General features: G+C 44.9%; 1 protein-coding gene across 1 annotated transcript; it reads right to left on the reverse strand.

Moving 5' to 3' along the window:
* Nucleotides 1–15,950: 15,950 nt before the first annotated feature.
* LOC146829885 (vomeronasal type-2 receptor 26-like) lies at nucleotides 15,951–46,405 on the reverse strand. The gene is made up of 3 exons (XM_085606560.1): nucleotides 46,241–46,405; nucleotides 44,080–44,203; nucleotides 15,951–16,852 (listed from the first exon to the last, which is right to left on the reverse strand). Exons 1-3 carry the CDS (start codon nucleotides 46,403–46,405, stop codon nucleotides 15,951–15,953), a joined length of 1,191 nt encoding a protein of 396 aa, XP_085462686.1.
* Between the last annotated feature and the right edge of the window lie 25,684 nt (nucleotides 46,406–72,089).

The raw sequence follows: 72,089 nt of genomic DNA on the forward strand, positions 1-72,089 counted from the left end.
TTACACTGCCCCGACTACTGCCAAACAGTTAGTTCGAGAATTCTTCCCACGATACGGTTTACCACGTGTTGTATACTCAGATAACGGCCAGCCATTTTCATCCGAACTAATGAAACACGTTTCACTTCTGTTAGGTTACCAATGGAAATTCCACTGTGTCCGACATCCCGAGGCAGCAGGTCTCGTGGAACGTCATAATCAAACTCTGAAAATTAGATTGTCCAAAGTATGTAGAGAAAAAGGTGTCGATTGGATAGTAGCCTTACCAGTTGCGCTCTTTTACATGAGAATGGTAGCACATTCTCGAACAGGGCTATCCCCGTATGAGGTGATCTTCGGTAGACCACCAAATATGTGGGGGACGCCTATACCTCGTAAAATCACTGATGTTGACTGTAATATGCTGACAGATTACCTGGCTTCCTTGATGTCTGCACTACAATCTTGTCGTTCACAGGTAGCTGCAGCTTTTCCCGATAACACTGAGGTGAAGCCCCATGACGTGGTTCCAGGCGACCTGGTTCTTGTGAGGAATTTTGATCGGAAGACCCAGCTGGAGCCCAGGTGGCAGTCGCCCAAGCTCGTCCTGCTGACCACAAGGACAGCCGTGAAGATTGAGGGACGTAAAGGGTGGTTGCACTCGAGCCATATCAAAAAATTTTATGGACTACCGTCCGATGTGAACACTCAGCCCTGCATTCCCTCACAGACAGACTCAAAGCTCCCCTTGGTTGAAAGGACGGAGAAGGAACTCTATAAACTGAAACTAAGGTCTAGCAAGTCAGACAATTTGATTGTTTAAGTCCTCTCCAAGGTGAATCGGTTGAATTTGTCTCTGACATGTATCCTCTAGACCGAAATAGAGAGAGAAATAGACAGATACAGCTTAAAAAACATGCGTACTGTAAATCGCTTCGTAGTCACTGCATAGTGAAATTATTAATTTTGTTTTTTCTAAGTCTTCTGATCATCATTTCTAGTGTATTGCTACATATGTATTACCCTATTTCTAAGCGTGCTTACAATGCTACTGCTGAGCATTCTTTTAGCGAACTACCTCCGCATGAGTTGTCTTATAGATTTGCGCTGCGCAACAACACTTTTATTAGTATGTTACATCATTCCCATCAGACCAGCAATGCTACCAATTGTTGGATATGTGGCCGACTCCCTCCCTATCAGAACTATAAGGGAGTTTTGCCTCTCTTTCCGTATCCGTTCACACACAATGGCTCCTGTGGAGCATGGTTTAGTTTGATTAATTCCCTAGATTCAAATTCAGTAGTTTATCAAGACAACTGGGTATGGGGAAACCTGAACCTAGTTTTGCTTAAAGTCTGCTACCCTAACAAGGAGGGACTTCCCAAAAGAACAGGAACTGATCTAGAAAATGAAGTATATGGATTAGGTAATTTTACACTTAACCTCATGATTCTGAATGTTGAATCCGAAGCTACACCAATCTTGCCCGCTATGTCAGTATTTCCAGTTAAAGGTGAATTATGTGTAAGAAAGAATGGTTCCATACACATGGGCCATAGTAAATGCACCACTGTAATAAAATTCAGTGATCAAGGCAAGTCTACATTCAGAGCTTCTCGTCATTCCTACTTCATATGTGGCCAGACTGCATATATACGTTTACCTCTAGATTGGGATGGTACCTGTTACATAGCATTCCTTCTGCCACCTGTTTTCCTAGCCCCTCCTGATTATCACAGAAATACTCATTTAGTACCCAATAGACAGCAGAGAGATCTCCCGATTGTCGATTACACTGAAACGGCATGGGAGCAATACACAGATTTCAATAAAGGTTTCTTTCCCTATATAGGTACAGTCACTAATAGTAAACTGATACGTAGATTAACTAGAACCCTTGAAGCAGTAGTGAATGAGACTACTTCCGCCCTAGGCAACTTAACAGAGGAGCAGTCTGCGATGCGGATTGTTGTGCTTCAAAATCGTCTTGTCCTTGACTTCATCCTGGCCGATAGGGGCGGAGCTTGTAGGGTCATCGGATCAAGTTGCTGTGTTTTCATACCAGAAAACTCGCCGTCAGTATATAAAGCCATAACTCGCCTTCATAAAATTATAAGCCAGATACACCAGAGTCCAGGCACCTGGACTTGGTCCGGTTGGTTCTGGAGCGTGTTGTCAGCTTGGGGATGGAGGATTCTATCCTTCCTAGGTATTGGCTTTCTCATACTATTCAGTTGCTGCTTATGTCTACAATGTGGGCCAGCGATTTGTGGTCTGTGTGCCACATCGTGTATCCCGCCTTCAAGTTTTCGTTCAAGATCCCGGAAGAAGAAAGAAGAACAAATGATGCTATATGAACAGATTGATGGATTGATGAAGATCGATATCTCCTGAGGGTCCGTAGGGGACAAGGAGGGAATGAGGAAATATGAATTTTATGATCAGTTATGTCCCCTATCTTAGACCCCAACGGCTCCATGTGCATGCTACAAGTACATGTATGTTCCCTCCAGTTCCAGTTATGAAGACGCAAATACATGTGCGTCCACCGTCAACATGTCCTCTTTCAGATCCGCCATGAATGAGTCGGATATTCCGTTCCTAAGTATGAAAGGCCACCGACTTTATGTGGTTCACTTTCCACGTTTTACAGTTCAGGCGAGTAGGCCCTGAATTCTGCCATCAAGCCTTTTCCTGCCTTCTGCCTCTGAAAGCTCCAGTCCGAGCCCGCATCTGTATCCATGAACTTTGTCCTACTCCCTGCGCGGCTAACGGTGCCTGATCCGGCCTGTTGCCTGCCAAAAACTGTATTTCACCTTCAAGATTATCTGCTCCGCTCCTCATCCGATGCATTCCTGTCTAGTAGTTTAGGTAAACATTCTTCCAGCTACCGAGCAAAGGGCCAGGCCTCACTGTCCTCATGCAAGTAATTCATAGCCCCTGTTACCATGGAAGATTCCTGCCCCCTCGCATCTCATGTAGACACTTAGACGCTTGTACACGCACTAACAGTCAGTATAGAATAGATTCCGTCCGAGAGACCTTTCCTTTTGGATAATACAGTTCTTTAAACATAAGATATTAGATATGATTTGGGATTAGGTTGACATGACCCCCCAGACTTCTGTCTCCACATGTAGAGCTAAATGTCAAGTCCCCTTCACCCCCTAGTTGCACGTCAATCACACGTCATGCGGCTGCGCACGCATCTCTGCCAAGTATTTCTGCTGACATTGCAGGATTCTCTTATGAATCCACCCACTTGTGACATCATGTTTAATGACGTTTTTAGTTTACGCCTATGTTTACGCCTTCTTTCATTACGTATGTGTATTATTATCTGTATTATCAGCTGTTACGCCTCCTGCATCTGTCTTAATGTAATGCTTTTCATATAAATATCTTTACTTGTCAATAATGTATTGCCTTCCCTTCCTGAACCCTCGTGGTGATGGAATTTGATGCCTATGGTTCGAACCATAATTCCTTTGTAGAGGAATAAAGCCTTTCAGAACCTCTAATACCACGGATTCTGCCTCTTATTTTTACTGAGTTATTCTTACTAGACTTTACCGCATAAAAAATAGTACAGGTAATTAAATATTTACCACAGTGTGACACACTCCAAGCTAGTACCCAACCCTCCTGGAACCTCCAAAAGGAAAGACATTTAAAAACTACATTGGTGTTTAAGGAAATCCCTGTTGCCACAACCCAAGTAAATACCGGTGGCAGAGGAGAAGCCCAGGGTGAAGAACGCCATCAGACTGTCAAACCCAACGCAGCTCCCTCCATAATGATTTCGACTGCTGCACATGAGGACAAGACTGATTTAATGGAGTCCATCTGTGTAACTTTCTGTCCTAAAAGGGATTGAACTAACTCTGAAGGTTATTAACGGGCAATTAACTGATCTCACTGTCAAGTCTTGAAACCAAAATGTCTATGGTTTTAGATTATTTTATATGAGATGTCATTGCAAATATTATTGATTGAAACGGGGTGCCAATTTTAACATGTGTAGGTGAGGGCTATACATTCAACCTACTGACATCAGATGTGTATAAATTGTATGATCATATATTTTGCATCTTTTATGGTTTTTTGTATCACAAATCCATTCATGAATGAATAACCCACTCAAATCTCACTAGAAAATAGGATATCCATTTTTAAATATTTATTTTAAAATTCTAATTTAGTGCACATTGTATTCTATTCTCCAGTTCTTGTAAGGCGCAAAGCTATCCGGAGGCCTCCCAAAGCCAGCTTACCAACCAGACTGTGAAGTGAAAAGCCAAGTTTCATGGCCTTACCAAAGGACAGCTCATAGGACAGCTGGCGCACCTCCGGGGGAAGGGAATTCCAGAGTTTGGGGTCCTGATAGTAAAAGAAGCAGCCCCCCAATGACTTTTCTAAGTCTTTTCTAAGAAGTCCATGAATGCCAGAGCTGCCAATCTGTTTGCCAGGTGCTCCTTAGAGACCAGAATCCAACCACACACCAAGACTTCTATCCCTTAGATCAGGCAGTCAGGCACAGGAGTTGGAACATTCCATCTAAGATTGTCGCCCATGACGTGAACTGTGACCCTAAATAAGATAAGCATAAAGGCAGCAAACACATTCACATATATTGTGTAAACAGCAAATAGGATTCTAAACTGTGCTATGTACCTTATAGCACTAACACATTCATATGCTGCATCTACGCACATTAGCAAATAAAAATCCCATTCTGAGTTTCAAAGGTGGTTCAAACTTGATCCACCTGAATCAGAACAAAATGATTATTGTTCACTTTAATGAAATCCTGTTATTAAGGCCCAGAGGAGCTGCTATGTGATACGAACACCAGCTAACCAGACAGACAAGCAGCAAAGTCTGCTTGTCTCCCTGCAGCCTTCAGGTAGAGTGGATCCCCTGCTTGTCTCCCTGCAGCCTTCAGGTAGAATGGATCCTCTGCTTGTCTCCCAGCAGCCTTCAGGTAGAGTGGATCCTCTGCTTATCTCCCAGCAGCCTTCAGGTAGAGTGGATCCTCTGCTTGTCTCCATGCAGCCTGCAGGTAGAGTGGATCCTCTGCTTGTCTCCCTGCAGCCTTCAGGTAGAGTGGATCCTCTGCTTGTCTCCCAGCAGCCTTCAGGTAGAATGGATCCTCTGCTTGTCTCCCAGCAGCCTTCGGGTAGAGTGGATCCTCTGCTTGTCTCCCAACAGCCTTCAGGTAGAGTGGATCCTCTGCTTGTCTCCCAGCAGCCTTCAGGTAGAGTGGATCCTCTGCTTGTCTCCCTGAAGCCTTCAGGTAGAGTGGATCCTCTGCTCGTCTCCCTGCAGCCTTCAGGTAGAGTGGATCCTCTGCTCATCTCCCTGCAGCCTTCAGGTAGAGTGGATCCTCTGCTTGTCTCCCAGCAGCCTTCAGGTAGAGAGGATCCTCTGCTCGTCTCCCTGCAGCCTTCGGTTAGAGTGGATCCTGTGCTTGTCTCCCAGCAGCCTTCAGGTAGAGTGGATCCTCTGCTCATCTCCCTGCAGCCTTCAGGTAGAGTGGATCCTCTGCTTGTCTCCCAGCAGCCTTCAGGTAGAGAGGATCCTCTGCTCGTCTCCCTGCAGCCTTCAGTTAGAGTGGATCCTGTGCTTGTCTCCCTGCAGCCTTCAGGTAGAGTGGATCCTCTGCTCGTCTCCCTGCAGCCTTCAGGTAGAGTGGATCCTCTGCTTGTCTCCCAGCAGCCTTCAGGTAGAGTGGATCCTCTGCTTGTCTCCCAGCAGCCTTCAGGTAGAGTGGATCCTCTGCTTGTCTCCGTGCAGCCTTCAGGTTGAGTGAATCCCCTACTTGTCTCCCAGCAGCCTTCAATGAGAATGGATCCTCTGATGGTTTTGTCTCGTGCTCCCAGCTGTGAATGTCCACACTGACCCTTAGCTCTTTGTGCACAGTTTCTATGAGATAATTCAGAAGCTTTGTCCAAAAACTTCACAATGAACAAAAAACACAGAACGTTGAAAGGACTATTCAGCTATTTTTTTATTCAGCTATTTTTTTATTCATTATACAGTTCTTTTGAAAAGAAAAACAATATGAAACACACAACCATCAAAATGTGTTCTTTCATTATAATGATTTTAAAACTAAATGTTACACAAGCTTGATTATTACAGTTGTAGAAAAGCACAATATGAAAAGAAGTGTGCACTTGATATATTGATTGTTGCTTTTAATTAATTAATTAGCACATGTTGTTGGCACAAAGGGAAGGTGCTAACAAGAGAAATACAGCATCGTTAAGGCACTGTGAATTGGCTCTTATGGCTATTTTCAAGATTGTTCAATTTCCTGTACTTTTTTATTTGTTTAACCAATCTTTAATAATCTACGTAAACCTTATTATTTTGAACACACCATACATATCTCAGGTATATAAAGGGAAAATGTAAATGTTCTCATTATCTTATACAAAGTCCTTTTTTTGTGAAAGGTTACTTCATATTTCTTCAGATAGCTCTGAAATAAAATATTGTTCACACAGCACGTAACATAGCATGTGAATTAGTGAATTTCACTGCACAACTAAGGGCATCTAGGCCCTGAATATCACATTATTATTGACACCCCACTCATTTAAACAACCTTAGCACAATGAAAGTCCTAAGCAAAGCTGCCATTTGTAAACATGTGGTCAAACACTATTTCTTTGAGTGAATGCATTAGTTAGAAATTGTTGCTTAACTGTAGTGTGAGTCCTGGTCAAGCAGCAACCGCGGTCCTAGTCAGGGCAAGGCACAAGTAATCCCCAATTTAACCTGTGCTCCCCTCTCGTTCTTGACACAGAGCAGCCAGGTTTAACTTGAAGGCAATGTGCAAAGTACTTGTGCAACACTACAACCAGTAAAAGCAGTGAAGGCTCCACACAAAGAGATCACTCACTGGGTATAGAACAATACAGAAGATTTGATTTTAATAGTGAAAAAAAGACCAAAATGACAATGATCCAATAAGTAGAAATGGAAAGATAGGATTTTAAATGTTTCGGCAACAGTAACCAGGGATATCTGGATGCTCTGGACCAGAACAGAGCCACAAGTTCAGATCAACCTCAATGGAGCACGGGCTGGCGATGGGGATTAGGTTAGGCCTGCTTAACAAAGTACCTTAAATCATAGTTGTGGAGAGTTGAGTGGGACTGAGACAGGAAGCATTGCGCAATCAAGCGAGGTGCTAGTTCTGAAATGTGGCAATGCTACAGTACGAGGTCCTGAGCGTCATTGTGTTGGTTCTGCTCGTAAGCACCTTGGATCAAGAGACCAGCCAACTAGCCTTGGAGTCACTCTGGGTTCTATGTTTAAGAGATGCAGGTCCAGTCCTTCTCACCCCGCAAGAGTGCAGCAGGATGCAAGTCAACACAGCAAAGCAGGAGTTGAGCAGAGTAGCAGTGCAGCAGCTTGGCAGTCCTTTCAGCAGCAGCACAGCAGTTAATTTTCCTGGCAGAGTATCCATAGGTCCAGAAGTGTACTGAAGTGGTGGTGTCTGAGGTCCAGCACTGATGCCCAGTAGTGCCGTTGAACTGAGGGAGACTTGAAAGACAAACCTTTGGAGTGCACAGTCATGTGATCAGAGACAGGCTGCAGGCCCCAAATGGCTAAGGCAAGAACACGCTAACTAGCTAAAAGCGGCATTTTCAGAATTGTGTAATTGAAAGTACAACTTCACCATAAGTTAGGATTTTAAATTAGAATTCCAGAGATAACAGACATGAGACAGGTATATCCCTAGTTGGAAATTGAACTTATAACATGTAATAAGGAATCCCAATGTTTTTCACTACCAGGATATGTAAAACTTAAAAGTACATGTTCAGATTCCAAAATACATTGAACCCTGCCCTCTGGGCTTTCCAAGACCTTCCGTAGGGGTGACTTATATGTATCAGAAAGGAAGGTTTAACTTAGCAAACACTTGCCTACTTTGCCACTGGATTCAAGTTGACCTGGCTGATGAGTGGTGTTACACCGAATCCGGACCCGGGATGCTTTTTTCCATTGCTGATATTCATACCCAGTTGGAATATCAAGGAGTAATTGAAACATGTGTGTCACCAATGAATAATCTGCTTTTTACTGTATCTAAACTCGATGGGTCTTACCGCATAGCTTTTGATTACCGGCATTTGAAAAATCATTGTCGGACCTGTGCGGTACAGAATACCCATAGCTCTGCTCTAGTAGACAGTATACTTTGTAAAAAAAATAAAACAACATTTGATATTTCCAATGGTTCTTATAGCCACAACCTGTCTCCTGAATGCAGTCAATGGACGGCATTCTCTGACGGCGGAAAACAAAAAAAATTCTGGTGTTTGCCAATGGGATATAAAAAATAGCCCCATGGTTTTTGCCACATGTGTTGTCTCTCTGTTGAACAGCATAGACCCAGATGCATACTCATATGTGGATGATATTTATCTCACAGACGATGAATTATGACCGCACCTGTGCCATGTTGACCGCATAATCCTGGAATTAGCGGACTATGGCTACAAATGTAATTTTGCTAAATCACACATCACTTGTTATGCGGTGTTCTTTTTGGGCTATGAGCTTAACAATGAAGGTCAGGGCTTGGCTCCCCACTTCCTGGAGAAATGCGCACATTTACAGTCTCCAACTACACTGAAAAAACTTCAGTCTTTGCTGGGATTTTTGAATTTTGGCCGTGCTTACATTCCCGATTATGCCCAGCGTATCCAGCCACTTTATGCCTTGATCCAACCTACATTTTCAAAAGCATGCTGGCTACTGGAACATTCAGCTATTTTACTTTCTTTGCAATCTGATTCACTTGAATCTAAGTAATTGTTAACGCTTGATTACCACACTAACCTGGTGATACGAATCGTGCCAGGTGCAGTGGGTTTCACTTACTTGATGTACAATGAAGGGGACACAGTACCTATCGCACAGAAATCACACTTGTACACTTCGGGCGAGATTATGTTTTCAACTGTTAAAAAAGTTTTGACTGCTGTGCAGATGGCGGTCCTAAAGGAACGCGCACTGGCACAGGGTAAACGCATTTTGGTGGTTCCGCATTTTGGTGGTTACACCTTCCCCTGCTTTAGAAGCAGTGACGAAGGCTAGCGTGCCATACTCAAAAGCTTTACATCCCCGTTGGATACAATGGGCTACTTCCTTGACGTCCCCGGATGTCACTTTTATCTTTGATCCCTCTCTTCAGACACAGAAGTTCTTGTAGTATGAACACGTTCATCCGCCTCCCCTGTCTTCGCTTCCTTTGTAGGAGCATGCATGTATCATCTACACCGATGGTTCGGCACAACCGGCCACGGATTCTACACATGCTTACTCAGCGGCTTGTGCCATTGTAGCAGGTACAATAGTGAAGGGAGAATTCAAGTATTCCATAGTGCATACTCAGGCACTGGGAGACTGTACTGCACAATTGGCTGACCAAATGTTTCAACTCTCATTGTACGCGACTGTCTTCAGTCTTTCAATGACAACTTATTCTTTTAGTCTCAAAATGATTATCGAGATTCTAAAGGCAGCACAATTAAGCATAAAACGCTTTGGCCTCGCGTGGCAGATCTTAAAAAGCGCCTGCCGCTCATACATATTATACATACTCATGGCCACCAGCGTGTGGGAGCGCATGCTCTTGGGAATTATTTGGCTGATGAAGCAGCCAAATCTGCAGTAGCTAAGATTGATAATGACATTTTGGCAGAAATAGCTGCTACTAAGGAGGGCCTTAATTACCTGCAAGGTTTCCCTTCAAAATATTCTTATCAGTTAACTCCCGACCAAGTTCTATTTGCTAGAATACCAGACGTTGGAGTTTGGCTGATTCCTAACACGGACCGCAGACACACTTTATTCAAAAGAACACATGAAGGCATGGCTGCGGCACATGCAGGAGTATCTGTGACTGTTTCTATCTTGCAGCAACGTTATTGGTGGCGTAGTTTATATAAACAGACCCGTGGTTATGTACTTTCTTGTGACATCTGTCAACAAATCAAGCCTTCTGCAGTAACACGCCCAACACAAACACCGCTTTGTATTGCTAATCACCCCTCTGCTTGTGTGTTTCTTGATCACTGCGGTCCCTTTTCTTCCGACACTGCATAGAAATATATTTTAGCTGCAGTGGATTTGTGCACTAGATTCCTTTGGGTATGGCCACAATGCAGTGCTGACACTTGAAATGTCATCAGGGATTTGCGTGTCTTTTTAGGGAGTTTTGCCTCTGGCACCTTTCATTCTGACCAAGGTCCAGCGTTCACCTCTAAGGCGTACAAGGATGCGATGTAGTCATTGGGGGTGGTGGTGCAGTTTTCGTGTCCTTACAGACCTGAGGGCAACTCAATTGTGAAGCCAATGAACTCAGACTTAAAGCAATCCTTGACAGCTAGAGTCTTAGGTACCGGCAGCAACTGTTTAGCCCATTTGTATGATTTCCAAAGAACACTTAATAATCTCCCTAGAAGACCTCTGGGAGGGCGGACCCCATACGAGATGCTCTTTGGCATCAAACTGTTTGTTCCAGACCTTGATGGTCTAGATGTTGCGGCGCTTGCCGCGACCTTTGACGTAGATAATCATTCTACTATGTTACACAGCTTACAAGAGACCCATGTCAGCCTTTCTACTGAACATTTGTCCTCAGCAACTGAAGCAGCGCTCCTGAATCCGATGGTTGGCTGGCTTCCTAAAGTTGCAGATTTGTTCTGAGAAAAGAGAACAAAAATAATTTGGTCCCTCTTATCGTGCTCCTGTTCAGGTGCTTGGCCTAAAGGGTACTCGGACAGTCATTTTACCTCCTCTTCCAGGTCGCAAAGACAACAGATACATCTCAGTGGACAACGTCAACCTACAACATCTGGCCGATTCTGAATAGTCTGATGCCTGCTGTTTCGTGTCCCACAATTTCAAGGACTCGTGATAGTGGAATGTCTTCCAGTATACCACTGAACACTGTCATCGAGATGAACCCTGTTATTGGCCGTTCTTCTATTACCCCAGCTTCCTCCTGCAACGCAGAGGCTGAGTATGCATATCCCACAAGTGGGTCTTTGCATGATTTGCCGGATAGTCCTTTGCACCATGTCAGTTTTTCTTATGACTCATCGTCCACCTCCTCAAGGGACACGACAAAATTGTCAATTTTTTTATCTTGGTTTAAACAGACGTATTTGGTTCCTCCATGGACATACATCTGGTTGATACTAATTATGATTTTTCTTTTTATGTCAATTGGATTTGTTTCTGTTTTTTTCCTACTTATCAATGGTCACTACTTGCCTGAACGCTCTGCTGTGAACTCTGTTGATGGTATTTTGCCCCCCCCATTCATCTTCCCACATCCTGAAGCGTGACCAGACTCTTTTTTAATATTTCAGTGTTCCCAGTCTCGGAAGGTATCGTTTGGGAAAAAGTGGATTTTCAAGTTCATGGCTCAACTGAGCTCATTAATGTACCATACATCTTTTGTGTTTCTATGGGTGATGTGGTGACGCAAGACATACATTCTGATGATTGGGATGTGCATGCAATACAAGCCTTGTTTTCAGATTTAAAATATTATGCTGCCATTGATGCTGAAGACTTGTATATGAATTCTGCAGATTATGCTGACCTGTTCTGTTATCAACATTATGGGCACCATTTCATACACACGATCAATACATTGCATCCTGTCGTAAATTGCACACAGTGGAAACATTGCTCTACACCATTAAAAGGCAGCATAAAAAACACTTAAGAAAAAGTTTGCATACTTTACAGATGTTGATAAATCAAATCCTGAGTCATATTTTTTCAAAATAAGTAGCCCTTCCACTCAGAAAGTCATGTTAACCCATAGTAAATTAATATATTCCAATTCTTTCTGACATGATCTGTCAATAAAAGGTTATAACCATTGGAGGGACACCACTGATTTAAAATCAATATGGGGTTCTAAGGAATGGCAAGTGCGAGGCTCTGAAGCCCTACATCGTGCCTGCCTCATCCCAACACAAATTTTGTTTTTAAATAATACAGTATACCAAACCACATGCTTTGGTTTGGCTACTGCTAAGAAAATGAATGCCCCTGCCATTCCAACATTAGCTGAATATAATGCTAGGCGTACATACACAAATTATACCATTGAAGCATTACAAATTTATTTCAAAATAATTCATTTAATGAATCTACAATAGACCCCCTAAGTTGGTTAGTTTGGCAAACTAGTTCAAATGCCTGCCAACTCCATTTTCATAACTCTAGTTTGGGTTTTATGCAAGACAGACCCCACCCTAGATTTTCTGATTCGAATACTGTCACAAGCTATTCAGTAGGTAAATTATGTCAACAGTGGTTGCAGCACTCCACGCTCACATCTGTTAACCAACACTTGTCGTTGTTGTCCAACAATGTTAATTTGGCCGATTTTGTTTCAGGACCACAAGCTCCTAGAACAAAACAATGGATATATGCTGCTTACAATGAAATGTGGAAACTTTCACAAATAGAGGCAGCATCTCCTTTGCAAGAAATAGACCAGGCTAACTTGGAAAATGTTTTAGCTGTTGTCGACAACAGTGTTAATACACTGTCTTCGCGCATTTATACATTAGATAATATTGTTTCCTCTGTTATTGACATTGTACAAAATGATGTGTCTCTGTTATATCAAAGTCAGAATCAATTGCGTTCTGTAATGCAATTTGCATGGACTTTGCAAACTCTGAAAATGGGAAAAGTACAGTGGGATTATTTGAATGCTACTGCTTTGTTTTTACCGTTTAACCTAACAGACAAACAGCAATTTATGTCCATGAAGGATGCTGTCTACACTCTTCTGTACATTGAAAAAATAGACCCATTACCTTTCTCTGTAGCAGAATCTGACTCTGCTGTTTGGTTAATTCATAGGGCTATATCTTTACCTTTCTCTCTGTTTCAATTTAGCTCTAGTATGAAACATAACCCTGTAGGCCTCTTTGAACCCCTTTGAAGTGCTTTTCTACATGAACGGTGGTCCTTGCCTTTCACTTATTGATGTTTAAGGGAAGATACGGAAGTTTATCTTACCGGGAAGGATTGTGATTCCAAAGTAGGGCATTCCCTAGTATGTAAAAACATAAAATTGCATGGAGCATGTAATTTGTCAGCTCCAAACCTCGCATGTGTTTTGAAAGGTAGACCATTCCCATGTTCACTCTGCTTACTAAGGATAGCTATCTTATTTTAAATAACCAAGAATGCTGCGGCTTGCTTGCTGGCATACCATACATTGTAACTGTTTCACAGCGTGTAATTTGTTGCAATAATGTGCTTTTTCCACCCGCGAGTGGGCCGCTAGACAGTTTGGTTTGGCCTTCCATACCAACTTTGAAAGCAGATTTCAACAAGCTGAGCAGATTAAGGGTGCTCTTAATGCAACAAGAAGTTGCACTGACTTTCACACACTTTTAAATACAAACCGCCCACTACATTTTGGGGAGTTAATACATAGCATTTCCAGTGCGTCGCATACCCAAGACTTTGCACATTTTTTTAAGGCTGTGTGTTTCTTTTCAGACTATATTATGGTGTAATACCTGGCTTTATTCATTCTATCTTTTCCAGCGTCTTTGGCAGTTTTCCCTTAATATTGGCATTAGCCGCTGGAATCCTGTTTCTGCTGTGCCAGCTACGCAATGGCTGCTCCTCTTGTGGTGCTGCACAGACCGGGCCAGCTGCAATTGCTTTGTGACCGGATGCATGAATGCTTCGGTATACTGCCACTTGCGACACATGTGTCTTATGGATTATCCTTCCGTTTTGAGTATTTCACTTGCGTGCAACCCGTATTTTCATGCCTCGGCTGTCAATTTATGTGGGCATTGGATTTATGCCTTTCCAATACGTCATGTCCGGAACCAAATTTTGACCAGCTGATGAGCTCCTTAGTTGCTCATGAGCAGGACTGTTCTGGGATTGGCTTAATGGCGCATGCTGCTGCACTTGGAATTTTGGCACAATTGGATATCTGTAAAGCTGCATAGAATCTCCTACTTCAAAGTTACATTTAATATAACGCAAGTTATCCTGCAATGATAATGGAGGCACCAGACTCAGACCAAAATGATGACCTTTTGGAGGGTATTGCATTCTTTTGCACCGACACCTTGATGGATTAAGCACGTACATGGCCAGCCGGCATCATTTGGGTTTTGGATGCCTTTTTCCCACTACATTTTGTTTTCTTTCTGCTTCTTCCAGAACTTGTTTTTTTACATAGACTTTCGTCTTTGCTTTTTCCGAATTTAAGACACTCCTATTGATATCTGCTCACACTTTTTTAACTCTGTTGTCGTCCTATACCTACACACGATGGACTTACCAGGGGGAGGGTTTAGTATGGCTTATAGGTCCATTGACGACATTTGCTAAATTAGCATGAGCTTTGCTTCCATGAGGCTGCTTTTGCGCACGACACTGCATGCATATATTTTGCAAGACTCTGTTTGTGCTCCTTTCACATGAGAACTGTCTACCTTGCATGTTCACTGCTGTGCTCTGAGGTTTAGTCTGCACATGATGTTCAGGGTCGAACAACAATGCCCCTTGTCATTCCGTTCTGGTCAGTCTCTCGCACCTAGACATAACATGCTACACAGAGCTGCACATGATGTTCAAGGTCGAACAACAATGCCCCTTGTTATTCCGTTCTGGTTAGTCCCTCACACCTAGACATAACATGCTGCACACAGCTGCACTACTAGAAATTGTGTGCTTTAAAATTGCAAGCGCAACATGTTTTGACACACTTGGAGAGACACCTTTCCGAAGAGAAGAACTGTGCTTGTCCTGCGATGTGATCACTGCATTTATGCCTTGAAGTATGGGGGTATGGGCTGACAAAGCCCAGAGGTCTTCTTTATTTTTATAATAAACAATTCTTCACCACGGGGACGGTGGTTAGGTCGTTTAGTCCCTTTCCACTGTTTTTCATAAGATTATATCCCGATTTGTATTCTATGGAATTGTAACAATGCTGACTATATTGTGTTTATGCATTTTGCTGCTAGTAACGACATGTGTACTGTACCATAGAACACGTTAGTTGAAATAAACATTTTAAACTATACCGCATCTCAGATTACTCGCATTGTGGACAAGTAAGAGTGTCTGGCTCCCGCAATTCCCAAGAGAAAGTGATGTGTTTTGGGTTGTCTAATCATTGGTAGCTTTGCTGTAGACGGAGAATGAATGAGACATAGCTAGTCGGTTTGGGATTTTTGGGTATTAATGTGGTAGGATGGTACACCCCTATTCACTGAGGTCCTGTTTCCTGTGCATAGTTCTGTATATGCGCAGAATCCCTGCAACACTAGGTCTGAACTGGGGTAGCGAAATGATGAACTCAACCCAGATCTGGTGACTGGGGGTGAGTGCCTGAAACGTTTCAGCGCACCGCCCATCATCTTATTGTGTTTGCTAAGAGATTTAAAGTGCCAGGTCTACATGGCAGTTTAAAACTGCACACACAGTCTCTGCAGTGGCAGGCCGGAGATATGTTTAAAAGGCTGCTTAAGTGGGGGGCACAAGCAGTGCTGCAGGCCTATTAGTAGCATGTAATTTAAATGCCCTGGGCACAGGCAGTGCGTATTACTAGGGACTTATAGGTAAATTCAATATGCCATATGTGGATAAGCCAATGTTACTAAGTAAGGAGAGAGCACAAGCTCTGTAGCATTGTTTAGAAGAGAAGTAAAGTGCACAGAGTCCTAAAGCCAACAAATATGAATTCAGCAAAAAGGGGAAGAAGAAGGCACACATTTTGGGTGTGACCCTGCAGAAAGGGCCATTCCTAACAGCATGAGTCCACTGAGTCACCAGACTGATTTGCCTTGTTGATCTTATCTGCTGCAGATATGCCAAGAAGAGAGGTTGTACAAATAAAATATTTTATACAGTAATTGCAGGCTTTTTCATCATTTGGAAATAGGCCTTTGCATTAAGTACTGTTTTGTATTCATATCCGGCCTCCAAATGATGATGTAACATTTAGGAATGAAGATACACCCCAGGAGTCCTGCACTTGAAGACAAGATGGCGAAGATCTCCACGGCCACCAAATACTTTCCATTGGTGCTGAGATACGCTGGTATGAAAGAGGTCCAGACTGCCAGAAACACAAGCATACTGAAGGTGAGGAACTTGGCCTCATTAAAACTCTGAGGCAAATTACGGGCATAGAATGCAACCACAAAGCTGACAGTGGCCAACAAGCCCAGATATCCCAACATCAGATAGAAGAAGAGAACGGATCCCTCGTCGCACTGGATGATGGTGGTGCCCCCCATCTGTATCTTCACTGGGAATGGAGGATCAAGAAGCAGCCAGACTGTGCATATCAGGACTGGAGTAACTGAACACAGAAGGACGACTCCACTGGGCATTCTGGTGCCAAGCCACCTTGAAGAACGGCTTGTGGGATCGCGGGCATTGAACGCTATAATCACAGTGATGGTTTTGGCCAGAATTGTGGAAATGCTGATGGAAAAGATAATTCCGAATGAGTTTTGACGGATCATGCAGGTGGCCCTCATGGGATGGCCAATGAAGGTGAAGGGGGAGAGGAAGCAGAGCATGAGGGCGATGAGAAGCACATAGCTGAGTTCTCGATTGTTTGCTTTGACAATTGGCGTGTCCTGATACTTCTTGAAGATGCAGAGAACAAGCAGAGTAACTAGAAAGAGGAGGACGGTGAGGCACGAAAGTGAGATCCCCAAAGGCTCCTCGAGGGAGAGGAACACAACAGTTGTTAGATCACATCGGGTTCGCTCTTCATTGGGCCAGTGGTCTTCAGGACAAGGCCAGCAGTCAGGGGAATCTGAAGTAAAGAAGGGAATTGGTTATTGATCACAATCTCTGTACTTAGGAATTCTCAAATGGATCTTAGGGAGAAACTGCAGCCCTTGTGACACAAAGAATCGCCCCTTAGTTGCCTTTGCTGAGTCTCCTTGGAGGAAAAAAAAGATGTCTCAATAGCCTTCCTAATCAAAACTACTTTAAGAAGGAGGTACAGACTGGAGAGTCACAGACTTACAAGACATGATAGTAGGGTGATTTTATGTGAAACGGTTCCCTGCCAAAACGTAGAGTCATTGACTACAACAATATATATCTACAAATCAATATCATATGTTATCTGAGTCTATAAAAATCAAAACAGTAATTAAAACAATAATAATTAACGTGTTAGTACAGACATGCATTCCTGTAAGAAGGTGGAATCTGACTACATGATTGCCCCCACGTTTTCCTGGTTTTTGACTTACTTTGGCTGGGAACCTGCTATTCAGGTCCCCAGCCTATCTGCTTTCTCTTATAAAATTATTCCAAGTACTTTGGGTACACTCCAGACATGTTTTATGCCACCCCTGGGAAGTCCTCCAAATTGACACCACAGGTCTGCTACTGCAGCCTGGGTAAGGTGGTGCATGCACCCCTTACTGAGATATAGGTTCACTATATCTCACCCTATCACTGCACATATAAAACTATCAGTCACCCCTACGGCAGGCCTTATCAATCCTGAAGGCAGGGTGCTTGATTTTATATGAGAGGGTGCCCATGCATGAGCAGAGCCCCTCTGCTGCCTTCAGAATCTATACTTCGGGGTTGTCTGTGATGCAGCTTTACCATATACTCTGAAGTGCATTATAACCTTGTGCTAAATGGCTGCACGGGAACATGTCGTGTTTGGTGTCAAACACGTTGGAATCATACCCCCACACCAGTAACGGGTGTGGGAGTATGAAACCGCCCTTCTAGAGGGAGAGACATGACAGCACCGGTATACCCAGTACCAGCTAACAGAGCCCTGGCATCACAAAATGGATGCTCCCAGCCACAGAAACGAGTCTGCCCTCCTGCTGCTAGATGAAACTCCGGCATGGGAGGCTTGGACAATAGGTTTCCTGTCAGAGGGAGGTGTTATCACCTCCAAGACAGGCCCTAGTAAATTAGGCCTGGGTGGGTGCACTCCAGGAGTGCATTAAAGTCTGCCCTGGGGGACATTTGGTGTCCCTGTGCATAGTCCAGCTCAAACCGGTTGCAGGGGCTACCAGCCCTTGCTCTGGTGTGAAACTGGACAAAGGAAATGGGTGTAGCCACCCCTCTTTCCTGACCTTCCCATAGGTGGGTCCCCAGAGTATGTCCAACCCCTTCCTTAGGTATAAGAAAGGAACCCATGGCTACAGGACTTTAGATTACACCTGGATGAAACTCTGATACAGAAATCCTGGAACTTTGAAGATCTACACGACTAGATGACTGAAGAATCTCCCTTGGAGTAAAGGAGTTACTCCCCTGCAAGGCTGGCACCAAAGACGCATTTGACTGGTTTGCATCTCTGAAGCTCCCGCCAGACTCTGAAGAAGGTGGATTTCCAGACTTCCCAGAGGCTGACCCGAGTCCCCAGCAAAGCTGAGACCCATAGCCCTCGTGGGTACCGTGGAACCGGAACCCCTGGACACCGTGCACATTTGCAAGGACATTAGCTTTTCAACGTCCCTTGAGGCTGTGCATTGGGTTACTTCTAGCCCAGACCCCGAGCACCTTTTCCACTGAAGATTGCTGTCCTACACTCCTCAAGTGTTCCGTGAGCCGGCCCTTTGTGTTTTTGCTCGAGGTACCTTCGCGATCCCTGGTCCGTTGACTGGTGGGTCCCTGTGAAGGCAATTTTAACTTTAATTGGACTTCCCTAGTTGCCCCAGATGTGCCCCGACTCTCCATTGCTTGGGGAGTCCCCAGGACCTTGCTGGTCTGCACCGAAGCATCTTTCCTCTTCCTGTGTGGGTTGCTGTTGCTAAGGCTTGTTGTGTCCAATCCGGGCAACAACGCTGCAGCATTCCACATCCTTTGTGGGACAGCTTGAATCCAGCTCCTGGTTTTCCTCGACGCCTCCTGGTCCTCATGGCTGAAGAGTCAAGCTTCCCTTCCTCGCACCTGAAGCACCCGACATCGGTGGGTATTCAACTATCGTGCCCCTGGTCACTGACAAGTGACCCAGACTCTGTCCCCTCTGCTTTCAGGTTCTTCACATCTTCGATCCAGGCTTGGATCTCTTTGGACACTTCTCTTTCTCCCGGCAGCATCACTTTTCAGCAGCCTGCCATTGAAAACGACCGTGCGCCCCGACACCATTTGACACCAATGCACCCGTTTTCCCTGGGTGAGGTAACACGAGTACTCTGGTGCTCCCGTGGGTGTTGGCCCTAGAACCATCTAAGTTCAAAACAGTTTGTTCCTAGTCCACATCTAACTGTCCTTAAACTTAAGAATTCCAACAGCAACTTTCCCCATAAAAGCTAACGGAGCGCGCGGCTGCGTTCTCACACTGCACACGTCCCCCTTGGGTCCCCTGTGTCACTACCTTGGGTGGTCCCTTGGGGTCCCAGCGATTCTACAGGCTCTAGGCCTTGTGTCTAGTCAAGTCGTGGTTCTTATACCACTTTCTTAGTATATGGTTTGGTTCGCCCCTCTGGCCTATCGTATATTGTGCTAATTTACTGTGATTTATTAAGTGTAACATATGTGCTTTTACCTGTAGCCTCATAAAGAAACTAGCAGGGTGTGTTTAGTAATGAATACACATATTTCATACATATACCTGGTGTGGTTCTCCTTTCATTTGGTCATTCAAGCGATTATAGACTAGTAAAACAAGCTGCTTTACATTCCTTCAAGACTTCTCCTGAAGGCTGCTCTCCATAGCTACCACTAGGATAGCTTTCAAATAAGGTTGCCTTTAACCTATCATCTCTAAGGGGTTGTTTGGACTGGTGCAAGGTGTCCACTATAACTAGTGGACAGCATATACCAGGCCAACTTCTCACAATTCCTAATAAATACAAACTTATCACGCCTAACTAAAATCTTCCAAGATGCTCTGCTGTGATGAATGGATGTACCCAGCTTCCCCTCATACCTTTCCCTGCACACCTTCTCTAGGCTAAGCAAAGCTTCTTAGTTTGAAGACAGTCCAGATCTCTGGGCATTGCCTTATGCATTCAGAATGCTTCCTGACACAGTGACTCACACCTCCTGTTTGCTTTCAGGAAGCCTTTTCCTTCCTCCTAGGTTGAGTCTATCAAACAGTGCAAGCTATCCAGTTGCGAAACAGATATTATGAACTTAACAAGAACAGACTGAGGGTTGCAGCTCAACCATTGCTTACCATTAATTGGCTTTGCTATCAGTCTCTTTTGCCTGCTTCTTTTTTGTGTTCCTATTTGTCAGTCTTGTATGTGTTTCTCCCATGGTGAACAGCCTCTTTACCATCTCTGTGATTCGGGCACTTTCACTCCTTGTTTTTGGAAGGCTACTTTTTTTCCATTTTGTTCTCACATAATGAGCCATCTTGGCCAGGTAAATAAAAACATAAGAAACACCCACAGAATTTTAAAGATGCATGCATCTTTTTAAACACATGTGTGAATCAAAAACATTATATGTCAGGCCTCTAATCACAGCTTTTCTTTATAGCCATGCTGCAGAGCAACCTTGACGCTACACAGAATAGCCCAATATGATTGGCAAAGCCGATTGGTGTACTAGGTGAGACCTATCAGCTTTGGCAATGCTTGTTCATTTTGGCACATGACGACTTTGCCTGAGGGTTAATGGCTAAGAGTGAAAAAGGAAAGTATGTATTATGACCTGTGTTTTACTGAACATGTTGTAAGGCAAAGCTTCCAGTGTTTGAATTGTCATGGACAGGACCTCAGGTGAAGACTTGACAGTCGTCTGTGAGTAGAGGAGGAGCCTGTTGCCTCCGGCAGCGACTCCAGACCCAGGTTAGCTCCTTTGGAAGGGATGGAAGGGCAGGGTGGTAATTTGTAAAATCAATATATTTCTCAGACGATGTTTAGGTCATAATATTCTGAAATGTTGGCTAGGCAATAGGGACTGGGCCAATGGAGGGTGGGAAGGATGCATTGGAGGCAAGCATATGGACAGCAGAGGGTGATTGGGAGTGGCTGGGTCCAGCTCACTTACAACAGAGAGGAGGCTATGGGGGCTGGGTCACGCACAGTGGCAACAAGGGTTGGGAGGTGCATGAGGCAAGCACATAGCACATAGACAATGGAGGTTTAGGCAGCGAGTTAGGGCAAGCACATGGACAATGGATGTAGAATAGGCGAAAGGAGCAGGGGGCAGGTAAACAGAGGGGGTGAAGCATACATGGGCGGTAGCTGAAAAACACACACATGTTTGTAAAGTGTGTTAACAAAAGATACAAGTAGTGCCTGAAAAATGAGTAGCTGAACAACACAAGTAATGCGTCCACTGCTGAGCTTGTGTGCAGTCTCTGACTCCCATGTTGACTGACCAAGTGCACCCACTTGCCAGTCCCTAAACATTCCCTTTTCTTCATATCAGACACCCCTATGTTAAGCCCAAGGGCAGGGTGTATAGTAAGTATAAGGTAGGACATGCCCTGCTGTGTGTGGCATGTCCTAATAGTGAATTATAGCCATTTTCGTTTTTCACTATTGCAAGGCTACCTGTCCCCTATAGGCCAGAATGTGCAGTTTGATTATTACATTTTATAATCCTAACTGACTCAGGGAAAATGGTAGAAATTCGGGTTTAGTATGCCTGAACTCAGAATGATAAAATACATCTCTGCCAAGGAGAAGAACCAAAGGAAGCTGTAGGAGTGGACTGCCCCCCTGCCTTTGGGAACTTATAAGTATTTAGTTATGCAGCACAATATCCTTGGTGCAACAACATTAACTGTTGCATGGCTAAAGTCCTAAAGGCGAGACCTATTGGCTCTGCCAATGCTTGTTTTCTGTAGTTTTATATAGCGCAAACTCGACCCTAATGTATTGAAGCGCTTTACAGTAGCACCAATTAAATTACACAAGGGCATATTCATTGTTGGTAGGCACAGGACATGAAGTGATTTGCCCAGAATCACAGTATGTTGAGCGGGCGCCGAGACTCGAACCTGCTTCTCCAGCTAAAACGTCAGCAGCTCTGGCTGTTACACCAGATCCTCTCCCCTCATGGGAGGAATAGCGCTTAAACTGACAAAATGACACTTCGAAGCACCGAGAGGCAGCAGGTGTTGAAGGAGGGAACATGCCAGGGAACGAGGAGACGGAGGAGCAAGGAGTGGACCGTATAGGTTAGAAGCGGAGGGAAGAAAAAACGGGAAAGGGAAGAAGGGAGCAGGAGAAAGAAGAGGGAGTAGAAAGAGAAGGAAGGAACTGTTGATGGGAAAATGGGTGTGTGAGAGTGAAAAAGGGAGAATGTGAGACGAAAAGAGAGACCAGGACATGCATAAAGGGAATGGGAGGCACAGCAGAGAGGAAAGGAGGGAATGTTAGATGCAAGATAGAATAGGACAGGCAAGGAGGGAAGAGAACGGAAAGACAGAACAGTGGCGGAACAGAGGAACGAGAGAACAAAAGGAATGACAAGTAGAGGAAATAAAGGAGGAGGAAATAGGATAGTCAGGGACTGAGGACAGGGAAGGAATTAACTGGAGTGGGAAAGATGGTGGGAGGGTAGAAGGGAACAGGAGAGGGATTAATGGAACAGATGAGGGGGCTGGGGAACCGGAGAGAAGGAGGAGGGATCAGGACAGAGGGTAGGAGGGAAGAGGATTCGTGTGGTCATGGCAGATGGGAGGGAATAGGAAATATAAAGGAAGTAAGCGTGAAGGAGGGAACATGAAACAGAATGAGGGAGATAAACGAGGGAACAAGCGAGCGAGGGAGGGCAACATTATCCAAATCTGGTGTTCAGGTGAATGATTACTTTTCTAGGCATTGCCCCTCCTTTAGATGTGGTAACGTGTTTTCACGCTGTCGTGTTTTTATTGCCACCTAACACCGCGAGGGAGGCACGCCTTACATGCAGATACAATCTGCAGTGACAGAGACCCTTCCCAAAGCTGCGTCCTTTATGCTGCTTAGTAAAGCCGCCACCGGAGCTTCTGCTGAAATATGGCTGCAGTTCGGAGATCCGGAAACGGCTCAAATACATTTGGGTCGAGTTCGGGCACTATCAAACCGCAAAAAAAAATGTCAAGGGGGCTCGCCTGCCATGGGGTAATTTGTCAGTTATGATAGTAATCTAATCTTTGAAGGTGTCATAGTTTCAGACAAATGGGGGTGGGGAGGAAGTAGTCGGTACGAATGAGCGCACTGCCCATGAGGCCTTGATAACGCATGCTTTGAAGCCTTGATAACGCATTCATTCATTCATTCATTCATTCATGAGTGCGCACAAGGCACATTGCACGTTTTTGACAAGAAATTCCAAAGATGTCAACTTATATTCAATTATAAAACACGCCAAGAGTGCCGTGATTTTGAAATCTAATGTTGTGTACCCAAACTTTGACAAACTAATTAATGAACGTTATGATGCAATTACCAAGGTAATAGTGTAGCTGTGACCGAGAAGTTCTGAGGGGAAAGGTGACCTAGCCGCCATTCGGATAAAGCATGCTCCAATATAAGCATGTTTGACTGCTCATTTGAATCTTAATTACAATACTGGGCTAAAAAAAAAACCAGACATTAGCAGGGACACTAACTCTTTGGAATTTCCCTGAATGTTTACTTTCTATGACGTACACTAAAGTCCCAGAGCATTTTTGACAGACATCACTTTGGGGAGCAACGCGTGAGAAAATTACACTCAAGATGGGTACAGAGCACTAGTGAAGCCTCCTTTCAAGGTACCAGAAGGAGGGAGATAAACGAGGGAGGGCTCACTTGTAAAGGGACAGCCTTTACCTTGCGGGAGCGAGCAGCGCCAGGTGCTATGATTGCTAACATATGGCACCTGCTCGCTCCCGCAAGGTAATCGCCACACATGCACAAAGGCTCATTGGGAACAGTGCAAAACATGCACAAGTTCCCAATAAAGCCCAGACTGATTCCAAAAGGTCCCCAAAGCAGCGCTTTCGCACTGCATAGCGAGACCTAAAGAGGAGTGTGGAAGACAGGAGCAATTCCCTAATGCTCCCACTTTTTCAGAGTTCAGAGCAGTAACCGTCGATGAGATAACCACTAATATTTAAAAAATAAAATTGGGGTCTCCCAATGATCCTTTTCCTCCTGTGATATTCATACAAGCCCCTGAGATCCGTGGCAAAGTTTAACCTCCATTTTTAACTCAATGTTCACAGGTGTTTTTCCCTCCATTTGGAAGAGGGCCTTGTGTTGAACTTGGCATCTTCTGGCGCGTTTCCCCAGAGTTTTTGCCTTCTGACCTCCCGGTTTTGACTCTGTTTTTGCTGGCTTAGTGTCTCTGTGTACTTTCTCACTGCTGATCAGTGTTAAAGTGCAAGTGCTCCTGTTGTAAACTGTGCTATAGATTGGTTTTTCCATGATTGGCATATTTGATTTACTTGTCAGTCCATAGTAAAGTACACTGAGTGCGCCAGGGCCTGTAAATCAAATGCACTAGTGGGCTGCAGCACTGGATTGTGCAACCCACACAAGCAGCCTGTAAGTGTAACTCTGGCATGCCATTGCAGAGCCTGTGTGCAATCTGGGACTGCCATGTCGACTTTGCAAGTATACCCCCTTGCCAGGCCCTAACCTTCCCTTTTCTTACATGTCAGTCACCACTAAGGTAGGCCTAAGGTACCCCTGTGGGAAGGGTGCAGTGTATGTGAAAGGTAGGACATGCCCTGGTGTGTGTGATAGTGAATTACTGGCAAGGCTACCTGTTCCCATATGACAGAATAGGGAATTTGTTTATAACATATTAGAAACATAACTGGCCCTAGGAACAAGGTAGAAAAAATAGTATGCCTGAACACAGAATCTAAAGATGCATCTTTTAGTGAAGGTGATTTTTACATTCTGTGTTTGAAAATACCACTTTTAGAAAGCAGGCATTTTCTTGCTCAGCCATCCAGTAGGCTTCTGCTAGGTTTGTGGATTGACTGTCTCGGTTTTGGATGGCAGGGGCTGGGGAAGAGCCGTGGCTCCAGATAGTCTAGGTGGGTCAGGAAAGGGCTGAATAGACCAGGGCTGCACTTAGAGCAGGGGGAGGAGATTTCCTTTCAGCTGAATGGGCCTGGTCTGCCTCTGACAATGCCATCTCCACCTCCTGCCAGGAAACCACACCAGAAAGGGCAGAACTTGTTCTGGCTGAACACAGACACTCTCTGCCTGAGAGGACAAAGGATGTTGGGCTATAAAAAGTGGGTCCCAAACCCCTGAACTTTAGAGCTCTTTTGGACCAAGAAGACTGCCAAGAAGAAGAGCTAGAGAAGCTGTGAGGAGGAGCTACCACTTTGCCGTGTGCTTTGCTGTGTTGGCCTGCAGTGGCTGCTTCTGTCTTGGGCAGTGAAAGGACTGGACTGAACTTTCTGCAATCTACTTTTGTGAGTTTCTCCAAGGGCTTGAGGTAGAGCTTGCCCCCTGTTCAAGAAGTCTCAGGAACAGCAAATACTTCAAGTTCTTCTGCCCTCAGCACTGGGGACTGTTAGTTTTGTGCTGCAACAGAATAAAAAGCAACCCAACGCCGGGGGGGGGCGTGGCTTGCGCGCCGCTGCGAGATGGCGGTCTGCGCTTGAGCTCTGTGCTGAGCAACGGCCGACGGAGGTTTTGCTGCCGCTGCGGACGGCCCCGTACACTCCAGAAGTTGGCATCATGTTTACGATGCTGCCGAGTGTGTTTTGAGGAGGTTTCCTGTACTTTGGAGCTGCCGGTGACCACATTTGGGACATCTGTTGGTGGCGCTAGGTGTTTTCACGAGCGGCCACCATTTTGATTCCTCACTGGCGGAGTTGTTTTTTCTCCTCAGCACGACGACGCTACTGCTACGGACTGGCCAGAAATGAGGACAAACAAGAGCTGGTGACGTTTTCTCACATTTTATTAGGCTAATTTGATTTTTTCTTCCCTCCTGCTGCTTTGCTGCCGTTTGTGAGCATATTTTTGGTTTTCTTCTCTTCAGAACACCGCCAATGCCTTTATATGAGGCTTCTTTGCTTTATGTTTCCCTGCTTCTTAGCTGTTTTTGGAGGTCGGAAGGAGTCCTCTTGGTTCCTGCAGGGAACGATATTTTTGTGAGGTGGTTCTTTTCCTGACCTTGTGAGCCCGCAATTATTATCGTCCTGTTCTTCTTGCTGAGGGTGCGTTCTCCATTTTTGTTCTTTTCCTGATTACATATTGAGTTTTTATACATCCCCTGGCATTTCCTTTCCTTAATCTATCTGAAGGGGTGTATTTTGCTCCTGCTGAGGTGGTGTGTTCTATGGCTGCGAATATGGGCCCGTCACCAAATGCTAAAGACGCAAAGGACTCTAAAGCGTCCCTTAAGAGGTCCAAACAGGTCTCCCCTACACCTGAGTCTGCTCAAAAGGACCCTAACTCCACTCTTGAGACTATCCTGACGCGCCTTAATGAGGTCCATGAAATTGCGCAGTCTACCAAGACTAACACAGATTTACTGCAAGTGGAGGTGTTAGCCATCAGGAATGATTTCAAGGCCCTTTCTTTTCGTGTGTCAGACGCAGAAGCACGTATTAGTGGCGCAGAGGACTCCGTGCAAAAGCAATCTAGATCTCTCTGCCAGTTAGAGCGCTCAATGGCGGCATTGCGGAAAGACCTCACTGAGCAGGAAGATCGTAACCGCAGATCTAACCTGCGCATTTTTGGTCTTCCGGAAGATGTTGAGAAAGATGCATCTTCTTTGATTGATTTCCTTTATCAATGGATTCCCTCTATGCTGCAAATTTCTTTCCAAAGAGATTTTGAGCTGGAACGTGCACACCGTGTCCCTACCTTTCGCCCTAAGTCTGCTACTCAACCTAGAGCGATAATTTTTAAGCCACTGCGCCATCAGCACACAGAACAAATTTTGGCCCATATGCGGAAGGTTAGAGTTGTCTCGTGGAATGGCCATCGCATTTCAATTTCTCAAGACTTTGCCAGAGACACGGTAATAAGGAGGAAGGGCTTTCTTAATCTCCGGAAGCGTCTATCTGAGATGAATATCCCCTTTTCTTTTGCTGGCCCTTCAAAATTCCGCATCACTTTCAAAGGTCGCTCCAGAATCTTTGATGAACCTGCTGACTTGGCCTCGTTTTTGGATAATCAGATGGAGCTACAGATGGAACTTCAAATGGAGGCCTCGCATGTTCCTGGCTCTTCTGGCACCTGATGCGGTTATACATACTGCAAAGTGTTTTCTTCTTTGTCAGATCTATTAAGTTTAGTTGCTTTTAGATCTGCGCGGTGGTCTTAGTGTCCATTGGTTTTGGTGTGTTTTTGTCGTCTTCTGGTGCTCCCTTCCTATCGTTATGGTGTAGTGGTCTTTATTGTCGTTAGTTTTACTGTTTGAATCTTCCAATATTTCGTGGCAGCGTCTCTTGTTGGTTTGATTTCACTCCTGCTTGCGTGTCGTCCTTATTACTCTTTTCCTTCCCAGTTTGTCTTTCGACATGTTAGGTCCTGGTCCGTTTCTTATCCCGTTGTATGACTTCTTTATTTTCGTCAAATTTTGATGTGAGACTTGTTTTTTTCTCTCTCTTTGTTTTTGATTTTTCTCCCTGATGGTCGTCTTTTGTTGTCTCGTATTTATGGAGTATACCATTGTTTTTTAATGTATTGATGTATAGATTGGGTACATATTTGAGTCATAGATGCTTATTTGATGTTTATGTATTGCTATAATTAGAGTTAATATGTTTCTTCTATATATTTAGTGGTTATATCTATTTCACTGCTATATCATTGATTGATTTGTTTATTTAGTATTATTAATTATCTTTTTCGACTAGGTCGGATTTCTATAGTTGTTTTGTAATTGATAGTCTTATGTTTCTTTACTTACATGTTCATATAATTAAGATATTCTCACCTCTTTTAGTTAAATTGAGTGTATCCGGTTTTATCTATTTGTGGACAGTTATCTATAAGCTTATCTATAGATTTTACATATTTATATATAGTATTATTTCTCTTATTTATCTGCCATAGGGCTTCATTGATTGTTATATTGAGCTGTCACTACATGCCGTTCTCTACTGTGTTTCACTTATTTTCCCCATAATGTACCATATAGTATGCTTTGGAATGTATTTTGTTTTCTCTTTATTCTTTTTCTTTTGCTCTTCATGATGTCTGCTTTGGTTTATAGTAATGTTAGCTTTTAGCACATTTTTCATCAGCTCTTATTGATTGCATTTGTTTTTTCTCTTTTTCTGCCTTTCCCAATTTTTATGGTCTATTTTAGCTGTTACCTATTTATCAACTTGGTTAAACGTGTTGCCTTTATAGACTTTCATGTTGTTCTGTTTCCAGAATACTATAGTTAATTCCAGTTCATATCTTTTAGACGGTTCTTCTTTTTAAATACGTATAATCAGCTATGTACTGTTTTGGGGCTATTTATGCTGATGTTTTTTATTCCTCTGGTTGGTTCCCTTGCTCATTTTCCCATGCTCCCCTTGTATGAATTTGGCCTTTTTCAGACCTGCCTTATGGGCCCTTCTCTCTCTCTTTCTGTTTATTTCCTTGCTTTCTTTTTCCTTTTCTTTCTTCTTTTCTCTTCAGATTTCCTCTTTGGATTCTCCTTGTTTCGTGTTTGTTTCTAGTGTCTGGTGGCGGGTTTTCCTGGATGTTGTAGTGCATATATCATATATGAAATATCTTTTTCTCCTGTCAATGGCTATATGTCTGGATTGAATATACTTTCCCTTAATGTTAAAGGGTTAAATCACCCAGTTAAAAGGTCAAAGATTTTAGACTACTGCAAATCTCTTTCTTCGGATCTAGTCCTGTTTCAAGAGACAAAGGTCTCTGCCAAGGAGGCGTTTTTTCTGAAGAAAGATTGGGTCTCTGATGTTGCTTGTTCAGATGCTTGTGGTAAAATAAATGGGGTAATTACTTTAGTTTCTAAACACTCTGGATTGTCTATCATTTCCTCAGAACAGGATACAGAGGGTCGGTGGTTGCTATCTAAGGTGTCCGATGGTAATGCCGATCTCTTTGTCATGAATATTTATGCCCCTAACAAGGATGACCCGTCTTTTTGGAAAGCTATCACTAAAAAGCTAAATGACACACCTCATTCTGGCAATCTTATTGTAGGTGGAGACTTTAATTTACCAATGGATCCTATCTTGGAAAGGAATTCTGCCTTTAACTTTCGTCCCCCTCAAGCACATAAACAACTGATTAATATGTGTTCTCTGATCCATCTTCAGGATGTCTGGCGTCTTCACAATCCCACTGGCAGTGACTTCTCCTTTTTTTCTTCCCCTCATTCGTCCTTTTCACGCATTGATTATCTTTTGGTTCATTCCTCTCTTGTTCAATCTTCTTCTTCTCCGCTTATTCATCCTATTTCGGTTTCAGACCATGCCGCGGTGACTTTCACACTTATGTCTTTTGCCCCTAGGGCAAGATCTCGTTCGTGGAGACTAAACACAGAAATTTTACATGATGATTCCCAGGTTCGAGAGTTTTCCAATGATATTGAGACGTTTTTTCTTGAGAATGTTGGTTCAGTCAGCTCCCCTGTTGTTCTCTGGGACTCTTTTAAATGCACTTTCCGTGGTCAGGTCATTAAGTGTATGTCAAGGAGAAACGCAGCCATTAAAAAGGAGCTCACGGATTTAGCAGATGAAATTTAAACGTCAGGAATCCCTTTTTCGACATTCTCAGGATAAGTCCTGCCTCCAATCTATTAAGAATTTAAAATATACGTACAATACTATAGTCACTAAGAGAGCTCATATTGGTCTTCAGGCTCAGAAATCTAAGAAGTTGCTGTTAAAAAATTGTGCGGGCAAGATTCTTGCAGCTACATTAAAGTTCCAGGAATCTTCTTGTAAATCTTCCCAAATCTCTTCCATTACTGACCAGCTTGGTAAGAAAAAATTTAAAACTGAGGAAATTCTTGAGGTCTTTTGCGATTTCTATAATAAGTTATATACCCCTTCTACTCAAGCTTCTTTTGAACAATGCCAGGAGTACTTGAAGTCAGTTCCTTTGGAAGCTGTATCGGAGGCAGATAATAACTCATTGAATGGTCCGATTACCTCTGACGAAATCATTTCTGCGATTAAAGCTACTCGGTCCGGTAAGGCTCCTGGTCCTGATGGATATCCTATTTTGTTTTATAAAACCTTTATTTCCGTGATTGTTCCGAAACTTCAATCCGTCTTTGATGCTTTTATTAAAGATGGTCTGTGTCTGGTTCCGCTGCTGATGCTACTATTGTAGTAATCCACAAAGAAGGGAAAGATCATTCAGACCCCAAGAATTTTCGTCCTATTTCCCTTCTTAACATGGAAGCTAAGATTTTAGCTAAAATCTTAGCTAAACGCTTAGAGTCCTTTATTCCTCAATTGGTTCATCCCTCCCAAACAGGTTTTGTAAAGGGGCGTCTTGCACGTGATAATATTCATACTTTTTGTCATATTCTTGGTTCCGCCAAGCGATCTAATTTTCCGGCGGCGGCCTTGGCCCTTGATGCTGAAAAGGCCTTTGATAAGGTCTCTTGGCCTTTTTTACGAGCTGTTTTATGTGCACATAACCTTGGTGAGTCCTTTATCCGTATGGTTATGTCTCTTTACTCCCGACCTAGGGCTAACATACGGGTGAATGGAGCCACGTCGTCCTTTTTTAACCTTCGCCAGGGTACTAGACAAGGATGTCCTTTGTCTCCTCTTTTATTTTTGTTGTCCATTGATCCTCTTCTCAGAATGATTGACGTACATCTAGACATTAAGGGGTTCTCTTTTGGATCTCATCAGATAAAATCAGCTGCTTATGCTGATGATGTTCTCATTTTCTCGGATGATATTGCACTGGCCATCCCTGCTATTTCTAATACGATTTCTATTTTCTCAAAGGTTTCAGGATATACCCTGAACAAAGATAAGACAGAGATGTTCCCCCTAAATGCTTACTGTTTCTCCTCTCACATGGGTTCGGCGGTCTTTAAATGACAATCTAAGCAACTAAAATATCTGGGGATATATTTTTGTTCCACCCTTTATGCTACGGTTACTTATAACGAATCTCAAACTATTCTTAAGGTGCGAAGTCTTTTAGAAAATTGGTCTCCGAAGCATATTTCTTGGTGGGGCCGACTCCAAACTCTTAAAGAGATGATAACACCCATTGTTAATTTTGTTTCTTCTATGCTTCCGGTAAAGCTCTCTGATGCCTTTTTTCACGATCTGGATCTACTGACTTCCACATTTTTATGGAATAACAAAAGGGCTAGAATTGCCTATAAATTCTTGCAGAAATCCTATGATATGGGAAGATGTAATCTTCCTGATTGGGGGAAATATCAATCTGCTTTTCTGGCCTCTCAGGGTGCGCTCTGGTTTTCCTATCCCTCTATTCATGTTCCAGCTTGGTTGCTAATAGAACAGGAATTGGCTTCCCCTCTTCCGACTGCCTCTTTTTTAACCACGAATACCCTTTCTATTCCATTCTCTAGATCTATTATTTTAGACACTATTGCTGCGGTTCGCAAGGTTGATAAGAGAGTGGCGATTCCACTGCATAAAACTAGATGGTCATCTATTTGGCGGAATTCCAAAATTAAAATTAATATTGATCCAGACTTGATGTCTTACTGGGCTGGGAAAGGTATCTCACTTGTTAAACATCTTTATGGTTCCAACAATGATCCTCTCCCTTTCTCTACCTTGGCTCAACAATTCTCTCTATCTAATCTAGACTTTTATACCTTTCTTAAGATAAAGGTAGCACTTGCTAAAGTACACCTTCATCCTTCCTCCTCTATGATTACGCTTTTTCAACTATGGATTAGGTCTGGTCATGTAGCATCTAGGATTGATACATTTTTGTCGTCTTCTACACTTCCTTCCCAGACTGTTGCACAGCAAAAATGGCTGCATCATTTTGATCATGGTGTTACCGATCATATTTCTTCAGACACTTGGCAAGATATTGGGAAGCTTTCTCTTCGTAATAAAATTGCCCCCTCATTACTGCAATCTAAGTTTTTCTCTATTAATCTCATTCACTGGACTCCCACTCGTTTATATTCATTAAATCTCAAAGAAGACAATCGATGTTGGAGCTGTGATCTTGCACCAGGCGACTTTCAGCATATGTTTTTTGATTGTTCTCTTCTCAAACCCTTTTGGGGTTTAATTCACAAACACCTCATGATTATATTTAATATCAAGTTTCAACTCTCTTTCCCATTAATTCTTTTAGGCCCGTTGGCAGCCTCGGTCCCTTTGCCTTTAGATTCCATGGAATTACAATTGTTGGATCTTTTACTAACTATTGCAGTCAAAGTAATTCTCATGGAGTGGAAATCTTTTTCTTCAGTTTCTTACCATACTTGGTGGTCATGGGTTTCCTTCTTACGAAGTGCTCATACTTCAGTTGATCACGCTCATCTCTCTCCTTCTATATCTAATGGTGTGTGGAAGGCTCTAGATACGTACATGGAAATGGCCTCAGAGGGGTTGGTGGAACAATATCCTTTTGATTTCACTGGTTAATGATGTCTTGGGTGTTGGGTGAATCCTTGGGAAATCCTTTTCTCTCCTTTCACTTCGTCTTGTCTTTCTTCAGCTTTACCCTATTTTTTCCATCTTTGCTTTCTTCTTTTCTTTCCTTTCATCCCTAAATTAATATCTGATTGTGATACTTTTGATAATTACTTCTCCCGGTTATCAATTGCTGTTTCTCTAATTAACTTATTTTTCTGGAATTTACAGATTCTACCATATTGTGTGCTCTAGCTGATAACATTTGTATCACTTTTGCTTGTATTTTATGTTTTCATCTGCTCCTTTAAAATAATAAATTCTTTTGAAATAAAAAAAAAAAGCAACCCAACGCCATCTACGATGCTGCTGCCGACTCTGTCTCCTTAAGGCATCGCAAAGGGCACTGCAGCAATGCCTCATCGCAACCCTGGTCCCACAGATGACATGTGCTGATGCCGCCACCGAGCCGCTGCTTTCACCGTGACCTGTGGGCACTGCACTCCGCATCGTCTTGCATCACAACGCCACCCTGGTATCACTGACGACACAGCTTCACGCCAAAATCGATGCCAGTGCTTGCACTGTGGTTCGAGAGCACCGCTCGTAAAGCTACATGACACACAGCCATCATCCCGCACCGCAGCTTTGGCTTACTGATTCCAGTGCCATTGACTCCAGTTCATCAGCCGACGACAGCGCTTTGGCAATGACGATGCTGCTGCCAGCGCCGTGACCTGCCAGCACCGCGACGAGCACTGCATCACTTAGCACCGTGACCCCGTTCTCACAGACGATGCAATCTGAAGCCCCCACCGAGATGCTGCTCACACTGTGACCTGAGGGCATCGCATGCCGCACCGCTGCACTCCACACTGCAGCACCCGACGCCTGCAGACCCCAGCGCTCCTGACTTCAACTGCGAGGAGTTCGATCTGCAACGCATGTGACTTTGAGGGCCAGACGACTCCTGCACCGACCTCTGATACAGACATCTGCTGACGCCGTGCTTTTGGAAGCTCAACCAGAGGTCACCGACACCCGGCATTTCTAAAAGGTACTGTTTGGCGGGTCTTCCCGACACCGTAGCTGGCCTGCGATGCTATGGTCAGCCGGAACTGTTTGGATTTGCTTGTTCACGCTGGTTGATAGCCCCAGAGGAACTGTTTTTCAAAGATATTTTGATAACTGAATATTTCTAAGTACTGTATTGTGGATTTGTATCGCTTTTGGTCTTGTCTTGAGTATATAAAAATATTGGATATGATGGTGTAGTGTCCTTTTGTAGTGCTTACACTGTATTACTGTTGGTTTTGTGCAAATGCTTTACACATGGCCTCTAAGATAAGCCTGACTGCTCATGCCAAGCTACCAAGGGGGTGAGCAGAGGGTATTTTAGGAGTGTAACTCCCTTATCCTGACTAGGAAGAAGCAGTGGCGTAGCTAGGGTGGGGGGGCGGTGGGGGGCGGTCTGCCCCAGGCGGCACTATTTTGGGGGCGGAAAAAGGTATTCAGATAAGGCTTGGCTTCCTTTCGTGGATGTTTGGGGACAGGCAGAGAAGGAATAGGACTCGGGCAATGTCCTCTTCTTTTTTGTGCTGGCAGCTGTCCCCCCATCTTCCTATTATTCCCTCTCTTTCTGTCTTGCTCCACACTTACTGAAAACCGTAACTTGAAGAAATGGTTCACAATCTCTCTTTCCTTCTTTCATTTAGTTGCTTCCCTGTGAAATGGATCCAAAAAAGAAAAACACTCTTGCGGGAAATGCCCTTTTTCTGACATTTTTCTATTCCAAAGTGCAGCGGGATGGAGAGAAATAGAAGGTTTGAATATGAAAAATAAATAGCATAGCTAAATAAAGCAAGACAGAGGGGTTGCAAAGTGGCCAGATTGGTTTTATTCACATCCAAATACATCAGCCTCACTCTACAGACTTTGCAGTGAAGCGCTACTTTCGTTTTCTAGTCTTTCCTTGAACAGCATTGTTGTCCCCAGGTGGGAAAGTGCACCATTCCTGGAGGGACTGCAATACCTGGTTGATGGGTGGAAACCATACTGCTTACGTTTTGTAAGGATATAAGCAATGGACATTGAAACGGTTCCCTTCAGGGCCCTCTAGTCATGTCCTTAACTTTTCAGGTAAAACCACTCGCTGATTTCTGAATAGTGAGTGAGAGATTGTTAAGGTAACCATGTTGTTTCTGCTTACATTTCACATGCTTTACTTAATCTTGCATTCCCTATGAGTGTTTGTATTTTTTTTTTTTTTTTAGGCAGCATATTACTCTTATCAAGTGCATAATTTGAATTGAACCACATCCAATTGTTTATAGCTGGCACAATTAGGTTGTAGCTGAAGGCAGTGCGAGTTTCTCTCAGTGGGGCAGTATGGTGTTCAGTGGGAGAGAGGATGTGGCACTATGGGCAGAACTGTCGAATTTGGAACTGGGTTCAGCCTTCATGACCAGTCCATCAGACCACTCTACTGAGGGAGCATATTCCCATGATAGACCTTAGAAGGCCCCACTAGACCTTAGAATGCTTGGTGTCTTAGCACAAGCAGGTGTACCCTAGTGGTGTCAATTGTGAGTTAACCTTGAAGGCCTGTCCACCACAATCCATACTGAAGTTCATCTCCAGTCTTGCGGGCAGGCCTTCGAAGCAGCACACCCTAGAGCAACAGTGATCCAGTCACTGTGACTCTGTCACTGAGGTCACATGAACCTTGAGCAGGTTAGGGCGGTGCCAACGGTGTGACTGCACTGGGTACCTATTTCGGGTGGGTGCGTAGTGTTTGCAAGTATATTATGGTCATGATAACTTCGGTGATTAATGTTCTTCCTAGAGAGAGATCCGAGTTTTGTCTAGTGGAAGGGTTGACTCCTGGAAAGGTAGCACAGAGGGTTAATGTGCCTGCTGCAAAGAACATGTACCATGCAGATCACAATGTGCATGTAACTTGCATGATTGAGGTAACTATAAGCGGCGATACTACGTGTCTCTCAGTCCTCTTTCAAGTGCTTGCCGTCCTTTTTCTTCAGCAACCGCCCCCCCCCCCAGGGGCGGCAATCTGAGGGATAGCCCCGGGCACTACCAGCTCTAGCTACGCCTCTGGGAAGATGGGTCCCTATTTGGACAAAGGTACCTACCGCTGCCAACTATAGACCCCCATTTCTAACACCTCAGTGCATTAGATCCAAGTAACTAAAGGCCTATCTCGCGTCTACCACTTCCAGCTAAGTTGGTGGAAAAAGTCATGAATAACGAGCTCACATTATATTTACATGAGCACAACTTTCTGGTCGTGTCCCAATTTGGATTCAGGGCAGAACATAGCACCGAAACAGCCCTAATAACGGATACAGATGAAATCAGAGCAGTATTGGACACTGGAGGTGCTGCAGCTCTTATCCTGCTCGACCTGTCGGCAGCATTCGGCACGGTAGACCATAAGATGCTGCTTAACTGTCTGAATTCTCTTGGCTCTTCAGAAAAGGCATTGGCACTGGTTTCTTTTTTTTGAGCTGATAGGATACAATCAGTTGCCTTGGGTGACAACACTTCTCCGTCCTTCACTCTCCCATGTGGAGTACATCAGGGTTCCTCTCTGAGCCCTACACTCTTTAATGTATATGTATCTGAATTGGCAGCATTAATTAGATCGTTCGGGATGGCACTAACATCCTACGTGGATGACTCTTAAATTGTCTTGTCCATCTGTAAAAACATCCTGCCGCCAGTAAAAATATTTAGGGACTGCATGATGGCAATCGGCTCATGGATGAGTTTGCACTGCCTTAAGTTGAACTCGGGAAAAACAGAGGTAATCCTGTTCGGCAACTACTCCCCCACATGATCTGAGATTTGGTGGCCATATGACATGGGAACAGTACCAATCCCAGTCCCTAAAGCCAAAAATCTGGGTGTGGTGATAGATGAGAGGCTGAACTTCGAAGCTCAAGTCAAGGCAGTTTTTTTATCCAGCTTTTTTTTACTCAAAGCAATTAAGAAAATCTTACCTCTGATTCCAACAGAAAGCAGGAAAATGGTAGTTACATCTTTAATCCTTTCCAAACTGGATTATCTCAACGGGCTGTATCTCGGTATACCCGAGAAGCAGCTAAATAGGCTTCAGCTGCAAGGCTCCTCTTGGGGATCCCCAAATTTCAATCAGTGGGAAAGCACCTTTGGAGTCTGCATTGGCTGCCAGTCAAGATTCTTATCGAGTTCAAGGCCTTGTGTATTACATATACAGCATTACACAGTACCAGTCCTCAGTTTCTGAGGTGGTCACTGCACTGGTATTCGCCAAACAGATGCCTCCGGTCAGAAGGGATGAAACTGATTCTTTCTCAGAGATTTTCTAAGTCTAACTAGGGTGGCAAAAATTTCACAGTGGGTGCTACGAAGCACTGGAACACCTCTCCCCATTACCATCAGAAATCTTCCCTACTTGAAATCTTTCAGGAAAGCCATTAAGACATTGTTATTTAATGAATAGTGCTCCAGCTCGCTTCTTGACTGTTAGCACCAAGACACCGTTTGGTATCCGTGCGCTCTATAAATTTATAACATAACATAACATCTCTGTGCTCCCCTAAGGCAACACAGAGACGGTGGGAAAAAGGACTCAGGTTGGGGGAGATGACAGGCACAAAGAGACGGGGGACTGCAGAGGGTGGTCAGGAGGGGCTGTGGCAAGCAGATGGATAATGGAGGATATGTGGGGATGTGAAACCATGTATTACAGTCATGCATGGAATCCATTTTGCCTTGCTGAGTTCTCTGACATTCAGTCATGGTAAGGCCTGTAGAACGTGCACAGCTTACATTTTGAACTTCTGGTGAACGGATGTACTTTGCTGCGAGTAAACAGCTTCTAATGCAAGGTTTGCTCACGGACATCATTCGTGAGTTGCAATTGCATATTAGCCCAGCAACAAGACAATTAGGCACTGTTAGCACACCATGTTTGGATGAGACAAAGCGTCTACCTCTCATTGGTTACTGCATTGCTTAAGCTTGGAAAAAAACCCTACTGTCCCAATCTGGACACGTGGGAGTGTAAGAATATGTACTGGTATGGATATTCACAATTGTCACTGATTAGTATGAGTGGGTGACTTGTAGAGGTCAATATACTTTTACAGCCATTATCGCAGTTTATACGTTGTGTCAATTGTCTTTATTTCATTTCACATAATCATTTAATTTTTTTCTGTAAACAAACTGTATACTTTTACCTTACTACTAAATAAACATTTCCCGAGATGCACCACTTTCTTTTTTTTTGTTTATCCTTTTAGTCTAATGCACTCAAAAATTAAAGAATGATATAATTATACCTCAAAATTATTTTAGAAAAACGAAAGCTCCAATCTTTTTTATCTTCTAACACTATTAAGTTGCCCATTCACTTTAGGGCTCTATTTATATGTTGGCAGAGAGGGGACTTCGTCTCAACGGAAACGAAGGGACATATTTATAAGCCTGTTTGTGTCACTCTTGCACCACGCAATGTGGCGCAAGAGTGAAGCAAATTCAAAATGAGATTCATGAAGTCAGGCGAGGCCTCTTTGCAAGACCCTTGGAGGTATCATAAATCTTGAGTAATGCAACGCAGAGCAAAGGCATTTCCACTGGTGCCGCGGCACCACATCCATGGATTTGTACGCATTCCCAGATTTACCAGAAGTTGTAGACCTCGGAATGCAGCAAAAACGTATGCCTCCCCAGGTGAGGAGTAATGAGGAGAAAAAGCCTGCACGAAACCAACCCTCCTTGTAATGCAGGCACCCTTGCACTACAATGCAAGGGTGCCTGTGTTGGGAGTAGGCAGCAAAAGTGTGCCAGAGCTGGGGAAAAGGCAGGAATATGCCATATTGACTTAAATATTAGGGGTGGGTGGAATTTGCGAAATTCACTTTTGCAAACTATCGTGAAACTGTTAAAAATCTCCGCAAACACGCGGAAATATCGCAAAGACGCAGAAGTTTTTTTCCGCCCCTTCGCGGTATTTTCTGCGTGATCGCGGCTCACCAACTTACCCATGCGGTTGCTCACGGGCGTAACCATCTTGTTTTCACTTGTCTTGTGGTGCATGATCGCAAGAAGAAAGACGTAATCACGCGGCGAATTACGTGATTGTGCGACGAATGACGTTAATGCGGGCGCGAACTGTCGCGAGACAGAGCAAATGGCTACCAACAATCCAACATCTCGTGGAGAACGCGACCGGATCGGAAAAACTTGTCGGCGAACGCGGGGATTCAGGTAAGGCGATCGTGCACACGCGTGAATGTATTTTTTTACAGCGCGAGCAAGAAAAAAATTGCCGGTAAGATGCGGATTGCGGAAATTTTGACATTTTCGCGCTCTCCGCGGAACACGAAAATGTCAAATTATCGCAATTTCCGCGAGCGGAAAGGAATTTTCGGCCAGGCCTATTAAATATGGCTCATTCCTGCCTTTTCCCAGCCACTTAGATCAGCATAGCATGGTGACTTGCTGCGCTACACTGCACTGCATGACTTAGCCACAAACACGTCTCAGAGTTCTCTTCCCACCGACACAGTGATTTAGATGTGGGCGGACCTTCTGTTTAGCCATGGCGGTGATTACTCTGTCTCTGCAGTGACCAAACCCGGTGAGGTACAAACTTCTCTGACATCCTAATGGCTGGCTGAGAAGTGACCATATGTCCATCTGCCCAAAAAAAGGATGGGAGGACATATAGCTGTTTTTAACTATTCATTACTGCCAGGCATACCCTGGTAGTGAGGGACGGCACAAGATAAATGAGGCCTTTGGAGTGGGTTGCACTAACGTTTTTATTAATCATGTTGATAGAGACCAGCACCAAACTGCATAATGCATTGACAGGAACAGCCATGGCAATAGAAATGACAACACTTTTGGAGGTTATTTCTAAATCTGACAGGTGGCATTTTCCTCAAGGTGATGGAGTCATTTACTGTGTTGAGAAAATGGTGCCCGACCGTTATTTAATTCCGACTGACATTTAGGGACATATTTACTGAACCTTCATGCAACGCAGGGCAGGCCGCGCTGTGTGAATGAGAGAGAGCTGAACAGTGCCATATCTGCTAAGATATGACTCACTTGAGCTCTGCACCTGCACTGGCACACTTGAGGTGGCCTAACCTCAATACGGTACAAAAGGGGGTGGTGATGGACGGAGCATCAGAACCAATCAAACACTCACACCCAGTCAACCGATCTGGGTTTGATCCATCACCGTTCTTTAGCCCACTCTACCACCCCAGTTCAGACATGGCCATATGCAAATCAGTCTGACCCTGTGCCTCATGGGAACAGTCCAGCCCGAACTGCCAAACCATGCCTTCCCTGGACCGGAAACAAGCTTCCTAGGGCCGGTTTCTGGCATTTCAGCCGTCTTCAGCCAGGCTTGCTTGAATCCAGTGGCAAAGTGAGCAAGGGACTCACGTCTGAGCATGCCCTGCCAACTTATGGCGAACAAAGCGGTACAAAAGGGGGTGGTCCTTCACCACCCCCTTTTGTACCTTTTGTAACTTGCTCACATGCTTACAGCGGCCCACCCAATGGTAGATTATTGGGGCAGGGTATTCCTCTCCTTGTGTGATTGTCTTGCAGAGACACAAGAATCATCTTGACCTCAGGCCTCTTTCTTCCTGTCACAAGGCATTCTTGGTCTTACGAGGTACATTTACCAGATTGCCTGCATTATTCTTTCCAATAGCCTTTTCCCAATCCATTACATCGGCATGGATCCTTGACGTAGCTTCCTGCTCTTCTCCTATAAATAGGAGGAAATCCATCTGTAACTTTCACACAACTTTGTGTAGTGTGTTTCATTATGTTCCTTGCTCCTGGCTCTTTCCCTGGTGACTTTTCCTCTCAATTTGTGCCAGTCCCTTCTTCTCTTGTTTGACCTGTGCAGTCTCTGGAAATTTGCACCTCCGTCTTGTCCTGTGTTCTTCCTCATCAGCGCACCAAGCTCTGGACCTGGTTCTTCTCTATGAAGGAGCTATTGGTTCCTCTATCGTCGCGTTTTAAAGCATCCAGAAGCATGCCTCCATGAACTACAGGATTTTTGCCTCTGCCGCTTTTTCTTCCTTGGGGATCCCTCCTGAAGGCATTACCTTAAGCAGATCAAGTCTGTGAAGATCAGACCATCCAGAGCTGAAGAGAGCTTCAAGAGCTCTTCCAGACTTCGCCAGAGTGACATTTGCAATGCCAGCTTTCCAGAAGACAGAGCAAGCTCAGGATCTTGCCCAGACTACCGAACAGCACGCAGAACAGCTTCAGCAAGCACAGAGTGAAAACGTAATTCTACGCCTAACCCTCACCGCCCGAAGTGCAAATGTTCCTGTTGTCTTGCCTGGTACTCCCTGTTATTCTGGTGACCTAATAAACTGAAGGGGGTCCTGGATTCCATGACGTGGTTTTTCATTTCACTCTGTTCAGTTTACACAAGATAGGGCTAAGGATGGCAACATGGGCAACTGCTAGAGTAGCCATGAGGACCCGTGTTTGTCAAATTATTCCACGTCTTTCACTATCAATAACTGATGCTCCAAAGAGCCAGCCGCAAAATCTCTGCTGGATAGGTTCTCTGGGACATTAAGCAAGGCAGGCATGATGTACGGAAATATATAACTCAGTTCCATCAATTAGCTAACGAGACTACATCAATTGAATGAACCTTGATTGCCCTTTATGCAAAAGTCTCAAGCAGGAGATTAAGGCTGCATTGGTGTACTTGCCCGAGACAGCATCTTTTTCGAAATAGTAGATTAGGCCTTACAAATTGAGGATCACCTACAAGAATGCAGAATTCTCTGCAAGCCCCACTGAGTTTGTCTAAAACCCATACAAATTGGTGTTTCCCATGAATTACTTTCTTGGTGGTGATCAGACATCATTAGAAGCATAGGCCGTGCATGTATTATGTGTCCATAGAAAATTTTATCTGAGCCTACTCAAAACTTAAAAGTACTTGTCCAAGCTTTCAATAACACAGCACCCTGCGCCTTGGGCTACCTAGGGCCTACATTAGGGTGACTTCTATGTAATAAAAGGGGAGTTTGAGGCTTAGAAAGGGGGTTTAAATGCTAGTCGACATGGCAGTGCAATGGCAGGCCTGGGACGTGTTTTGAATTGCTCCTTAAGTGGGTGGCGCAATAAGTGCTTCAGGCTCCCTGGTAGTATTTATTTGACAGGCCCTGGGTATAAGTGAGGACTTAGGCAATATGTGGCCAAAAAGTGCTCTAAGAACGAGGAGGAAACAGGGCTCGCCTACCCTCGCCTACCCTCACCTACCCTCGCCTACCCTCGCCTACCCTCGCCTACCCTCACCTACCCTCCTGTGGTACATTGCCAGTTGAACTTTTTTGTGGCTTCTCCTGCTATGTCATTCTCCCCAAGATCAAATCCCTTTCAGGGGTCCTTCACCAAAGGGGTTTCCGATCTCGTGGAACTGTCTTCAACTACAGCCCTTTAACAGTGACACTCGCTCCTCAGACACTACTGCAGCGTTGCCCCACTGAACGTCTACCTTCTCCGACATTTTTGTTCAGACATGTTTCTAAGTTTGAAGGTAAGGTCCAATACACTTGTATCCGAACCATCCTTCAGTGCAGTTGGCATTAACTTCCAACTTTAACCAAGTCTTGTGCAAACAGATATCCGCGGTTGGCTCTTTGATCTTTTAGAGGCTACATTTCACTCAAAAGTTTAAAAATTCATAACTCCTGGTCTACGGATTGGATTTTTGTCATGTTGATATCAAAAAAAGTTATTGAAACTTTCTCTATTCTTCTAAATTGGTTTGGGATTTTTCTTGTGTTGTGTTTTCTCTTTAGTACTGTTTGTGTACTGCTTAAATACTTTACACATCGCCTCTAAGTTAAGTTAAGCCTGAGTTTTTTGTGGATGTTGCTTGACCAGAGCTCACACCCTATTCAACCAACAACTCAATTTCTCACAATTTTCATATGTTAGCAGTGAACATATCATGTAATATGCAAATCCAAATGAGAATTTGAATATGACTCTTGTTGCAGACAACTAGAATTAAACCATAAAGAATATCATAGATGAGGTGCTCCTTTCTAGACTTGACTATGGAAGTGCTCCACTCACAAATACTCACAAGTTACACATGGCTCTAAGACGAACAACAAGTTCCTATTACAGAAGTGAAGCCATGGCTTCCTATTGAAGTGAGATGCATATTTCAAATGACCTGCATCACACACAAAGACATGCACCTTGTGGCCCTGTAATCCAAGGCACAGACATGAATCAGGTCAAGAGGCGGTGACACTCTTTGAAGCTCCAAATCAATTTCTGGGGGCCGTTAGGGTACAAAACACAGAGAATAAACTCTCACTCATTTTTGTTTTATCCCCCTCCTAATGACATTCATGGCCCTCCTTTTATTGCACGACTGATGAGGAACAACACACAAGGGCATATTTATGAAGGGAGTTCTGTCACTCTTGCACCACGCATAGAAAGAAGAAACAGCCTCCAGGGATTTTTTTGTGCAGAAAGTTGCCCCTTCCCACACATAAACAATCCAAAATGCAACATAGACACCCTTACACCTTGGTGCAAGGGTGCCAGTGTTGGAACTAGGCAGGCCATTGTGCACCAGCACTGGGGAAAGGGCAGGTGTGCGCCATATTTGGATAAATACGGTACATTAGTGCCCTTTCTCTGGGATACATTGTCGTAAATTGGCTGCGATTAAATTAGCGTTCGCAGAATCCATCTGGTATTTAGAGGCTATCTTGTACATTTTGTGGAAGCCATTTTGTATTTCTGGCAGCCATTTTGTTTACCCTTGTGCTCTGTTTAAAGGACTGGCTATACTTAGACTCTGCTACCCTGCACATGCGCAGGAATATCTAACTGTCCATGCATCTGTTTTTAGTCTGTAACTATCAGGTTGTTTCTACCAGAGTCAGCAACTGCTAGCTCCTCCTTTACTGTTGACTGTGCATTTCTGTATGACCATTTATGTATGTAACTCTTCTCATGTATACTTGTACCGTCTTCTTTTAGCCCCTGCGTGGGTATAAAAGACCCATGGTTCTTCTGCTCTGGGTGCTACCTTCATTCAGCACCACAGGGTGCTGGGTGAATGTGGTTCCACCTCATGAGGTTTATTAAACTCTGTATTTTCTATTTCAGTTTCTGTGCCAACTTCTTTCTAATAGTCTGAGGACTCTGTGCTGAGAAGGGCGAACCCCTTGCACTGGTAGGCCTAGCTGAGGCCTATTTTCTACAACATGGCCATAAATATGGTTAACAATGCTTATATCCTCACTGCAGTCTACTGACTCTCATGTGAGGCTATGCAGGTCTCTGCATCCCTTGGAGCAGGTGATAATAGCTCCATGACGAGGACATTTTGAACATGCTCTTTAAGGGTTATGGCTAATACTTCTATTGATACGGCAGTCTGACAGATAGTGATGTTACCTCCATGAACCTGCTTGAGTCTTGAAATCAATAGATGCAGTCCTTAGTCTTGTGACGTATGCGCTTCAGACTCAAAGGGTACTCACCGGTCTCATTTGAAATCTCATCCGCAGAGCAGGGAACACAGTCAAAGCAGCAGACAGGCCAGCCTTTCCTCACAGACTGTCTGAACCCAGGAGGGCAGCTCTGGCTGCAGAAGGAACTGGGAGCCTGGGGGAAGAACAGATACAGAGAGGGAACTAAAACCATGACTCATGTGACGAAAAATAAATGACATAGGGGGCTTATGGCTTGGTGCAACATAAGGATGCTATAGGGTACTGAACCATGCCGTACCATAGCATGCCATACCATAGCATACCATACTATTCCATACCACGCCATTGCAATCCCAAGCATGCCATACCCCAATGTATCACGTCCACCTGGTTATAACCAAAGGTTAGGTAAGGGGGGAAGGAAAAGAAAAATGTTCTGCACATAGGTGCTGTCTCCAGAGTTTTATTACACATACTAATTTATTGTACTTTCCTTGGTTAAGAGGGCTCACACTCAAGTGGAAGTGATCCCATCAAAGAGAACACACAGGGATCCACTCATGGATGTTTTTATAGACCCTCGCCTACTCGATTAGTAGCATGCTTCTTCATCGGGTCTCATTCTGGTCCCTATAAACCAGGATGAAAATGAAATGAAACAAAAAAGACATTTATAAAGCGCAAGTCAATTACCCTAAAAACAAACAGACATCGTTAGATCTTGACAAATGGTAAGAGGTTAAACAACCATGTCTTCAGCGCCTTCCTGAATGCTAACAGATGAGTCGCACCCTTCAATTCTGGTGGAGAATGTTCCAGAGTCTAGTTGTTCCAACCAAAAAACGTCTGCCTCCCCAAGCACTTTTCTAGAACCTAGGGATAATCAGATTGGGAGATTGAGCTGAGCATAGCTGGCGTGCAGGGACATACAGGCATACGTTTTGTTTAAAAAAGACTGGCCCTATATCATGAGTTGCTTTAAATCCTATGCATCACAGGCAGCCAGTGCAATTCCTTCAAGGCAGCGGTGGCTGATTTATGCTCATGGATATTCAACAGCATTTTGCACGATCTGAAGTTTTGTCAGGCATTTAGACCTGAGATTGATAAGCAGGCTGTTACAATAGTCGGCCCTGGATAGGGCCGAGGCTGTGATCGCCAGCTTGCGTAACTCTGCTGGAATGAACAGAGGAATCTTCCTCAGTAATTTTAACATATAGAGAGATGCTGAGGTGACCTGGTTCACATGAGCTTCTAATGTGAGCTTAGAGTCGAAGGTGACGCCTAGGTTTTTTACTTCATTTGAGGGGGTGGGTAGAGGGCCCAACTCCGATGGCCAAAGAGTAGGGGACAAAAAGGAGGTGTTGCTGCATAAGAGTAGCACCCCAGTTTTATTGGAGTTCAACTTCAAGCAGTTGGTTGCCATTCAGTCTCCAACTTGACGGAGGCAAGTGTAGAACTGAGCTGCCGTTTCTGATGGCGTCCCTGTCACTGACACCACAACTTGGGTGTCATCACCATAGGATATTGCTGAGAATCCCAGTGATCTAATCAGCTGCGCCAGTGGCACCACATAAATATTAAAAAGGCCGGGGCTCAACGATGAGCCCTGAGAGACCCCACAAGGAAGTGTAAAATTCTGTGACTTAAGTTCAGAAAGTGCAGCAAATTGTTTTCGGTCAGACAGAAAGGATCTGAGCAGAGATAGGGATTTCACGCCCATCCTCTCAAGGCATTCCAGTAATTCTATGTGATTCATGGTGTCAAATGCACCGGAAAGATCAAGCAGCACCAGTGCTGCGCCACCCCCTGCTCGACTGTCTGCCTGATCTGTTCCGAAGCAGATATTAGTGCTGGTTCCGTGCTGTGGTGTTTCCGGAAACCAAATTGGGTGGCATCCAGGAAGGCATTGGTCTCAATATATTCAGATAGGGCTGTGTTCATGGCTGCTTCCACTATTTTAGCTCTTAGTGGTAGTCTCAAGATTGGCTGATAATTGTTGGGATCCGTCCCATCCAAGTTGGCTTTTTTTAAAAAGCGGAAGATCTGATGCTAGTTTCCATTTAATGGGAGAAATTCCTGAAATTAAAATTTGGTTAAAAATGAGGGCAAGCTGAAGATAAATTCTTCCTGATAGGAGGTGAAAGATCTTTTGGGGGCAGGGGTCAGGAGGAGACCCTGATTTAGTAGATAGTAGGAGTTTATTTACCTGCTCAACTGTTAGTGAAGGAAAGTATACTAATTCTGGAGGCTTCATGCATTTTGGAGTTACTGCCTTGGCTTTTTTAGTTGAGTCAGAGGTGACCGGCTCAGCTAGTTGGGCGGTTGCACAAAGTGATGGGAGATCAGAGAAGCCACTGTAGACTAATTTCATTGTTTCCTGGAAAGTCACAGAAGGTCTGGCTTTCTGGGGTATTGGCTACATTAGGAGGTTTGGTTAATTTATTCACTGTCGCAAATAGTTCTTTAGACAAATTCTTGGCCTCACTTATAGCTGTGGAGAAAAAACGAGTCTTCTCCCCCTGTATATGTCGTTTATAGTCTAGGAAAGCTTGTTTATACAAGGATCTGTCATTTGAGTCATTGTTGGATCTCCGCTTCCTTTCCAATCGGCGACAGTTCGGTTTTTGGAGACTGAGTAGTTTCGAAACCCAGGGGCTCATTTCTGAGCCTCTGCGTCACTTTTACAGCACCGGTGCGTCACTTTTTGTGACACATCAGTGGCGTAAAACATGCGCCATGTTGCGCCATATTTACGAAGTGACGCATCTAGGTAGATGCTTCACTTCGTAAACCCCTGCGCTACAATATACCTGCGCCAGGTATACTGTATGCAGGGTGGGCGTACCACCGCAAGAAAGGGTCGTAGGAGTGGCGCAGCGAAATCTATGAGATTTCGCTGCGTCACTTCTATGACGCCAATGCGTCCAAACCTTATGCCTGCCTCATGGCAGGCGTAAGGGTGACGCAGGCCCTTTCACATGGGGCTTGCCCCATGTGAAAGGAACATTGCTGGAGTTGCATCAGGCTTCCGACACAACTCCAGCAATGCGCCACTTTTTGCGCCGACAAATACGTCAGTTATACTGACGTATCTGTCCTTCCTTGCGACATGATGCGTCATATTATAAATATGACGTATCATTGGTGTCGCAAGGAGGGCGCACTGAGAAGTGACGCATTGCTGCTTTCACGCAGCGATGCGTCACTTCTCATAAATGAGGCCCCTAAGGTTTTGAGTGTCTGGCTCCGTGGTTTGTGATAGATTTTTCAGGTAAATCCTGGTTGATGGAGCTGAGCAGCGAGTTCTCAAATGGAACTGCTGCTCTGTTGCAGTCGTTATTGAATTTAGGGGGGTTTGCAGCTAGTGAGCTGTTAAGAGTCGTCCGTTTGATTTTGTTCCATGGACGGAACAGTCTAGCATATTTATTTCTTGGGTTATGAAATCCCAATTGGTGAGGGGAGAGGGAGAACATAAGGGCTTTATGGTCGGACCAAGTAAGGGGGAGCAATGAAAAACATTTCAGAGCGCTGCTGTTGGAAAAAACACCCTCGTGCTAGGTGAGTGGTGCCTGTAACTTGCTGAGTAAGACCTAAGCTACTCATCATGTCTGAAACATGTATGGCGTCCTTGTCTAATGGGTCTTCTAGATGTAAGTTGAAGTCCCCTAATACAGTAAAGTCAGCCGACTGAGATATCATATCCAGGGACAGCCCCACTAAATTCAGGAAGTGTGCCCTGGGGCCTGGCGGTCGTTAGAGCAGTAAGCCATTGAAAGAGTAGTGATTGTTTCTTGAAATGGTAAATAGAACAGATTCTATGATTGGTTGGTTAGTTTGGGTATTAAAAGTTCCTTTCCAGCTGCTTCGATGTATTATTGCAAGCCCCCCTCCTCGGTTCCCCGCTCTGTCTTGCTTAAGAAAGGTGTAGCCCCTTGGAACCGCTATGGCCAAATGTGGGCCAGATGCCTTATCTGCCCAGGTCTCAGTAATAAAAGCTATGTCCACTCCACGAGATTCTATGCACATTGCACATTCACAGGCATGTTTGCAAAGGGAACATGCATTAATCAAGGTGCACACTATCGGTTTGCTCCTGCGTGACCCTGTTGTGACAGGCATAGTAGGTGGTTTGTTCCATTGTGGCATTGCGGGACGGAGTTGAAAGTTAGAATCAGGACAGTGTGAAGAGGCCGAAAACAAATCGAGTCCCAACCCACGTTTCTAACTACAATTGCTCATCTTGTTGGTAATAGATGTTGCCTGGTGATGAAAACCGACATAGTGACTGGCCCTCGCCCGGTCCAGGAGCGGACGGGCGCAGACGGGCTTGCCTTTGGTGTGCCTTTGGCACGCCCGTTGTGTGCGTCTGCTGCGTGTGTCTGCTGCGCAGCTGCGCAGCGGGCGTGCTATTAGAGCCCCAGGTGTTCAGCATCTAGACAGCTGACCTGCTTCCCTCCCGTTAAGTGTTTCCGGTTCTCCCGGAAGTGATGCAAACCTCTGCACTCCTGATTCCCACCCCGAGCTAAAGTGCGAGTGCAATCAGGTGAGACCGCTGCTAATCCACCGGTCAGCAGTTTTTAAAATACTATTACAAGTTAAGCACTTGCAAATTCACACAGTCAACAGATTTCAATAGGAAAATAAAATGGCGATTTCGTTGTGAGCTAAAAACGGACAGTAGTTTAAGAAGTGGGGTAATAAGGTCTCTGTTCAGGGTAAGAAGAAAAGAAGAACGTGCAAGTCCGGCCGTTTGCGAGAAGAGCTCGCCGGAGGCTGGCGAGAGGACAAAGCCAGCTTCCATATTCCGGGGAACACTTTTACTACCGGTGTCTTCTGATCGGCAAACATTCCTTTTTGTGCCCCCAGGTATCCCTGCAATGAAAGGAGTCTTTGGAAGACATAACAACAGTGATTGGGTGTCTGTGGGATGCAGTGACTCTACACCCTCCCTATTGTAGGCCTGTTTCAGTCTGTTTCTACAAGCTGCCTAAGGTCCTTGGCTTCCAACAGGGCTTGAGATTGTATTATTGCTGGACAATCTGCATTCCTTTCCCTGTTGTGCCTATCATATAATACACAACATGAAACATGCGCAGGGTGTGCTCGCCTTCATTTCCGGAACATGTGTCGGTGCCCCAAGTTAGGTCATGCTATTCTCGGTCACTTTGCATTTCATGTGCTTGCAAAGTCACAGCACAGCACGCTGGCAAGCTCTTGAATATATTGTTGCATCCATGAAGGATTGTACAATCATCAGAATGCTGTGACATAGACACACACAAAGGGAGGCCACTGTCTGTTATTTCACTGCAAAAAGCACAATGGTTAGTGTTCATTAAGATTTGTTATTGGTACATCTCTCAACAACATAAAAAGTGTGACACACACCAAAACCTAACTATGTCAAATGAAGAGGTTCAGCAACAGTTAAATGTAAAGCAGGTTTAACCTGGAAGATTCCACCCCCTGACAGCTTTATAAGAAAGAAACTGTGATAACGACTCCTAATAAATAGAATGGCGTCAGACACAAAGCTGCGGCTGGAGTTACAATGGGCCCGATTCACAGAACTAACTTAAGACAAAATCCTAAACTTACTACCATTTTCGTATTCACAGAAGGCACTTACTCACTTCGGTATTCACAGAAGTTAGGAGTCCTATCTTTAGGACTCCTAAATGCCTTCTGTGAATACCGAAAGTCTTAAAATTAGGATTTTTCTCAGTTTAGGAGTCCTAAAGTTAGGACTCCTAACTTTACTACTACTAAACTGAGATAAATCCTAATTTTAAGACTTTCGGTATTCACAGAAGGCATTTAGGAGTCCTAAAGTTAGGAGTCCTAACTTCTTTGAATACCAAAATGAGTAAGTGCCTTCTGAGAATACCAAAATGGTAGTAAGTTTAGGATTTTGTCTTAAGTTAGTTCTCTGAATGTCGCTGCCGGCCTGTTCATTCAGGATGTAGGCGTACAGCTGTGTGCTATTTCTTCATGATCAATAAAGGTTTTGGGAAAAAAAAAAAAAAAAAGTTAGTTCTCTGAATCGGGCCCAAAGGGTTTATGTGTCCCTTGCATCATACAAGGTGCCACAAGGTAGCCGAAGCCCTTTAGTGAGATCCACTGAGACATGAAAAGCCACCTTGCATGGCCCTGCGAGGCACAGTAAAGACAGAGGCAGCTCACAGCGCTGCTTCACATGAGCCTGTATTGGAAATGGGTTCTATGGGTAGATGCAAGGGTGTTCCCATCCACCCACCCGTGGACTGTGACGCAATCCCACATTTACAAAGGCCGGTAAACCTGGGATTGCATCAGAATGGTCCACCTTCCAAACAGAGGTGCCATGAGGAGCATTATCTCTTTCTATTTCTCCTCGTTCTTTCCTCTTTCAGTGTGTGGTGCATTCAGCAGAAACAGGAAAGGTTGTCCCTTCTCATACCTATCCCCCAAGGCATGGAGTGACCTCCCCACCACACCAGAGCCTGCTCCTTACTCCTCAAGTTCTACAGGAAGCTGAGGGCCTCACCAGGAGACAACTTCTCGCCCCTTGCAAAGCGCGCCAATGATCCATGAAGGCAGATGGGCTCTCACAATGACTTGTCTTTCTCCCAACATTTTCAGCTGCCCAAAATGTCACTGCTGAGACACTGGAAGGGCTCCCAGGGAGAGTGTACAATACACAACACCACACGTGATGCGACTTCAAAGAAGCCATGCAAGCATGGAGGAGAAGACACAGGAAGAACACATAGTTCAAGTTTTCTGAATTATCCTTTTCAGACCTTTCATACATTGTCCAAATACTATTTGAGGTTGCAAAAAAGTTTGAGAGCAATCTCTGAATCACTAAACATATGTACACAAGGCCCTAAGAAACCATGACCGCTCCCTACTCTCAACGAATGACTGATTCCTCTCCAGGAAACAGTCTGTGGAGAAGTAGTAAAGCAGTCTTTACTTGAGGTCGTGCTGGAAAAAGATCCTGCAAGGCCTCCCAGTGTAGAGTGGACTGACAAATATGAACTTTCCACTGCCTGTCACCCTCCTGTAAAAGCCGCTCGTAAGGGCCAGTGCAAATGGAAATGGGCCACACAACCCCAAAGTACCATGGGAATGTATAGTTGCTTTTTATTTTTGTAATTGAAAAAGTAAATACAAATTAAAAACCTGTACAGCTCCATCATGTTCATGGGACCATCCCTCAATCTATTGATTGAATGATATGAGCCTTTGTGACGGCCGTTGCTGAAAATGTCTGAAATATCCACTGTGCAAGGAATGGGTAGTCCATCATGGCAATGGAGTCCATCATGGCAATGGAGTCCATCATGGCAATGGAGTCTATCATGGCAATGGAGTCCATCATGGCAATGGAGTCCATCATGGTAATGGAGTCCATCATGGCAATGGAGTCCATCATGGTAATGGAGTCCATCATGGCAATGGAGTCCATCATGGTAATGAAGTCCATCATGGTAATGGAGTCCATCATGGCAATGGAGTCCATCATGGTAATGGAGTCCATCATGGCAATGGAGTCCATCATGGTAATGGAGTCCATCATGGCAATGGAGTCCATCATGGTAATGGAGTCCATCATGGTAATGGAGTCCATCATGGCAATGGAGTCCATCATGGTAATGGAGTCCATCATGGCAATGGAGTCCATCATGGCAATGGAGTCCATCATGGTAATGGAGTCCATCATGGCAATGGAGTCCATCATGGTAATGGAGTCCATCATGGCAATGGAGTCCATCATGGTAATGGAGTCCATCATGGTAATGGAGTCCATCATGGCAATGGAGTCCATCATGGCAATGGAGTCCATCATGGTAATAGAGTCCATCATGGTAATGGAGTCCATCATGGTAATGGAGTCCATCATGGCAATGGAGTCCATCATGGCAATGGAGTCCATCATGGCAATGGAGTCCATCATGGTAATGGAGTCCATCATGGCAATGGAGTCCTTCACTCAGTTGCCCTAACAGACTAAGAGCCGTCCCACAAAGTCTAATTCATGGGTTATCGTTTAACTCTTAAACGCAGCATTTAATGTACATACTTTATGAAAGGTTTAGTGAGTTGCCTCAGGATACAATTTATGGACAGAGTATTTTTTTCGTTGTGTTGAAATTATTTATTAGCATTCAATAAATATAAGACAATAAAAGCAACAAAATACAGAAATGTGCAATATGATAACATAAATTACATTGGAAGAAATGCATAAAGTTAAATATGTATGAATTCATAAGGATGAAGACTGTATCTTATTTAAATACAATTAATACAATAACAAAATGTAAGGAGGATAAAAGAATTCAGTTGTGAATAAAACAATAGGCTATTTGATTGAAAAACTCTAATGACTTACGGTGAGATAAAAAGTAATTTTAAAGCAAAAAAGATCAAGAACTTGATATAAAGTGGAGCATAAAATTGCAAACGAATACTTGCGAGAAAGACAGGAAATGTGGGCAGAAAGAAAGTGAAGGAGAATAAAGGAGAGGTATCAATGCAGTAAAATATAAAAGAATAGAACGTATCATATAGAAAATCCTCTCTCATCTTATTTCTGCCAATTTCTTACTTTTTATCTATGGACAGAGTATTTAATGTTCACCAATCAGCATTGACAACAGACATCAAACTACATAGGTCTGTTACCCAGCTAGCAGGTCCAGAGAAAACCATAATTGGCTAGATGATCACGCACCTGCATACCCTGACCTCTGCTTGGGCAGCACCCCAGCTCCCTAGATCTGGATGTTGGTGAGGGTTCAGAAGTATGTTTAACCCTGTTGTATTCCAATGTTGCGCAACACACAACAGGCTACAACTATCTTGGACTACATCAGAACCCCCTGTATGGTTCAGGCTTCTGAATCGTGATTTAAGGAGATCAATTGTGCACTCTATGATGGCTCGCGGACAAATGTGTGCCCAATTGTACCACTGCTGAGATCGGTGATCAGATGGGGAGAGAGGGCATAGACAGCAGGGAAAATAAAATATTGTAAATGATCCTCTGTCATATTTAGAATATATTATGTATGCAGTACCTGTTAGGGTCAAGTATGTTGCTTGGGTAGCAGTCATTTGGTATGACTGTGAAAAAGACACCAAGGAAAAGAGGTCCTACTGGCAATTTTGTGCCACCGGAACGTCACTATTTTGACGTTCCGGTGGCGCACTGTGCACAGCAATTTTTATCAGGCCACGTAAAGCCACTTTGTTATTCTCCAGGCAGCAGGGTGGCATTAAAGGTTCCCAGGGGGTTTGACAGCCTCCCTGCATGTGCTGTACATCACTGGGCCTTTCAGTACTCACAGTTCAAGGCCCCTAGGAACTCACCTTGCACGGCTCAGCCTGTAGCACCGGATGTGTCCAGATGATTATTCCAACTAGCACCCAGAGCCTTCCAACATGCCAGGGTGAGGAGACACAAATCGAGAGCTGTGAGGGCGCCAGACCAGAAGTGGTCCTTTAGGGAGTCTCAGCAGACCGGATGCCTCACCAGCAGGTAAGGAAGGAAGGGGAAGGCAGGCCTTCTCCCCTACCACCTCACCTCTTCGTACTAGTGCAGCAATGTGTGGTCCCACATCCAAGGAAGCCACTGGGGTTTGCAGTATTCAGTTCAGGGCCCCCCTTGGGCAGCAGCAGTGCCCCTTGATGCCCGATGACCTCAGATGGCAGCATCCGAGAGTCTACTAAGGCAATCTAACAGACCTCTGACATCAAGGCATAAACCAAAATGGCAGCCGAGTTTGGTAGGGCTCGGCCACTATCGGGCCAGGATGTCACCAAGGCTTCCTTCAAGAGGGCAAGGATGATTGGCCCACCTCAGTGCAGGTACCTTTGTGTGTGGTGTGGGCCCCCCCAGAAATGCTTCAGGGGCTGCACTTACTGTTGCTTACCCCAGGGCAGGACAAGTCACCAACCTGGCTCTCAGCGGCGGCCTCTCCAGGTGCAGGAGGCATATTGTTCATCAGAGCATCTGGCGAAATGGGCACCTAGCGATGATGTTCCGGGCTGTGGATCATCAATCACAAGTTTGAAGTGCCCTCATCAGCGGCTTCACATTGTCGCTGGAGGATCCCAGGACGATAGAAGCCGGAGTGGTGGCAAAGGGCCCTTTAGCCGCTGCGTAGGCCCACGGGGATCCTGAGGGGAGGTGAGTCTCTCTCCATTCTCATCCTCCATTCCCGCCCTGGCCATGCCCTCCCCCAATTTCTTTGAAAAGGATCTGCTGTTATTCAACTTTACCTCAGTAATTTCGGAGAAAAATCCCAAACAGCGTCAAGATTCTTTCTTACTTGTCCTTGAGACATTTATTTCCCCAAACTGGCCACACGATTGTACAATTGATTAAGCATGCCTGCTCTGTGCTTCCAGGTGATGTGAGTACCCTGGCTTCTAAACTAAAAACACAAGTCTTGGTTCCTGTTGCACAGTGAGCATGGGACCCTCGTCGTAGCCCATCCATCACACTTAGGGCATATCAATGCAGAGTCAAAAAGAGATGGATCAAATGCTTGAAATACTCTCAATCACTGGTAATTACCAGGGCTGCATCCAGTTCATCATTTCTTTGTCCACCATGCCACCAGAGATTAGCTCCACTCATATGGAAATCAGCCTTGGTTCTGCTCCAACAGGATAAGTACAGCCTGATCTATCAAGCCAGAACCTTCTAAAAAAGCTAAAAAAATAAAGATAAAAACAGATGTCTTTCTACTGTAGAAGTAACATATTCCAAGTTCAGCAATTTGCTAATGTTTTTTGCTTTTTCTCAAAGTGTTCAATGAATTTGATTGTCCTGCAGATGAATTGTGGGTCTACTGTACATAGGGTTTGTATGACAGCGTCCCGACATGTACGTGGTCCATACTCCTTGAATTTGTTTTTCAACCAATTCCGACGTTCTTGTATAAGAGCCGGGCATATACAAATCAGGTGGATGAAATCTTGCCTTGCTGTGCCACATAACCCGCACCCTTCACTTTCTTGGGGCTTCCACTTTGGTTGCTCAGTGTTAGTTGGCAGATTGCCGAGCCTTATGTTAAGGTATTTGCGTTTGATAAAAGGCGAAAACGCAAGGTCCAAGAAGAGCGCCGGGATTAGTTTTTTGTAGGAATGGATTGTCATCCAGGCATGTGACTGGCGGCTAAAAGCTGTTTTGTCGTCCAGCAATGAGTGTCTCATGGCTGCCTTCCTGACCAACTGTTTGAATGAAGGTACTGGGAGCTTAGATTCCCAGAGGCCGGCCAGATTTGTTGACTCCATTGACGTTTTGAAGTACTTGGCGTGATTTAAGTTTGGATTTTTGGAGATAGTTTCCCACATAGCTCGATAGAGCATGATCTCTTGGTTCATCCAGACATAATACCAGAATTTTATGGTCTCATACTTTCTCAACAGCACTTGGGATTTCAGGCCGAATTCCAATCTTACTTGGGCCGGTGATGCGTTAGTTGGTAGCGCAAAGACGCGTTTGTAGATTTTCATTTGCACTTTGTCCAAAAGTTGTGCACTCCTGCCATGACGCAGTACGCTCCCGTAAGCTATAGTTGGGATTAGTTTAGCTTTCATTATTGTTAGCAGAGGCGAAAACAAAGGACCTTTGAGTTCAGTTGCTAGACTCATGAAGGCGTGCATTAGGGCCAGAACCTTCTAGAACCTTTCTTTTTTTTATTTGTGGTGGTTGCAAGAAGTGGAAGGGAGTCTGGCTGCAAGGACGAGCAGTTTGATGTAGTGACACTTAAGCTATATTCATACACTAAGCATCTTCCAAAAACTTCTACACATGTAGTTTTTAGACCTATCAGCCTTAGGGTGGTCTTCTGCCAAACATTCTTCCTTCACCCTCCTATGTTTAATGACTTTGCCTCTGTGCTCTGTACTACTGCTAACCAGTCCTAAAGAGCTTGGGCTCACTCACAATATATGATAATATTGGCTCACACCTGAATGGCATATTTGATATACTTATACTTCCCTAGTACAATGGTATACCATATACGCAGGGTGGTAAATTAAGCACTACTAATGGGTGTGCAGCACTTATTGTGCCACCCTCTTTGATAGCTCCTTAAAACATTTCTCAGGCCTGCAACTGCAGACTGCTGACAGCTTTAAACTGGAATTTCAACTCTGCAAAACACCCTTCCCTTGCCAAGCTTTAAAATCACCTTTTGTTAAATATAAGTCACCCCAAGGTAGGTCTTATGTAGCCCATTACACAGGGTGCATTGTAATTAAACAGCTGGACATGTACTTTTCAAATTTATGTCATGGGAGTGAAAAAGTTCTAATTCATTTTACACTGCTCTTATTACATTTGCTAAATCTTGACTGGAGGCAGGTTAAAAAGTTATATTTGGTGTCCAAGAAATTGTAAATTCAAAGTCTCTTTAATGGCGAAGTCAGATATTAAATCACAATTTTTAAAATGTAACTTTTAGAAAGCTGGCTTGTTTTTTTTTGCCACTAACAAGTTCCCGGGTCACATGACTGGGTGTAGTTGACAGTTGGACTTTGTATATTCCTCCCAGTCGGACACAAAATAAAGGGATTAGGTGTGCCTGGATGGAACATCACTGTGTGGGAAGACAGTGCTGGGCACAGCCCCACTTGCAAGTCAACAGGTTGTGGCTTGTATTCATGCAAAGGACTTCACACTACCTGTAGGACGGTCATATGTAGCCCATAAGACAGGGTGCATTGTAATTAATAGGCTGTACAAGGCCTTTCACATTTTACATATCCTGGTAGTGAAAACCTTATAAATGTGTTCTACTGTGAGGCCTACTCCTCCCTTAGGTGAACATTGGGGATTCCTTGTTACATCTAATAAAGGTAATTCCCAAGTGGAAAGAGATGGAGCAGGCATGTTTAGAACCTACAGAACTGTAATGATAAATCTCCTTTAATGGTGAAGTTGAATTAATCATTTCAATTTTAAAAATGACACTTTTAGAAAGTTAGCAACACAAAAAAGCGTGCCTGGGTCTGAAGAGAGAAATGAAGGAGTGTGGGGGAGACCTTTTCAAAGGACGGTTTCCCTCACCCACCAGTAGGTGGCATGCTTCATCATTGGGTAACCTCCTCACACTGCGATCCTGGTCGCAGTTCAGGTTTGAAACCCTCACTGAGAGGAAGGAGCTCTGGGATGTTTTATGATATGTCCAAGAGGTGTTCTAAAACCTTCAAATGAGCCAGGCGTGGAGGGAGTGAAAAAATGTTAGTGAAAGTGAGCTAAAACGAACTCCCTGGTATTTCAAAAAAACTTTAATAGGATGTCCAGATGTCAGGATTAAAAGATGTGAGCTGTGGCAGGAAAATTCAACCAGTCATAGACTCTTAATGGTTGACATGTTTCAGTCTCATTTCCCTCCGATGACTTTCTTCAGGACCAAAAACATGCAAACAAAAGTGAAGGAACGACACATACCAATTTTAGTAGTTGGTTAGAAAAGCATACAACCAGCTAGTAGGGATTATGACCTTTTGAAAAGTCTGCTGGTCAGTGTCTTCCCCACATTGTCGGGTAAGCTAATGATGCCTTACTCTCGGCGCACACACTTGAGGGGGCATCCAAATTCATATGGACGGCTCCCTTTTGCCAGTGATGTGCACCTGGAAAGTAGAAACCGTCCTTTAAAAGGGCCTCCCTGCACTCCTTCTTTTCTATCTTCAGACCCAGGGGTGAATTTTTGCTTTGCTAGATTACATTAGATAGGAGTCGCCCCCTACTGGTCTTTAAAACTCCTCAGGCCTATTTTTTTGTGTAATACTTTTAAAAAGTTGGCATTTTCTTGCTCTTATGCCCAGTGGGTCTTCTATGGGTCTCCAACACATGTCTGGGTGTGGGTGAGAGCTGGGTCTTGTGTATCCCCTCTAGAAAGCCACACAGAAAGGAAGGTTAGGTGTGTCTGAGTGCCCATTTGCATCCTGAGGGTTAATCCTGGGCAGTATATGAGGGAAGAGCTGACACATCTGAGTATGCAGTTTACTGTTCCCACACAAAGTATTGATTGCCACCAGTGGTGTTTCTGGAGCCAGGGCTAGAAAGAACGGACATTGAAGTTACATACTTTGGGGCATATTAGCAAGACCGGCGATAAAATTATCGCCGTTTTAGTGGCGGAAACCGCCGCTAAAACGGCGATAATGGGCTTGTTAATATGCGTTATAGAATTCCAATAGAAGCCCAGGTTAGATGTGCCGGTCTTGCTAATATGCCCCTTCCTTTCTTTCTCAGTGTTGATACCCTCAGCAGGGATGATCTGCAAAATATCTGCAATAAGAAGGGTTACATGCAGGAAAGAGGGCCACAAAGCTGGACCTTCAGAGAGCCCTCCATGCCTATGAGGAGATCATGTGGATAGAGGCCACGCCAGAGGAGCAGGAGGATGACAATACAGTGGTGTAGGTCTTGGACTTGGATGAGGAGGAGGGTATGGCCAGGGACACAGAACTGCAACTACCTACAGTAAAGGGCAACTTGCCCACAGGAAAGGAGGTTCCTGTTGAAGCAAGGAGCAGTATGTCCTCCCACAGCCTGACCCTTGAAGAGTTGGCAAACAGGATGGGTGAGAGGGAGTTTAGGCTACAAATGACCAAGCTTAATGGAGGAGAAACTAGTACTCTAAGATAAGAGGATTGCTCATGATTGAGGACTAAGTGAATTGGACATCAGACCAAGTAAGCATAGTCCATCAACAATAATGTCAGTGGCCAATGGAGAGGTAAGAGTCTGCATATTGCGACACCTAGTGGACAGTAATATGGCAGGGGTGAAATGGACAAATGGATTTCTGCTTATGAGGTAACCAAGAGTAGCACTGGAGGCTAACTTATGGAAACACAAGCCTATGGAGGGCCAGACAAAGCATATCCCCATGATTAGGATGTTGGGTGAACCTCCACCGACAGGCTGTCAGAGACGGTCTGCCCAAAAGACAGGATAGCGTCCTTCCCACTGCATTACGATGTGGCCTGAAGGGCACATGTGGTGTAACCAACAGATCCATGCACCACATGGTGCCCGGCACACAGTGCATGGATGTTGAGAAACATCTCTTTTTCCATTGTGGCTTGTGCTGCAGTCCTTTTGCGGGCTACTGCACAAGCCACAATGGAAAAGGGGATATTTACATACTGAATTCCTCTTTTTGGATTGTGATGTTCACTTTATCTTCTATGTTCTTGTTACACTTATGTGATAGATGGATTGATCATGCTAGTTTCAGAGCTTAAAAGAGTTTAACAATAAAAGGAACATGTCTTTGAGAAGTATATTTGAGAGAGTAAAGCAATAAATGCACCTTATCGCTCTCCATAGATTTATTGCCATAATTTTCATCTGTCTCTTCCCTGCGTCAGGCATTACTACCTGCCCCTTTTATGATGAAGGAGTCACCAAAGATTCTCACCTGGTTGTCCTCTGTGTTCCACATCATGGCATCGCCCTCTATCCTGATCTGCCTCCCTTCAGGGGAGTTGAAGTCATAGGTTGCCACCTTCACCAGCCTCACGGTGCCCTCAGAGGAGATCTGGATGTTGACCAAATCAAAAACCGCTGGCGCATCGCCATTCCCATCAAAGAAGATTTCCTCCCCAGATGTGGTGTTAAAGCGCACACGCCTCACATACTGCAGCATCTGGAATTAGAAACAGGACCCTTGTGGAACAAAATAAATGGACTCTTTGGTCGAGATGATTCGTGTATGTAGCATGGCTATTGGGTAATGGAAGTAAAAAAGATATAATAGCCCATGAAATCCAGGAAGATGCAGAACACATGTTCATGCAGCTGGTGGTGAGGAAACCTCTGGTCCATGCACCAGAGAGGTTACCCTAATATGCTCCTAACACAGACAGGAATGACATTCATCCGGCTCCCCTGGCTAGTTATTAATATTTGTTCACAATGATGAGCCAATGCACAGAGCGTCTCATCATCCAACTTCAGCCCAGCTCCATCCACCCCATCCTGACAGATCAGGGGTTTAACCCCAGTCTGCCATCGTAGGGGCAGAAAAGCCTGCTCGACACCAGCACGCATCTATGTGCAGTCCAACCATTTCAATACCACCCAGCAAATGTTTCTAATGATGATTTCTCAAAAACTATTGACCAGATGTACATAACAGTAATCAAAGGATATGTTTGAGCTTATTGAATATATTCAAATAAGTGATTAGACCCAAAAGCCCATCAGTATTAAAAAACAAGCTATTAAAACTATTTCTGGGTATCTCCTTATCGGTCTGAAACAACTTGACCACATCACGCATGTGCGGGGATGTACTTGACTCCCTCCTTGTCAATGAAACAGCCTCAGTCTCAACATCATCGATGAATGAGCTCTAAAGTGCCTGTCATACTTTTTTGCCTTGTATCTTCTCAACCATTCTATTCTAGCACGTGGAACTATAAATCATCTCTTTAAAGCTCTTCATCGTTTTCTGTACAGATGGAGTCTTACATCCTCAAATTCATGAAATCACTAAGGGGCATATCATCAAGGCAATGCGATAATTATCGCTCAGCGCTCTTAGAGCGAGGATAATTATCACTGGCCAACTATGAATTTTATTGCGGAGATAGCGTGCTATCAGCAACGCTTCTCTGCAAAGCGATAAAATTCAGAGCGCAAGCTGCCAACTGTGCAATTATCGCAGGTAATACAGTGATAATTGCACAACGGTTGGCAAAACCTTGCTGATAGGGCAAGACATACTTAGCCATGATATCCACCTTACATAGAATCTCATGGCTAAGTCAGTTTTGAAGCAGTCATAAGGAAAGTCGCGATAACCTCTTGCTTGTCGCTCTGCAGGTTAGCGTGCCCATTGATAATTGGAGAAATGTCGCTTAGCGACATTTCTCCAGTTATGTGAGGGCAGGAACGCCCACTTTGCATCTCATTAGAAATGCAAAGATGGGCGTTGGGGGAAAAGGCGATAATGCAAGGATTCACGCGATAGAGTGACCTTGCTGATTAGGCGATAAAATTAACGCCGCTTTCCGTCCGAAAACTGATGCTAAAGCGGAGATAATTTTATCTCCAAGGCTTGATGATATGCCCCTAAAAGCCCATTTCTCCAAGCAGCCTTCCAGCCCTCTTGTGCCTGCCTCAATCCTCTTCCTTTCCTTGAGTCTATCAGTCAGATGTCTACAACCAGTCTCTGCCCCTTTACTCTTTACCAAGGCTATACCACCTTTACTTCAGCGTGCATTGTTGATAGATTTCTTCAACAGATAGTACCACTCAAAGACATGTTCAGGAAATATCCACGAGGTAATATGTTTTCAACCATCCTTGTATCTGATGCACAAAAACAGAGTACAAGGTTTTCTGCAGAGCTTTTCAAAAATTACAAAATCAATAGCAAAAATGTCAAATAAATGGCACCATAGCATTGGTCGCAACAAAATGAGACCGTCTGTTGAGGAGCACCTTCTGGCTGAGAGGGATGAAAGAGTATTGAGTATTTCCTCATCAATGCTTTCAGGTCATTGACCTGTGAGGGGTCCAGGGGCCAATAAGACGAGCTGAAAGTCAGGTAGGAGGCCACGTGCTTCCGGATGTGAAGACTGTTTCTAGAGTCTTTGAAACTGGGGAGAAGTCTCAGAAACCTCCAAAGGTTTAAAGATCTGACATGTCTGAAGAAGGTTTCTTTCATTTAGTGGTTAAGATGGTGTTTCGGAGGTCTTAATCCTGTGGAGAGCAGGTTTATGGATGAAATGTAATAGTTAAGTGTGAACCAGGCTAAGTGTATAAGCTAACATTTGATGGCGGTGATAACTTTATGAAGGACATAAAGATAATTCTGACATCATCATCGGTCAATGGTAAGAACTCACAAAGAGGGGTAGAACAGGCAGGTGCTATTGGGAGACAGCCACCAGGCCAAGGGAAACTGAACATGATGCTGCCTCTTGAAGCTTTCATTTGGTTGTCAGAAGAGGCAAGATGTTCTCACACAGCTCATTTCAGGGTCAAGGTACCAGGAAGCTTGTCATGAGAATATGAGTTACATCCCCATTTAGGACTATTTATTTGAATTATCCACATCATTTCTAGGGCAGTTTTGTTAAATCAGAACATCAGAGTAGAAAACAGAACTCCACCATTATAGAATAATGGTGGAGTCACATTGAAGTGATGGACATGCAGAAATGAAGACAAGAGGCAGTAGACTTGCTTGAAGGTCCTTTAATGTAGCTGGTGATCAAGAGACCTCATCCTTCAGCAAACAGATACAGCTGAAGCTTAGTTCAAGGAGCAACATTCTAAACCAAGGGCATTCTAAGAAAGAACACAGTTGGAATGTATGACATAGATGTATGACATAAGCTTAATCTAGAACACTACATCACCTCCCTCTTTTCATCTACAAAAATTTAAAAGAAATAGAAGAGGAGAGAGAAACATAAGACCAACATTTGACACTTACTCTTGAAGATGAAGAGGAACCTTCCTCAACCTGACCGGCCTCGTTACATCAGAAAGTGAGGGAGCTGCCAGAATGCCAGAGGAATTTTCTTGTGTGCATTTTGGAGGGCATTTAGCAATTCTGTTGAGAATCCACACTCTATGATCTTGAGTTCTGACCGCATTACCTAGAAGTTTAGTTACTTTAATTGGTTGACCAAACTTGGACTTACCAAACTTTCTTTCAGGAAGTTTAACCCTGACCCAGTCACCAACCTGAACAACCGTTCTTTTAACAGCCTTTCTTGTATCATACACATTTTTCCTCTTTATCATTTTCTCTAACTCTCGATCTTTCCAACCCATAGTTTGGTCAACAACACCACCCACTTCCAACCTTCTCGAAGTCACCCAAAGAGGATTCACTTGCGTGCTAAGCACCCTTCCTTTGAACAATGTAAAAGGAGATACTACCGTAGAGGAATGAGGAGTGAACCTATACTCGTATACTTTTTTATTGACGGCTTCCGCCGAGTTATAATTAGACATTAAGGCTAATTGCATGGCCTCTTTGAGAACTCTTACAAACCTCTCAACTACACCATTACATTCTGGGTGGTATAATGCCGCACGTTTATGAGTAATACCTCTTTCCCTGAAGAATTCTTCCACCACTCTGGAGACAAACTGTACTCCATTGTCTGTCAAAACAGAACTTGGCTAACCCTCACACGCAAAGAGTTCATCAAGACAGCTAATAACAGAAGATGAATCTACACAATTTACAATCTTGATAACTGGCCACCTTGAGAACATATCCAAGCAAACAAAAACGTATTGATCTTGGGATTTTACCTTGACTGGCCCTAGAATATCAATGGCTATGTCTATCCAGGGACCAGTTGCTTGTTTTCTGACAATCATGGGTTGAGTTTTGCATTTAAGAACTTTGTCACTACTAGCGCACTGAGGACAAGAGCGCACCAATCTTTAAATCTGGGTGTCCATTGCAGGCCACCAATAGGTTTCCCTGAGCCGTTCCTTTGTTTTTGCGATGCCCATGTGGCTAGCGTCTGCATTTTCTACTAATTTTTGGCATACAACCACAGGAACAATGAGTCTACTTCCCCTGAAAAGGAGACCATTAGAGAAAGACAATCCCTCTTTAACGTTCCAAAAACCTCTAATCTTTTCATCTCACAGACGCTTTTCACACCAACCGTCACGCACAAAGCATATGACACGTTGAAGAATGGCATCATCTCTCATTCCTGCATTCCATTCTTCTTCAGTGACCATGCCCTGAGTGACCAGGCACACTTTCAAATCTTCTCCAGAATCTTCCCCAAGAAAAGAGTCGTCATCACCACCATCAGAGACGGTGGTACCACCAAGTCTCGACAAGCAATCTGCGAGAATATTGTTAGCTACCGGCAAATAACGAACAGCGAACTCAAAGACTTGTAGAGCAACTACCCATCTTCGTATTCTATGCGAGACACAATCAATTCCCTTTTTTCAAATACTTCTTTTAAGGGTTTGTGATCAGAGACTACGGAGAAACCTTTACCTGAGTTTACGAACAGCCCAATATACAGCCAAGGCCTCCTTCTCAACAACCGAGTAGTTACACTCTGCCCCCCTGAGTGGTCTCGAGATGAATAGAATTGTGTTGTCTATTTTTTCACCAGGTTGTAACAGCACAGCACCCAGTCCCTTAGAACTAACATGAGTCATAATGTACGACTTGGTGCTTTGTTCAGGCAATCTTTAATCAGGTCAAACTCATCACAGCAATACTTATCCCATGTGAATTCACTACCTTTATTTAACAAAGACCTGATTTTTTCCGTCTTTTGAGCAAAACCAGGACCGAACTTATTATAAAATTCTGCCATTCCCAAAAATGTTGTGAGTTCGTCTTTACTTGCAGGATAGTTCAGATTAGAAATGGCTTCTACTAAGGAAGGTTTAGGTTTGATCCCTGACCCAGAGATCAAATGTCCAAGGTACTCGATTTCTTTCACATCAAATTTGCATTTGTCTAACCTGAGAGTGAGACCTGAATCTTCTAATCTAGATAGGACTTGATTAACTCTCTAATTGTGTTCTAGCAGGCTTAAACCATAAACAAGGACATCGTCCTGGTAGACCTTAACTCCATTAACACCATGTAAGATACTCTCCATTACCCTTTGAAACGCTGATGCGGCTGATATTAAGCCAAACGGCATCCTAAGGAGTTTATAGGTGCCGAAAGGTGTGATAAAAGCCGTCAAGTCTTGGCACGAGGGATGGAGTCTGACCTGATGATAGGCCGAAGATAAGTCTAACGTAGAAAAGTGTGTGGCCCCTTCTAAGGAGGACAACATTTCTGCTATATTTGGAAGAGGATAACGGTCAACGACCACTGCCTTGTTCAGTTCCCTCATATCAATGCATAACCTGGCCTCTCCGTTGGCCTTCTGATCCATAGCAACGGGAGAGACCCATTCAGTAGCTTCAACCTCTTGAATGACCCCATTGTCCAGCAATGTTTTTAATTCATCTTTCATTTTGTCTTTGACTAACAAAGGGACGTTCCTGACTTTGGCCACCACAGGAATGGAATTCCTTTTCAATTTGATGAGGTGTAAGTACTTTCTAAGACACCCTAGTTTTTTATCGAAAACCTTCGGAAATTTGTTTTTCCAAGTGCTGCGATCAGAGATCGACGCGATGGTAGGTAGGTCTCTTAAACGCACTGAAGGAGATTCATTAGGGTCTAGATAAACACCAAGATCACGTTGATGGGACCAACTGATCAGGGAGTCTCCCTTCATGGAGACATATATCTTCCCTGCAGTAATCCTCCCTTTAAAGTCTATCGTGCCCATAAATTATCCCAACAGATTTATGATTTGACCACCATAACCTCTTGGAGTAATATCTGGCTTAAACAACTTTACTTTGGTGGTTAGATGTTTTTCGTAAAATGTTTTGGGGACTAGAGTAATTTTCGCCCCAGAGTCGAACAACATGTCAAGATGGTTGTCATTAATTAAAACTTTTTCCATGGGTCCATCCATCACCTGACAACAAATTTGAGATACAATCAGATTATCGTCATCTTGCTCATAAACGTCTACCTGTCTTACATTGTTTTTGTTTTTGTTGGATCTGCAGCAGGGACCTTTTTTTTTACAAATTGAGCAGATGGTTTTCCACCCAGGACAGTCTTTGAAGTTAGCCACATGTCCTGCATTACCACAACGAAAACATTTTACAGGGAAAGACTTAGTATACCAGTTTGAGCGTGTGACTTTGGAGGAAGCTGAAGCACTCTGTAGAGGCGATTTGGAAGAGTTATCGGAATTTTCAGTTAATTCTGCTTTTATCTCTTTAACGTCAGAGTTAGAGCCCTTGTCACTGTCTGCAACTTTGCGTATGGCTTCAGAGCACGCCTTGGAATGCTCGTGCAACTTCAATGTGGTGATGACATCTTCTAGGGACGGATTGTCTTTTTGCCAAAGAGCGTCTTTTGCTTTATCTATAGACTAACCCAACATGAGTTGATCTCTGATCCTTTCATCTAAACTACCACCAAACGAGCAAGTAGAAGCAAGCCTGCGCAAGGACGTGACATATTGCTCTACTGATTCATCATGTCTTTGAATCCTTTTTCCAAAGTGATACCGTTCTAGTATTATGCTCATTTAGGGTATATAATGTAAGTCCATTTTCTTAATGTAAATCTCATATTCGTTGAGAGAGTTGCTCTCCCCATCTGGTAAATCAGGGAGGTGCTCAAAAACTTCCTGTCCCTCTGAACCTAAACAATGTAGGAACAGAGCCGACTTTCTTTCCGCACTCAGGGACGTACCACAGACCCTAGCATAATTAGAAAAGACTTTTTTTCCATTTTAGCCAAGGTATGGGAGGTTCACCTGGAGCGGAAAGGAAGAAAGGAGGAGAGGTGACGTTTTGCATGACAGAGACAAGCAAGTAGTGAGGAGCACAGAAATTAATTTAAAATCAGAGACCCTTGAACAAAAGTGCTGGTTCTAAGACATGAGGGAAATTATTTGCGTAAAAATAGAAGAAAGCAATAGCTTAAAAACAAAAAAAACTTGCAATGAATTATGACAAATTGAAGATTACTTCTGCAGAACAGACCTAATAAGCTGAAAATGAAGAAACCAAGCAGCGTGGGAGGTAAACTGTTGAAAAGACGTCGATCTGCACTTTCTAACTTCTCTTGAAAAAGCTGTGCAGATCAGCGTGTTGTAAAACGAGTAAAAATACACTTGTAAAGTATAATGATAGTTTCTCTTAAGCATAAACTGAGAAGTCTGCAGTCAACCTTGATCAGAAGCGTGAGGCGATGGTACTGGTAATAAGCTAATACAGCCTTGCTCTTTAGGTCAAACAAAATAAAGCTGTGCAGATCAGCGATAAGATTAGTGAAACAAACAGTACCTTTCAAAGAATTAGCAGTAGATGTTCACCGTGTCAATGTCCATCCTCTCACTGCGGTAGTTTAATTTAGTAGGGAAATGACGTGTCGCGTCAGTGGTGTTGGAAAAGCGACGCTGGAACAAGGCGCGGTCAGGCAACAGGGGTTGCCAAGCAACACCACCAGCAACAGCACCCAGCCTCTTCCGATGACTACGCGCTGCTGGGCCTCAAGTAACACGGGTTGCTAGGCAACAGCACCTGGAGTACTGGTAGGCCTCTTCTGATGACTGCGCGTTGCTGGGCCTCAACGCCGATACCTGTGTGGAGACATCAGACATGACCCCGTAGTGTGGAGGAGAAACAGTGGGAATGCGTGTCTCGTCGGAGACACGCGAAGAAAGCAGGAACAGTGAAGCGCCGTAGAATCGCAGACTTCGAGTTCTGAACAGTGAAGGGAAGGCGTGTCCGTCTTGACAGCCGAACACTACTTGAAGGCCACATTTTCGACAAGGAGCGTATGAGAGGTCAGGTCAGAGTTGCTATGGTTTTATAAGGTTGAAGTTAGAGCGAATGTTGAGTTGAGGTCTCTTGTCCCTTGGGTAGATTTCCACTCGTCGCCAAAATGAAGTGATGGACATGCAGAAATGAAGACAAGAGGCAGTAGACTTGCTTGAAGGTCTTTTAATGTAGCTGGTAATCAAGAGACCTCATCCTTCAGCAAACAGATACAACTGAAGGGGGGCGGAGCTAGCTCACGACCAAGATGGCCGCTTGAGCCGAGAGCTCCGATAACCCGTCTTCCTATCCGGCAATTATCCTGCACCTGTGAACTGGATGCAGCGCTACACTTGGTCCCTCTGACTCCCGGAGCCGTGCGGTGCAGGTGGTGAGGCTCGCTGACTCTCTAGGTGCCCCCTGTGCTGAGAGCGGGCCTCTGTCGGCGCTTGGCGGTGCTGGGCCTGGGCGCCGGGGCCGCGCCGAGATGAGCGCTGTGAGGTCCCGCGGTGACGCGGCCGCTACAGCGGAGGCGGCGTCTGGACCCTTCGACTTCGCAGGGCTGGCGGACAGGGGGCCTGCCTGACGAGACCTGAGACCCGGCTCTTGGAGCTTCCACCGGCTGGGTCCCGATGCTGCTGCTGCCCTCGGCCTGCTTGGCTACTGGAGGCGGAGACTCCTGGATTAGCGGACCCTGGCCTTCCACGGCGTGCGGTGACCTAGTGCGCCTTGTGCATTTGGTGCAGCGGATCCGTTGCAGCGCCCGGTGAGTGTGGGGACAGCTGGAGCCTTGAGGCCTGGAGGGCTTGGTGCTTCCCCCGGTTGCGCGAACACGCGCGAGCTGCCCTTGAAGAGCTGGACGTCATACGCAAAGACACTCGCCTGTCCTGTGCCCTATTCCCGTCTGGCGCTTGGCTGCCCTGCTAGAGGTTGGGGGCAGTCGAGGGCGCCTCAGGCCGCGCGCCGCGGGGTCTACCTCTTGTTTGGGCAGCTGTTTGCATGGGAGGAGGAATGCTGCCTGCTTCCCATTGCCCCTTGTCATTGGGGGCTGACTGATCTGGCCTGCGCTGTGCCCTCTTCTGGGTTCCGTCTGATTGCTGTGCCTTCGAGGGGTGGAGGAGCTCAACACAACTGCTTGCTAGTGCTGTGGAGCGCCTGTGGGGACCCTGGCCGCATGAATGTGCCTCTGTCGCTTGCAGTGCCTTGATATGTTGTGGGTTGCGGGGGCCTCCTCTGGCGACATCAGCTGATCGGCGCTCCGGCTGTTTGGCTGGCTCCTGTGACTGGCCTGTTCTCGTATGCTCGGGGAACATCTGGCCTAGGCCCCCTGCTGTGGACGAGTGGCTGGCTCCCGGGGGAGAGGCCTGTTATTGCCGATGCCCGTTACCCTCGGGTCGCTGCCCCGGAGTGTGTAGTTCTCCCCCGCGGTGCCCCAGGAGCTCTTGACGATGGCTGACTGCGAGATGCCGACTGGGCTGTGACGTTCCTTTGCGCCCTGACCTCTGCTGCATGGAGCGGTTCCGCTGGAGGCTGCCCTTTGCTCCCCTATCTGGCTCTGACGGCTGGCTCTGCTCATGGAGGTGGTTGGCGCCAGCTCTCGTGTGACACACACGCTGCGGGTCCGGTGTGATGTTGGTATCCTGGGCCAATGACTGGATTGCAGCTGTGGCATGCCCTTGCCTAGGTTGATACTGAGGGCCTGCGGTGGACGGTGAGGGGCTTGACGGTTGTGTCCAGATCGCTGCTCCTGACACCTTGCTTTGGTTGGTACTCCTTTGGGCGCTGGGCTCTGCACGACAATACGATGGGTCGCACGGACAAATCGCAATCCAAACTGTCGTTTGACCCTCGGCGACCCAAGCCTGGCGGATCCGCGGCAGAGGGAGATGTCGTTGACCGAGTTCAGCATTCAGACGACCAACACCAGGATATTCGCGGCCTCTTGCTCTCCATGGAAAAGAATCTCCAGGGTGGGATAACCTCTTAAGGCGCCAAAATGGACGCGCTTACTTACAGAATGGACCGCATGGCTGAACGCTTGGACAAGCATGCGGAGCGATTGGACAGCTCGGAACGCAGACTGACGGAGACTGAGATGGCGCAGACCGCCCTGGATGCGGGGCACAAACAACTGGGCAGGGTGATGCAGCTCCTCCAGGACAAGACGGAGGACTTGGAGGCCCGCTCTCGGCGCTGCAATCTCCGCATCACGGGCCTGCCGGAGTCGGCACCCACAGGGAACATGGAACTCTTCATAGAAAGGCTTCTTAAAACACTATTGGGTGATTTCTCCTTTTCAAACATGTTCGTGGTTGAGAGGGCACATCGCTCTCTTGGCCCCAGACCTGTGCCGGGCGCCTCTCCCAGGCCAATCATTGCTAAGCTCCTAAACTATAGGGACCGTGACGTCGCTCTTAAGCTTGCCCGCGAGAAACAGCCGCTTCAATTCGAGGGGTCAACGATTTCACTCTTTCCAGACTTTACTGCTAAAGTTCAGGAAGCGAGGCGCCTGTTTGCTCCCATGAAGAGACAGCTTCAGGAGCTGGGCGCGGATTATGCCATGTTATATTCGGCTAAATTGAGAGTGAATCGACAGGGCCACTCTCCTATTTACTGATCCGAAGGTTCTGCAAAAAGCTCTGAAGGATTGGGCGAGGGAGGGGCGAGCACCGCTGGATCGACAGCTCTTGGATGAAGCGACTGGGGGTCCCTTGGATGAGCAGGGCTGACCTGCTCCTGGCTTCAGGAACTGTTGCCATTCATTGATGAGTGTTGTCCGCCCCCCTTCTCCATGTTGGTGGGCCTGTACGGGGGCCCGCCTGGGCCGGTGTGTATGTCGGTTTGCATGTTGCTGGGACATTACACTCTTGCGGCTGTATGGGGGGAGGCCCTTGCCTCTGCGGCTTGTGGAAGTTGGGTTGCTCTTTTCCTTTATTACTTTGTTTCAGTTCGCTGATTTCCTTTTTATTGGGGGTCATGACTGTTCTCTTTTGTATTCATTGCTATGTGTTTGTTGCTGGGACTGTAGTGGATGTGCGATTTGCTTATCTCGCTCCTCTTTGGCCCCTGAGGGAAATACGCTCTTTCGCACTTAATCACAGCTGCAAGTTTCCTTTATGGCGGGGTGCGGAGCAGTGGTCCAATTGATCACACACCCCCTTTTTCCCTCTGTGCGGGCTACATCCCCCCCGTGTGTAGTACACCTGGGATGTTATTGGATGTTTGGCTTTGGGTGGGATTTCTTTTCCTTGGGTGGGTGGGTTGGTTCCGCAGCCTAGTTGGGGTTGGGCAGGTGTGGGAGGGGGGTGGGAAGGGTTTGACTTTTGCGATGCTCATTACTGGATGCTTTATGTGTGATTGGGCACGATTGGGGGGGTGGGTTTGGGATGGGAATGTTTATGGTTTTCATTTTGCTGTTTTCTTTCTTGGTTATTTGTTGTGGCATGACACGATCTGTACTGCACTGTCTTCGCTCTTGTCTTATCATCTTACCAGATATGCTTGACACACCTAAGTTCCATCGCGATGACGCCCTAGACTCGCTGGTTTTGCTGACCTGGAACGTCCGCGGCCTTAACGATTACCGAAAGGTTCGCAAAATATTAAGCTACTTGAATAGGCACAAGGTGGACGTGGCCCTCCTGCAGGAGACCCACCTTCGCTCGGACAGCCCCATACTGCGTACCAGAGGGTTGATGGGTAACATCCATGCTGCGGGTTTCACATCACACACCAGGGGCGTCATGACGTGGGTGAATCCGAGGGCTGCCATCTCATTGACGCCCCTGGACACGGACAGTGAGGGTCGGTTTGTTTTGTCTAAGTGCTGTGGTAAGGGGCTCGAACTTTTCATTTTCAATGTCTACGGCCCTAACTATGATCATCCCGACTTTTACGCTAACTTAATGGCAATGTCCTCACCATACGCTCTAGACAATCTCCTGTGGGGCGGGGATTTTAATTTTGTCATGCACCCTGCTCTAGATAGGTCCGATGGCCCGGATAGATGCCCGTCGGCATCTGCCAGACTAGTAGGGACGTCCCTGAAGCAGTTGGACATGCACAATGTATGGCGCCATAGACGCGCTCAGCAGGGTGGATACACGCACTATTCTGCACATACGAGAATAGACTACTGATTTGCTTCGCAACAATTGTCTCACCAGATCCGGGCGTGCACGATTCTCCCCCGCAACTTCTCAGATCATTCTCCGTTGCTCCTCACGCTGACGTCCCCAAAGAAACGTATCCCACCATTTGCGTGGCGGTTTCCCCCATTCTCCCTCCTTGATTCTGTGTTTAAGGAGGAGATCGCAACGTCCATCGAGGCCTTTTTCGCGACGAACATAGGTTCAGTTGACTCCTTTCTGACTGTTTGGGAAGCCTTTAAGGCATATATTAGGGGGGTGACCATATCCAAGCACGCGGGGGTTCTTAAGGTGATACGCACTAGGCTGACCGCCTTAGAGCGGAAATCGAAGGACCTTGAATCCTCTCATGGACAGATACACAGCGAGGAACTTGACTGGGGCCTGGCGCAAACTCTACGAGACTATCATAAGGAAGCTGATGCTGAGATTAAACATCTCGGGAAATATGCCACTGCCCTAGCTATGGCGAAGGGGAGAGGCCTGGTAAGGTCCTGGCACGGATTCTGCAGCAGCGGAGGACC

Source organism: Triturus cristatus, chromosome 5_2 (genome assembly GCF_964204655.1).
Source record: "Triturus cristatus chromosome 5_2, aTriCri1.1, whole genome shotgun sequence".
Classification (NCBI taxonomy): Eukaryota; Metazoa; Chordata; class Amphibia; order Caudata; family Salamandridae; genus Triturus; species Triturus cristatus.

Coding starts and splice junctions, on each gene's coding strand:
- LOC146829885 (XM_085606560.1), bottom strand. CDS start 46,405: ATGAAATTAGTCTACAGTGGCTTCTCTGATCTCCCATCACTTTGTGCA. Junction 44,204..46,240: donor CTTCACTAACAGTTGAGCAG/GTAAATAAACTC, acceptor TTCTTCCCCCAG/GCTCCCAGTTCCTTCTGCAG. Junction 16,853..44,079: donor TGAGATTTCAAATGAGACCG/GTGAGTACCCTT, acceptor TCTTTACTTCAG/ATTCCCCTGACTGCTGGCCT.